The following is a 72,089-nucleotide window of genomic DNA, read 5'->3' as shown; positions in this document are numbered from 1 at the left end:
AGTAGGATAATCCAAGAGCCAACAGCTGTTGTTCTGCGCTGTCTAAATCAATGTTTGAAAGGTTTATGATGGAATTGTTAGATTGTATTCCAGATGTTACTGTCGGCAACAATTTCTCATTTGCGGTTTCTTGTTGAAGTTCTTTTTGGTGTTTGCGCCTCCTTTTTCTTTGTTCGCGCCTTCTTGCATTTCGCCTTTGTTTGGTTTGGGATTTGGGTTTCTCGGGCAAAATGTCTGGCCCCGCTCTTCCCTTAAATAATGCAATTCATCCACCAATGTATGGTTATGTTTATCAAGTGTTGATGGTCCTGTTTTTTCTTTACTTTGTTCCATGTCTGACCCGCTGTCCATTACCGAGCTAATGTCAGAGAGGGACGAGGCTTCACATATTGGACGAGTTGGGCCTGCGATTCCTTTATATATATATATATATATATATATATATATATATATATATATATATATATATTTATAAATATTTAATATTTATTATTTTATTATATATATTTTTTTTACATTAATATTTTTTTCAATATTTTTATACTTACCTGTCTGAGTATAGGGAGTCGATATTTTTGTATTCTATATTTTGACATCAATAATTTTTACATCAATATTTCTGAGGTTGATATTGTGTCAGTGAACCTCCTTAAACATAGTAAAATTGTCTTACATCTGATTGGCATATTTAAATAACATATAAGTCCCTTGTAGAGTGGTATACCATGTGCCTAGTGCCTAGTGTGCATTTCAGCAATTATCGTTCCATCCACTTAAGTAGCCCCTTAAAACAAGTCCCAGATCTGCCACTGCAGTCCGAATGCAGTTTTAAACTGCCCTTCATCTTGGCGCTATAACCTCCCCTTTTATTGCATATAAGTCACCTGAAGATAGGCCTGAGGTAGCCCATAGGGATGGGTGCATTGTAATTTAAATGTTAGACATGTACTTTTAGTCTTAAATGTCCTGGTAGTGAAAAACTCTTCCATTCATGTTTCACTTCTGTGAAGCCTACCTCTCCCATGGGATAACATTGTGTTGCCTAATTATATTTAACAATTGATAACTTTTGATTGGGAACAGGTAAACATTATATGTTTGGATTCAGAGAAATTGTAATAGAAAATCCTCTTCATTGGCAAAATACAATTTTGAAATTGCCACTTTTAGAACAAAGGACACACAAGGAGAAGATGGACAGAGTGCTAAAACTTTTCGGACACTCACCTCCCAGCCACAGATATGGGTTGAATCCATCATCGTTCTTTAGCTCACTTCACCACCTCAGTTCAGATCCAGCTATATCCAAATCAGTCTAGACCCTGTGACTCATAGGAACAGTCCAGCCCAAACTGCCAAGTCAGGTCCTCCATGAACCGGAAACAAACATCCTGGTACTTGTTTCGGGGAAATACCCCTCTTCAGCCAGGTTAGCTTGAATCCAGTAGCAAAGTGAGCAAGGGATCCATGTCTGGGCATACCCTGCCAACTGAGGGCAAACAAAGCAAACACAAGGAGATGATGGACAGAGCGCTGAAACTTTTCAGACACTCAACCCCAGTCCAGATCTGGGTTGAATCCATCATCGTTCTTTAGCTCACTTTGCCACTTCGGTTCAGACCCAGCTATCAGTCTTGACCCTGTGTCTCTTGGGAACAGTCCAGCCTGAGCTGCCAAGCCAGGTCCTCCCTGAACCGGAAAGGCAGCATTTTTCTCCCCCAGTCATTTTTTTGCCTGCAGCCTGGACTAGGTCACATGACTGGTTGTAGTTGGTAGTTAGGTAGCAGTTGTACTCTGTTCTTCCCACATACCCACACATAGAAGGATAAGGTGTGCCAGGATGGACCATCAACTGGCAGGATGGGGTGGAGGAGCTGGAAACAGCCACCCCATTGTAACTGAGTAGGCTGTGCTCTGCCTTCACGCAAAGAATATGTCACACCAGCATTATTCATGCAGCCAGCTTAGAGCCAAGGCAGGAGAAGCAGGAGACGTTAAGCACTTCAAAGAGAATCTTCCAGAAATGTCTCCTATTTGAAAGGAGGCACCAGGTATACAGACCCTCAGACCCACTCTTTAGTTCACTTTCTGAACCTGCTGAAGGCCTGCTGCAGTGGCCTGCTGTGTACTCCACAAAACTTCTGTGCTGCACCTGGAAGGATTATGTTGCGTCCTGGAACATGCCTTGGAGCCTCAGTGGCCTGCCCTGAAGCTTGAGCCCTGTTTAATCACTTGAACCAAGGACTATCAAGGACTAGCGGGCTGGCCTCCTGATCAGAGCTTCTGGTTCAGAAAATGCTCCAACCATCTTGAACCTGCACCTGGACGCAGCCTGAGTGAGACCTAGCTCCTCCACTTTTTGAACCTTGGTGCTGTTGCTAAAGGCTCCCAGACAGCCGTAGCCAAAACTTTCTTTTTGGCAAAACACTGCTTGAGAACTGAGAGAAAACTGGAGCTATCCTACTCGTCCAACCACTGAAGGAGCATCACCGCTCGGCCTGACTTTGCAATAGCTCCTGCTACATTCTTCTCTGCAGCAGCAAATCCTGTTCAGTGGTCTTTCGGTAAAGGGGTACCCAGTCTCCTGGGGCTGCAATATACATTGTGCCACTGGTGCACAATGGACATGTGTGTCCATTTTGTGCGCCCCCAGTGCACAATGGAATCACAGAAGGGGCCACAAACACTTGTGCGTCCCCTTTTATAATACTGAGAACGCTAGCGCACATGTAGTGCCAGCGCCATCATCCAAGGACATTTCCTCATTTGCATGGGTGCGAGGCCCCATTCAAATGAGGGAATCACTTTACCCCTGGGCCCAAGCTGTATTATGGACATGAGCACAGAGACAAACTGTGAAAGGTGGAGTGATTTTGAAGGAGCCATTCTCGTTGGATTTGAATGCACTGCCCTGGGGGCAGCACATTCTGCAAAATAGGGTCATTTTGCCTGTTTGGTCCTAGTACACCTTTTGAAAGGTGTGCCGTGGCACAAAAAAGGAAGGTGCTCCTTATATAAAATATGGCCCATGGAACTCATGCTGGTTGCAGTCTCCAGCTTTTTCCAACTGGAGATTTTCGACTTCCAAAAAAGAATCCAAATGTAGAAATCTTCACTGCAACTTAGTCCAGTAGATCCCCAGCAACGATGCTCCCTCTTTGGACACCACCTACAGTCCTGCTGCACTGAACTTTATCTTCTCGGAACACTTTATTACTGTTTGTGTGCTGAATAAATACTTTTCACATTTTCTCTAAGTTAACCTGACTGCTTTTGTGCCAAGATACCAGAGGGTTAAGCACAGGTTAATTTAGTGGCTCTGAGGTTCACCCTGGTGATGATTGCGGCTGTTACTTGAGAAGAGTTAACACCCCAGCCAACCAACAACCCGATTTCTCACAATATGTTAACTGAGACGTGGTGAAAACAGGTGCTGTATATTTTTGTCTTTTCAAGGCAGATATGGTCAAATAAAGCACAGACGCAGGATGCAGAGTGCCAAAATAATGTTGCTTCTGGAAAAGCAGCATTCTTGTTCGTTATTACAAGTACGTCTGTGAATATTCACAACTTGCTTTTATAAATAATATTTGCTACAACTGTTGTGTAGCATTGGGAAATAACAATTGCCACTACATCCCACTTAACTGTGCTCATTTTGGTAACCTCAGAAGAACTAAATGTGCTGAAGTCCCACTAAGATGCAAACTTGTGACCTTCAAAGTGAACACATATTACTCAAGGAGCAGCATAAACTGAGCTATTCTACCACCTATCCTGCACGAAAATATATTGTTGACACTTCTTTTTCTATTAATTTCGCGTGCACATTTTTTATTTTCCTATTTTATTGGAGAAATGCCCTCTCTTAGAGCTGCTTATTTTGGTAACATTGGGAGTCATTATGATGACGGACGGACTTCAGTCTGTCTACCTTCGTATCGTATTTGGGACTGCCCACCTACAAGGCAGCGGTCCCACAGGGCAAATTACGGTGCGACCGCCACTGTGGCGGTCGGATTGCCCATGTTTTGTATTGCGCCGGGTGATGAGCTCTGCAATACCCGCCGCAAGACAAAACAGACACCTACACATATCCTTGCACTACATGGCAGGCACTAAGCGGTGCCTACCACATGGTGTAGGGATATGTAGGGGGGAACCATAGGTGCCCCTCAGCGCCTATGTCCCTGTCCCAGGGGTTAGGGGGGTCTGCTACAGGACCCCAAATCCGTTTCCACCTGCCGTTTTACGGTGGGTTGACCGCCGCAGAAGGACCGTCAGAAAGGGATATTGTTATCCCTATGGTGGTGCTTGATAGGCATCTCTGTCATTCTGGGACTACAGAGAGGTCTGACAGGCGGTCAGATACAGACCGTCAGTTGGGACTGTGACAGTTGGAGTTTCCGACCGCCACCCGTCCAGAAGCCATTATGATATGGCGGACGGCGATCCCTGTTCGGATGGAGGGAAGACCGCCGGCGACAGCCAGTCGCTGGAGGTCTCCACGCCATCGTAATCAGGCCCATTATTTTGGGAATTCGGAGGGTCACGTTGTCTATTTTTTGAGGGCGTAGATGATGTATAATGTATGCACTGCAACGGGCCGCAGTATTGGAGTACCTATTGCAGTTTGAATCTGAAGCTTTTTCTATTTACTTTTCCATTTATTTTTATTAGTTATGCAGAAAACACTTTCTATGATGTCACAGTTGTCACTTCTAGTTTTGGTACATTCTATGCCATCCATTCCCGTCATGGCATATAAATAGAATACTAATTAACCCCTCAAGTATTTGACTAGGACACGAGTCCTGCTTACAAAGTGTGTGAGATACGTTTTATTTTACTAAAACATTCCATAGATAACTTTTTAAAATCTAAAAAATATTCATTGCTCTCCTTTCTGCAGTGGAACTGATGTGACGGGATTGATGTTTCTAATAAGTTTGCACTTTAGTTAATAGCATGGGTTCCAAAGGAAACAAGACATATTCTGTGGTAAATTAAAGCCTTTAATTTGTAAAGAATGCTAATGTCATCATAAATCAAGACAGGAAAGCTTCGGAGGTTAAGTCATAGCAACCACAAGTTAGAACTGCAAATTTTATCGAAGGCAGACTTAATTCTATTTAATTTGGACAGATTCCACTTCCATTCAAAATACAATCACGAGGAGACAAGCAGACATTTCTTACACTGTTAAAAATAGAAATATATATAAAAACGTGATGCTAAAATGTGAGCAATTAGTTATCACCCAAGTTTACATACTCTGCTGCCAAGTTACGGTTATTTGAGCAAAAGTTGGCTGCAGCATTTCAAGAAATTGTAAACTGGATTTCCTTTTAGGGGTTGCAGTGAAGAAGGAATATCAAGAAAGGCTAAAGGCTTCAACTCAGATTAGCGGGATAGTAAAAGATTTCCAATCACGTTGCAACAGGCTGTGCAACAGATGAATTAATAAAATTACCATATCTTGGTTCATCATTATTACATAGACTCTTTATGACGGATTTTATATATTAGTTTTCCATTTTTTTGCTCTACTATAGAAGTAAACCGTAACCATTGCCGGTTCGTAATTAGTGCAGGGGGTTGCAGGTGGTGAAAACGATACCTCATTTCGGGGCATATTATCAAGTACGGCGATAATGGGCTTGATAATATGCCCTTGAGAATTCCAATAGACACCCATGTTCACACCAGAACATGGGATTCTATGGGAATTCACAAGGGTATATTAAAAAGCCCATTATCGCCGCTTTAGCTGCAGTTTCCTGCCGCTAAAGCGGCAATAATTTTAAAGACGTTTCTTGATAATATGCCCCATCGGAAGGGCTGGACATATTTTTCCGTAAAAGATTTTGACCCATAGATAAAGAGCGAAAGGAAAGAAAGGGAGACAGACAAAATGTTATGCACCCCCCTATTTGGGAGAGCACCTAGTTGAATTTCCTTAGAGTCCTGAGTTGTGTGTAATACAGAGCTTTCCTGAGAAAGGAAACCTACTCACCCAGCAGACAGAGTTGCTAGAGGACTGAGTACAAAGGAGGAGTCTGTTCCATGAGTACCCTGCAAACCTGTATACACAAATCAGGCAATTATATGTTATGTTATGTTGTGTTGTGTTCTGCTATGTTATATTACGCTAGCCTATATTATGCTGTGTTATCTTAATGGAATTTAAAGACCACTGCAATTACCTGAGAGGACATTCAGAGCCTCTTTCTGAACTGAAGGAGGCAAGAAAGGCTCTGATATTTAAAGTTCCTCAGTTCCAGAGCATAGCTGCTAAGTAATAAAAGTGCCATTACATTTGACTGTCAGAAATGCAAAGGACAGTTATAAGATTAACAAAGGGGGAACACAGAAAGCGTGCACGATGACATATACCTAGAACCAGATTCACAAAGGTAAACTTACACTTTTGTATAAGTTCACCATTGGCTGCTATTCACAAAGCTATTTCATGTGTAGTGTCTTTAAGACTGCAGAGTCTCTGCACATAAAAAGATAGGATTGCCCTCTCTAGTGGAGTTCTACAACTTCCACAACAGGTATGCTAGATTCTTGTGGCCCTGTGTATCTTGCAGAGGACTTTGACCTCATCCGAGTTTGACTGTGAACCAATAAGAAACTTTGAGACACAAATTGCTTGAGAAAGAACTTAAGGGATGTTAGCCCATGTTTTACACATGCACACAGAACAAAACATGTAAAACTGAGGCGCATATTACCAACAACTAACGATATTTATTGCAAAATGCACTTAGCGTTTTTTTTTTATCGATGCCTATCGCTGGATATTGTAGCGGAGAAAACATGCTATTAGCAACGTTTTTCTCCATAGCGCTAAAATATCCAGCGATAGCGGCGTAATGCGAGAATATCGCTGAGAATACAGCGATATTCTCGCATTAACGACGAAATGCTCTTAGCCATGTTATCCACCTCCCATTGGATAACATGGCTAAGAACTGGTCAGAGCAGGCGTAAGTTTTTGGTGATAGCGGGAATATTTCCATCGCTACGCCAGCCTTGTGAATAGGCGATAGCGACGTTATCAACTGCTTTCAGTCGCTAATGGGTTGGGTACGTCCACTTTGCATGTCATTAGCGATAAATATCGCTGACATGCAAAGCGGGCCCCAATACGCTCGCTATCGCCTTCAAGCTGTCACTAACTGCTGTTAGCGACAGCTTGATAATAGGGCGATAGAATTTTCACAGCTTAGCGGCCGAAAACGGCCGCTAAACCGGCGATAAGTGCCTATCGCCCCCCTTGATAATATGCCCCTCAGTATTTGGAAAGAGGCGTTTCACATGAAGTATCAATACCCCATTCTGTATTGTTTCTTGCAGATAATTATAAGTTTTCCTTTTCCATTTCTTCTAGTATTACTTCAGTGTTAAGTGCGATCAAATGCATAATAAACATAAATAAAGGGGTTTTGGTGAGCCGTCTTCATCTATTGTTCGGTTATATTGTCATTCATATTTCGCTTCCACCCACCATAACATTCAGCAATGGATAGTGGGTCAGTCCACTTAAGCCATTGACTCCACTCTATGTGACAGAATTTTGCTGCGCACCATATACAAAAATAGTTCCAATCTGGTAAGGCAAAGTTATGTTTTTTTTCTGGTTTAACTTTTTCATACTTTCACGAGAACCTGTAGCTGTCTTCACAGTGCGATCAGGCCCTCGCTGTCATATGCAGTGCAAGATCAAGACACAAAGAAATTCTTTCAGCAGCTGTGAAGCACACTCCAATACATATCACTTTTCACTTTTTTTTGCTCCCTTGCTGTCTTACAAAACAACCTGTTTACACTAATCCCCTACCACGTATGCCAACCTATTCTCTTTGTATATCTCAATCACTTGCGTGCGTAAAATTGATACATCATTTACCAAATAATGATTATTAGGCATTTAATCACTCATCGGTTTCCCTTGACTTCAAAAAGAAAAGATGGCAATGTAAGCTAGTGCAAAAAACTATATAAAAACAAATGGGCCCAACCACACAAGTGGGCTATCATTTTTATCAGCAGAATTGCAGGAATGATGGGTAGAAGGAACGTTGTGAATCTCCATAGATACCAGAGGTTTTCTTCAGATATATCCCTCTTGTCGAGTGGGCTTAGTGCATCTGCTTCAGGGCAAATTGGTGGTAGAATCTCTAGTTTAAACCACTGGGGGGAGTCTGCCTGAATATGGCCCCTTTCATGTTAAGGATGTTCCAGAACACTCCATTGCTTCCATTCCAGACAAGATATGAGCTACATCACAACAAGCTCTTCCTATGAATAAGTCTATGCCATTGTTTCTGCTGTGGGAGCAGTTTTCACACCTGCATCAAGGAGAATCACTGTTTGAGCCATCTGTCAGCAGACTAATGTTAATCCATCTTCACCAGTGAAATGGATTTTTAATAAGCCTTAAAAATAGAGTTTGAATTATTTAAATAGCTTGTCTGAAGCAGGAGCTAGCAGAGTTATGACTTTCCCTACATCTTTCCCCTCTATGCATTCTCATCCACCTTCTCTCTGCTATTGTTTCCCTGCTCATTTTGCCTCTTACCTTCCTTTTTCCCCAGATCCTCTTTCCCTGTTTCACAATTCTACTATTTCTCATTTTCCATATTGTGCCAATCCTAGCCTTCATCACTCCTTTTCACAGTTGTTCCGTATGTCAACAATTCTTTTTTTCAATGCACAGATTCTCATCTAGACATTCTCCCTGTCTCCTTGGTTTCTCAAATCTCCAATTCTCTTACCTCTAATCTCCCGATTCTCTTTTCTTCTGAATTATTGAGCATTTTCTACCCCAGCACTTTCTCTTTTTTGTTCTTAATCTATTCACACTCAAACCTATCTATCAATTCTCTCTCTATTGGTCTCGGTTCCACACTTTACTTTTCTCTCATCTATTTTAATTTCCCTTTCTGTTATCAGCTTTTCCATAAGTTCTATACACTTCCATCATTTTATCTTCTTTTCTCTTAGTCCTCTCATCCCTTCTTTCCTGTCTTCCAGCTTTCGTCTCTTCCTGTTCTCTCCTTTCTTTGCTCTCTTTTCTATTTTGCTGTACTCTTCTTCACTAACTCTTTCTCCTCTTAATCTCAATCGTTCCTCATTCTCTCTTCAGTGTACTGCCTTTTCTCTTCCGCCCTGTTTTTATTAGCAACTTGCCTCTCTTAGTTGTATTTCCTCTGTCATGCTTAACTGACCATCTCCTTACTTTCTGTCCCTTTTGAGTTCATGCCATTTGCACTATTTGTGGTAAATATATTGCATTATATACTTCATTTATTTACAGTCATTGACTCTCTTGCCTCGTGAGTGAAATTATTTAGCACATCCCAAGAAATGCACTTCACTGCCAGAGCTGGTGGGAGAATACTTTACTTTGAGAATGTGTTTCCTTTCAACTCTATTTTTACTTGTTTTAGTTATCCTTGTATGGTTAAACTATATTTTCAGATTACAGTAAGGCGAAGCTGATAGTACTTTTTCTTTACGTGAATATGAAAAATAACCTCTTGTTTGAACATATAATTAATGATTTGTTTTTTGGGATAAATAATGAATCACAAATAGGGAATTGATAATTTATATGTTTGAAAAGTTCATTTTCTCAGTTTTCGCAATTTCAAATAGTATTTTTATATTTGCAAATCGTAAATTGCAGCAAATAGGGAATCATATATTCTGAATGATGCACAGACTGCATTTGATGGCCTTATATGCAGGAACCAGCATGTGAGTTATCTGTCTCACATTGCGGGGGTAGCAATTTCAAGACATACATCTTTGTCGAGCAGGAGAGCACTGAAGAGGTTTTATAATTTCCAACCAGGATAAAGGCAAGAATGATATAGGGCAGTTGTTAAATTGGAGATTTAAGATCAAGAATGTGTCTCCAACAATGACAAGTTTTTGGGGAAAACAACTTTGACTGCGCCGGAGTCATCCAAAAAAAATCTGGGTGTCAATCCAAGGGAGAATTAATGTTGTCGGTGTACAAAAACACATTTAATTGGGTATTTTTTATAATAGTATAATGTTTATTCAGTTTGTGGGACATATAATTTGAAGTAAATGTAGATGTATAGGTTCTTTTCATATTACCATTAACAATATCCACACATGGGAACTACAAATACTATAATGCAATTCTTAAGCAGTCATTTGCAACAAATAGATCTTTGCTCAATTTTCTACTAAGTCTAATACTTAAAAAAGTAAAACAATTAAAGCAACTCAAGACCTGGCTTTTCGAGCAGTAGCGGACCGCCTCCCCCAAGGGCCTTGAGACCCTCCGGGTGAGTAGCGCGCTATACAAATGCTTGATTGATTGATTGATTGATTGAAAATACTCTCAAAATGTCAATCTGTGTATTTTTGGATGCACAACAATTCATTAAGGGTCATTTAGTTTTACTATATACAAGTCAAACCATAACATACCATTTTCACCACACCTCAAAACATATGCGTTATATCTCACTAGAAAATACCGCTTGCAGCAGAGAGTGTTGGAAATGAAGGTGACAATGCTGAAAATATTGATGAGATGGGTTAAACATCTGCTGTCTAGGCCCAGGAGGTAAACTCCAATCCGTTCATGGAGTTTGTGGAATTCGTGCACTCTGCACTCCAAAGCGGAGCGCGGAGTTCCCGAATTCCACCTTCCGGTGCTCGCTCGCAAGCATCACAATATTCTCGGCCTTCCAGCACGCACGTGCGAGACTTCGCACCCACTCACATGGATTCTGGCCACGACCTCGCCAATGTAATGCCACTCGCAATTGCAAATACACCACTTGAGTAGCTTTTGTGGTCGAGAAGCAGCTAAAGGTTTCAAATGGATTTTCTTCTCCAACAGACCGTTGGAGTTGTTTTTTTGTGTGAGAAGTCTTTTTTTGTTTGAAAGAGGGTATGCATCAGTATTTACTTGTACTTGTGTTCAAATTGTCAAAGTTATGTAGGAAGTGGCCTGCATTTTCAGTAGGGGCCTAGGTGTTTTATCACATTTAATTTTTCTCCTTTAGTAAAAGAACAATGTTAAACAGTTCAGTAAATTTTCTCAATGTTTGAATACAAAGAGATGAGGGTAGAGGCTATTGAATGCCGCACTGCACAAATAAACAGTGTCTCAAATATCAAACAGTGCAAAGAACCAAGGAGCACTCCCCTCCATGCTCCTTAATTAGGAACAAATCCTACAACAACATTAAGCACAAAGGGGTTCAGAACTATGCAACAAATTGTTAAAAACAAACATCAGTATTTAAAAGACAGTGAGCACATGGAAAGATATCAAAGTCCCGGATGTGTGTTTCTTAAAAGGATTTCTCTCTATTTCTTATATTCATAGAGGCGGAAGATCATAGCCAACGCGTTTCGTTTTCCAAAGAGACTTCTTCAGGGCTTCACAAAATGATACAGTATATTCATGTCAACCTTTGTGCAGTTGAAATATTTAGGAATCCAATTTTCAGAAAACTTCTATGTAATGTACAATATCAACAGTGGCATGGTAACCCGCAGTTTGTATGCTCCTCGTGTTCCAATTCTCATTGTTTGTTAAATTTGCAATATGTATTGTATCATTTTGTGGCTTAGTCTACCAAGGGGCCATTCAGTCAGTAGGCCTAAGCCAGTGCTAGCCATGGGTGCATGAAACTGTTTCTGTGGTATATGTCGTTTTAAAACATCATTTAGGGCTCAATGGCATTTGATTATATTAAAAATGTTTTTGTTTTGTATTTCCTGGATTTTTTGTGTACAAAAAGTATGTGTGTGGGGGGTAATATTTGATGCCTTTGGAGAATGTGTGCTGTTGTAAATGTTTTATAACACAGTTATTTTTCATTTTTGACATTGCTGAATTAATGGTAGTGTTTTCTTCATTGCTACCATGCTTGTCTTTTCAGTGTGTTTGTGTGTGAGTGTATGTCTGCATGTATGTGTGTTTGCCATTGACCACCACTGATTTGTCTTTGATCTTCATGCCATGTGGCTGGGGGCCATTGTGTTCAGTCTGTGTCTATAGGCCTGCATTTGTTCTCTTTGTTTTCCATGCCACCTAGGTAGCTGCTGTTGTTTGGCCATGTGGCTAGCAACTACTTTGCGCATCCAGCCAGTGTGCCTTTGCCATAGGCTTGCATTTGTTCTTTGTTTCCCATACCTCCTTGCTTGTGGTTTTTGTTTTATCATGTGGCACTGGTTGGCAGTCACTTGTGCATTCAGCCAGTGTGCCTTTACCACATGCTTGAATGTGTTCTTTGTTCCCCGTGCCTCTTTGCTTGCTGGTGTTGTTTGACCATGTGGCACTGGCTGGTAGCTACGTTGTGCATCCAGCTAGTGTGCCTTTGCTGTAATCTCACATGTGTCCTTTGTTCCCCATGCCTCCTTGCTCGCTGCTGTTGTTTGACCATGTAGCGCTGGCTGGAAGCTGTTTTGTACATCCAGCCAGTGTGCCATTGCCATAGGCTCGCATTGATGAATGTGATATTAGTTTAATAATGTTCTTGAGGATCATTGTAGTATGTGTATTAAGAATATGATTTTGATGAACAGTGCTTATATATTACATGTATTTTTTGCATTAAAAAATGTTTTGCACCTCCTTGCCTCACAATAGATTTCTTCTCATCCTCCCATAAAAACATCAGCAATTATTGATTGTTTTCTTTTTTTTTTATTTAATTTTGTTTCTTTTTAATTTTATTTTTTAAATTTTAATTTGTAAAATATGTTTTTAATTTGTTTTCACTTTTCCTCTGTCAAATCCATCCACAATAGCCGTGCAGCTGCCCAACAGCATTTAGTTTTGTTAGGCACAATTCCATTTTCTCCTGGACACCCTGATTGTGGCGTACAGCAGACACATCAGCATCATTACATTTTTTAATGATTATTCCATTTCCCCAATGACCACATTTCCTGCCGTAGGCACACACTACTCTCCATTTTTTTTAAAGATTATTATTCCATTTACCATTAATTTCCCTGAGTGCCATAGGTGTCTCCTTTAGTATATATAGACATAAAGGAAAGAGCTCTATCTGTATATTGGGTGTTATCCTGATGAAAAATTACATTTTATGGTCTGGTGGTGTGGTTTGAGGGATTGATGTATTATTACCTAAGTAACCAACCACACTAATACTTTCTTTGTCTGTACTAATTCAAACTGCAACAATGGCACATTTCACTAAAGGTTTTTCTTGCTTGTTTGGTTTAGGTCCCCAAGAGAAGAAGAGACATCAGCTGCAGAACTGCCAAACAGAAGGCCTATACAGTGAAGTCACATTCATTCTCCAATCACTTAGAATTGCGCAGCTTAATGCTTCTGCCAACTTACAGCCTGATTCATGAAGCAAAATTGCGCTCGCAATAGCTGCGAAAATGCTATCGCGGGCGCAATTCCCATAATCGGAATTCACCATGAAATTAGCGAATTCGCAAACACAGATTTGCGAATTCGCAAAAATATTCGCAGAATCCCGGCAGGAGACCATTTGCGAATCGGAAATAGCGATAATTCACAGATCCTGCGAAAATAATTGCAAAATCGTACATTACTCGCAATCGGTATTCATGAAAAATCGCAAATAGCAAAAAAAAACAAAATCGCATTTTGCGAGGCGCAATTTAAGGACAACCCAAAGCAGGTGGTAACCATCAAACCCATAGTAAAAAAAAATGTGAAAACCCGTTGGCCAATCAGTAACTGGTGCAGGCCTGACCAAACACACTTAAGGAGAAGCAGCATCAGCAGAAGGAGTCTCACAATGCCAGGAATGTACATGGTGGTCAGGCGGAGAAGGCTACAGCGAGCAGCAAGGAGGAGACGCAGAATACAGGCCAGGATATTCCGCCAGCGGGTCACCCTGCTGGGCTAAACCAGAGAGCAAATATACGCAAAGTACCGGCTGAATGGGGCTATGATCATCAAGCTAATACAGGACCTTGACCCCCTGATGCAGCACCCAACAAGGCGGACCAATGCCGTCCCAACACATGTGCAGGTAGTGTGTAGCCTGCACCTCCTGGCCTCTGGGAGCTTCCAGGGGATAGTTGCGGTAGCTGGGGGGATATCCCAGCCCACCATGTCCCGCAGCTTACGTAGTTTCCTTGACGCAATGCTGACCCAGCTACACCACCACATCAAATTTCCCACCAGCCAACAGGAATTGGATGAGACCAAGCTACAATTCTACAATTTCGCCCGTTTCCCACACGTGATAGGATGCATTGACTGTACCCACGTCCACATTTGCCCACCTGCTGCTACGGAGTCCATGTACCGCAATCGCAATTCCTACCACTCCCTCAACATCCAGATGGTCTGCAATGCAAAGACATACATCACGGACATAGTGGCACAGTACCCGGGGAGTACACATGACTCATTCATATTCCGGCCCAGCGGCCTCCACACACGACTGGTCAGGGGAGACTTCGGGGAAGGACACCTACTTGGTAAGTACACTTTGCCCACAATGTCACATTGCGATTAGGTAGCTGCGCTGCACAGGCCCTCACCCTCTGCTCCTCTCATTCAGGTGACAGTGGCTACGCCCTGCGTGAATACCTCCTCACCCCATACCTCAACCCTGCTACACCACAGCAACGGCGTTACAACGTATCACACATACGCACAAGGAATTGCATTGAGAGAACTTTTGGCTTCTGCATACTTCACAAGACAGGTGGGGCCATGTACTACAGTCCTGAAGTGTGCTGCCGCATTGTGGCTGTGTGTGCTATCCTACACAACATTGCTACCAAGCGCCGGATACCTGTCGACATCTCTGGCAGTTAATCGGAAGGGGACGACCGGCCACCTGCACATGCCCGCCATGCACGTGGGGAGAACCCAGCTGAAGGCCACAGACGTTGCAACCACATCACACTGAACAGTTTCTAGTGCACCCTCTACCCTCACCCCACAAATAACAATAGCATGCAAAATGTAATAATGACACAACGCCAATGTGTGATGCTAAATTAAATATTATTGTTTCATTCACAATAATGGTACCAGTTTCTATCTTGCCATTGCTAACAGTATTTCAGCATACTGCTGTGTCCAATACACAGGGCAGGCTTATGCTCAGCCTGTGCCTGTACAAGTCCTATGAAGTCATGTGTGCCTCCGGCGCGAACCACCCAAGCGCCTCTGCGGCTCATCCTCATCCAAGGCACGTGTTCCTGCAGTAGGCCTGGTGCTGCATCAGAGTGCCCCTACATGTGAGGTAGAGTGTCTGCTCACACTCGATGTCCCCTCACTGGCATCATCACCCCCAACAGTGGCAGGTAGAGCAGGGTGAAGTGCTGTCACGGCAGTGGTAAGGTGCTCAAGTACCCTGGCCACATCCTCACAGCACTGGATGAGCTGCTGCTGCTGCGCAAGGGGCCGGCGCGATAACTGTGAGGTGGCATTGCCTATTACATAATTGGACCGGGTGTAGGCGGTCAGCCGGGTCAGTAGCTGACGGTGGCGGCGGCGGGCTGCGTTATGCTGCGATGTCATTGCAGCAGTGTTGGCCTCCATGGCTGCAGTCATGCGGGCCATGCCCTCCCCCACACCTGCTATGGCTGCCGTCATGCGGTCCATCCGGTCCCCCACACCGGCCACATTGAGGCCAATGTTGTATAGCTGAAGCTGTATGGCACCTTGCTGGCGTGCCTGCAGCTGATGTATAAGAAGCATGCGTCGTTCCACACTCATTCTCGCCAGCCGCTGTCCATTCCCCCTCCTGGTGATAGGTGCATTGGTCTGCAGGCGAGACCTGCCACGCCTGCTCTGCTGGCCTGACACAGTGGGTGGCACACTGGTAGTGGGCCTGGCTGCAGGAGTAGTTGCTGCAGCAGAGGCTGGGGGCACACTGGTGGTGGACCTGGCTGCAGGAGTTGTTGCTGTGGCAGGGGCTGGAGGCTGTGTATGTGACGGCACCTCCTCCTCATCCTGTGCTTCCTCATCTATTTGCAGCCTCTTGCTGTCGCTGCTGTCTGCGCCACCTCTGAGGGGAAGTGGACGTTCATTAGTTGCATGTATCTGTCACACGTGCAGTTGCTACATGCATGCTGGGTGACATTCCCTGTCTGCCTATGGCTTTGCATACTTTGGAACCTGTCTGGCTGCATTGTGGTACTTCTACATTGTGGCCTCACTACATGTCCCACAATGCTTTAGGGCATTACCTGATGTGCAACGATGGCATGACTATGGAACATTATGGGAGGCTATATGGTCATGGCCATTCATAGGGGACAGGGTCGCAGTCGCATGCCACTTACCATGGATGTCTTGGGTGGGGCGGGATGAGTCCAGACGGGTCACTCCGATGCACGCCTCAGCCTCCAGCGTGTCTTCTACTTGATCCTCCAAGGGGGTGTTTGGAGGGACTGTAGGTCCTCCCCCTCCAGTGCCCAGGGACTCTCCAAGCCTCTCAGCTACCTTCTCTTTGGCACGACCTCGGAGGTCGTACCAGCGTTTCTTAAGTTCGCCCAGTGACCTGTCGGCCACACCCACAGAGTTCACCGTGGACGCTATGCCCACCCAGATCCTGCGTTTCTCGTGCTCGGGCACCCTCCTTGAATCCTTCCCGAACAGCTTGGAGTGGTTCGCCACCAAGCTTCAATTAAGTGCTCCAGCTCCTGCTCGGAGAACTTTAACTTTCTCTTCCGCCCTGTGGTGTTGCTGGGCCCAGGAATTGCCTCCTCAGACATAGCTTCAGTGTACTTTGTAAGTGGTAATCCAAGCAGAATTGCAGGAGCTCTCCCAGTTGCTGACTCGAGGTCTGCCTCACTGTGGTGAATGGGGGTGGGAACTGGCTGCTTCCTGGTTGTGATGTCATCACTGTGCTCGAAATGCGACTTCCCGTTTTCCCGATCTCGCGATTTTGTGATCTCGCTTTTTGCGATCTCGCAATTAGCGATATCGCTATTTGCGATATCGCAAATCCGACAAGGATGTAGCCGGAAATAGCGATTTTTCTGCGATTATCGATAATCGCAAACGACTTTTGCGGCAGCGTGCGAATCGCTTTTTTTTATCGCAAAACATCATGAATTCCGTTCTGCGATTTCTCAATTGCGATTCGCAGTTAATCGATAATTGAGAATCGCAGAATCGGTTTTCATGAATCAGGCTGTTAGAGCTTTAAGATGGGCCTAAAAACAGTTTCTGCCATGAAAGTAGTCAGTGAGCAGAAGCAGCTTTCTACCAGTGGGATGTTATCCCAAACCTTTTTTGGACAAGGTGCCTGCCGCACTGGCTTCCGTAGAGAAAGCTGGGAGCAGCACTCCCACATCACGCAACACCCCAACCTAAGCCCAAGATTATGTAAGTCAGTGAGGCAGCCACAGCAATTATGGTAACACCTACGAGCAGTGATGTTGAATTAGATTTGCCCTTTTGTAAAGTAGTACCCAATCATTTCAAGAAACAGAGCAAAGTGGACAGAAGCTGCAGGCATCAATAATACATCTTCCTGATGTTGGAGTAGAGCTAGAGGTCCAGAATTCTGCTGAATAAGAACCCCCTCTTTTACAACTGTTTGCTCCCAGACCTCCAGCAGAGAAAAGGAAGGGTACTACTCCACCAGCTTTTCGAGCACTATTCTGATGATCATGATAGGGAAGTGGCGTAGACTCCCCCAGAGTATGGGAGATGCCAGGAGCGGCAAGGGAAAAGAAAAGTTCCTGAAAGCCTTAGAATTATGGAAGGGATAAGGAGGTAGATGATGACGACGAGCTAGTCATTGTGGAAGATGACACAGAGGAGTCCGACATTGCTATTCAACCTGCTCCGACGGTTGGGGCACAGGTAGCACCGCCAGCTCCCATATTTGCCAAGCTCCAGATCAGACCTGCACTAACCACTACCTCAGTAGAAGTATGCACTGCTCCCTGACTCATCTAGGAAGACGTTAACCCAGGCGCTAATTTTAAGCCGCCTGGGTTACTGCAATGGTCTTTTGCTGTCTGCCAACGAGACTGCCCTTGCTAGACTTCAGGTTGACCAGAATACAGTGGCACGTCTGATCCTGAACGAACCCCCAAGGACAGCCTCTCGGCCTCTGCTTCATCAGCTCCACTGGCTCCCGATGCGGAAGCGGGTACAGTTCAAAGTCAACTGCACAATTCACAAGGCCTTAGCCAACTATGGCCCCAGTCATCTTGCGGATAGATTTATCCCCTACACACCTCGGCGGTCCCTCCACTCAGAATCCTAGCATCTCATTGCTGTATCTAGAATCAAACGCGACAGGCAGGGTGGGAAGGCCCTATCTTATCTGGATCTCCACCACTGGTACAAGCTCCCCGTACAACTCAGACAATGCAAGGAACATCTTCAATTCAGGAAGCAGCTCAAAACCCATCTCTTCACCTCTGATCTCTAGCTGACATTCTTTTCCCTCACACAGCCCGTTCTCAAACGCAAAGATACCCCTTGGGGGGTCAATCCTGGTGCTTTACAAGTAAATAAATAAAATAAAATAGAGGCAATCGATGACACACCAACCTACTTCCAGTTCTTTTTCAGGATGTGGCAATAGACTAGGAGAAAAATACTTCTCCCGATTTGAGACTTCTTTACAGTTAGCACACAGGGGGAGCACATTGCAGCATGCAGCATTTGCAACACACATGATTGTCGAGGTATACCTGGTTCACATTATGGTACTGGAGGCAAAATTATGCATATGAATAAACACCATGCAATCCAGTGGGAGGAGCACCTTAAGCAAATTACTGAATGTGGTTGTGGTGGTGAAGGTATGGAGATCTGGGGAACATCGCTACAACTCCAATCATGGTGGAAGGTGATGATAAGGAAGACTAGTGTGACAACCTAGTGTGAAGCATCCCTCTCCCCAGTAGTGTGCCAGCAGTATTAACCACATTGTCAGATATGATCAAGCACTCTTACCTGAGTTGAACACCAACCTTACCTGTAAGGTGCTTGATCGGTTTTGCAGAGACGCTATGGACCAATCCCCCAGAACCCTACCTTACAGCCTGTGATCCTTGTACATACACTAGGGTGATGGGTAGCAGCCAGGGAGAGAGGCCGGATCTGACGCTACTTGTTTTCTTGTAGTCGACCTGAAAATATACAAGAATGTTCTTAAGCAAGTGTTCTTATCTATCCCTAACCTCCAATTCTAACTTCTCTCACACTTTCTTTGCCTTTTGGAAGCAGTCTCCTACCTGCGAACTACTTGTCAGGTCTTCGCGTCCTGGATGTCGTCGTCGTGATGTGTCAGGGGTTGAGGTCTTTCTGTCGAAGGTGGTTGACTTGTCCGCCTCCAGACTTGGTTACAAGATTCTAAGAAAATAAACAACACTTATTTGCACTTTTCTTAAACCTTTTCCTTTCCCTGCAAATAACCTTGAGTTAGTCTTACTCACTTCTTTTTCCCTGTCTTGTAGGTCTAGACGCGACTTCTCCGTGAAGGTTCTATAGTTTTAATCACTACTAAACCTCTTTGCTATTCCTGCTGAAACTTTTTAAGTTTTGTGAGAAAATTATGTTCTATACATCAACTTTAAACATACATAACCTGCATTCAAAACATTACAATAACTCATGTTCTGGCTAGGCTGTGACTCGGTATACCAAAGAGTAATCTAGATTTATCCATAAATTATGATTAGCTAAAGTCCAAAAATGTCTCAAGAATGCTAGCGTTGGGCGCCTTGATGAGGGAAGTACTTAGCTCTTCTTTCCTGGCTGTCCGATGAATTACAGAGGATGGCTGGCACAGTTCAAGATCTTCAGCGGTGTTCGTGAGCTCTCCGATGCTGCTGCTGACTCTACGATGCTCCGAAGACTAAGCGCCTTCTGGAACCCTGGGTGTGGCATTTATAGCCCAGCCACACCCCGGGACGTTGAAGAACGGCTGCGTGCCACGCCCAGAGCCGCCGAACACTCCGAGAGCAGAGCAATGAATCAGTCTTCATCGCGCACCAAAAGGATGCGTGTCGTTTTTTAAACGCGCGTCTTTTTTCCTTTCAGCTGCAAATATTAAATACTGTTAGCTGCAATTACCAAATCAAGTACAAATCACATAAACGTTAAAGGCCTTCTACTTATAACATGAAAGTGGATATTTTCTAGCGAAATACAAGTATACAGATCTGAGTAAAAACTTACATGAACCAGTTCTCTTCATATGCTAATCCCTTTTCATCTTTCTAGGTACAAGGAGTGCTGGTAGCACGGGACAGGGGTGGGTTTCCTTGAAGGGTATTCCAAGCTTGTATTAAGCTTGGGAAGATGGTTTCATGACAGTACCCTCCCCGTAGAATCCCCCCTAATACAGTTGGAATTGGCTTTGGTTTTTCTGGAAACCGATTATGAAAAGTCTTTAAGACCTTGGGAGAGTTTTTTAAGTTTTCAAGGGGTTCCCAAGAACGGTCTTCCGGACCATAGCCCTTCCAGTCCACCAAGTAATATAACTTGCCTTTCTTCCTTTTGGAATCTAAAACTGCCTTTACCTCATATTCCAAATCACCTTCAACCTCAATTTCAGGAGGATGAATAACTTTCCGAGTGTCAGGATCACAAGGTTTCAGTAATGAGACATGAAAAACTGGGTGGATTTGATATGAGCTAGGTAGTTTCAGCTTCATACTGACTGGATTAACAACTTTTTCAATTGGGAAAGGTCCTATGAATCGGGGACGAAAAGTTTTATGACTTTTCAATCTTAAATTTTTTGTGGCTAACCAAACTTCATCACCCACTGAATAATCGGGCTGTTTAGACCGATGTTTATCAGCAAATTTCTTCTGAACTTCTTTTGCGTGAACTAACTGCTGTTGAGCTTCTTGTTGGATAGAGAACAGATTGTCTACAAAATCAGTGACTGCTGGCGTATCAGAAACCTTTTTATCTATGCCCAGCATATCTTTTGGATGGAAACCATGAACGCAGAAAAAAGGTGACATTCCAGTTGAAGAATGATTTGTATTATTGTAAGCGAATTCAGCAGCCCACATGATGTCTGACCATTCCTGCTCATGGGTGGTTAACAAACACCGTAGAAATTGTTCCACTGTCTGATTTGTGCGTTCCGTCAGTCCATCAGTTTGTGGATGATAACTGGATGACATACGCACTTCCATTTTCAAGGGTTTCCCTAGACCTTGCCAGAAATGTGACACAAACTGTGAACCCCTATCTGATAGTACAACAGATGGAATGCCATGTAGCCTCACAATATGTGTGACAAAAATGTGTGCTAACTCCAAAGCTGTAGGAAGTTTTTTTAAAGGAATGAAATGAGCATATCTGGAAAAGTGATCCACTACTGTGAGAATGGTGGTGAAACCTGAAGTGGTGCGAGGCAACTCTACAATGAAATCTAAAGATACCGTATGCCAAGGCTGAGGAGGAACTGGCAAAGGCATAAGTAATCCAGATGGGGATTTATGAACCGCTTTGTTTCTGCTACAAACCGTGCATGTTTGTACATATCTTTGAATGTCCGTTAACATGTTCTGCCACCAAAAGCGTCTTTTTATGAGCTGATACATTTTGGTACCCCTGGGTCAATTGACAGCGTGGAATCATGATAATTTTGCAACACTTTTTCTTGTAACATTGCATTGGGAACAAAAACTTGGTCATTCATAAACAACATATTGTCTTTCCATTGCAACAAAGGATAAAGCTTATTCCATTCTTCTCTTGTACGATTTTGTAAGGCTTTCTCTATATCAATCAAAACATCTGAGTTGACAAGACCAATCTGAAACCGTTCCTCTGAAATTATAGGATGTAGCTTTTCCTTTTGTAGATTCAAGTCATCACTTAAACCTATTCTAGACAAGGCATCGGCTTTGTTATTTTCTTTTCCTGGGCGATAAGTTATGATGAAATCATAATCATTAAAAAACAAAGTCCAACGCAGTTGGCGAGGAGTCAAAGCTTTAGCGGATCTAAGTGTCTGTAAATTCCTATGATCCGTATATATAGTTACCGGATGTCGAGCCCCTAGCAAGTAGTGTTGCCATTCTTTGAACACAGCTTTTATGGCCAATAATTCTCGGTCTGCAATTGCATAATTCTGTTCAGGAGGGGTTAATTTCCTGGAATAGTATGCAATGGGGTGCAATTGTCCAGTATTTGTACTTCTCTGAGATAAGATCCCCCCTATGGCAAATTGTGAGGCATCAGCTTCTACTATAAACGGCTGAGAAGGATCAGGATGTTTTAGAACTGGGGCTGTCACAAATTGATCTTTTAGGTCCTGAAAAGCTAGTTCAGTTTCTGAGGTACATTCGAATTTTGTATTTTTGCGTAACAATTTTGTGATAGGCGTAACCTTTTGTGAAAAGTCTTTAATAAAACGCCTATAGAAATTTGCAAATCCCAGAAAACTCTGAATTTGCTTCACAGAGGAGGGACTGGGCCATTCAATTATTGCCTTAACTTTCTTTGGGTCCATTTCTATTCCAGCCGGACTAAGGATATAACCCAGAAAATCCACTGTGGTTACATGGAACAAACTTATTTCAAGTTTTACGAATAAAGAATTTTGTAAAAGCTGTTGAAGAATGGCTCGTACTTGCTTTACATGCTCAGATTTGTCTTTTGAATAGATTAGGATATCATCGATGTATACTATACAGCAAATATCCAAAAAATCTCTTAGCACCTCATTTATAAAAAACTGGAATGCTGCTGGTGCATTGCAAAGTCCGAAGGGCATTACCTGGTATTCATATAAACCGAATTTAGTCCTAAATGCTGTTTTCCATTTGTCGCCCTCTCGGACTCGCACCAAATGATATGCCCCTCGCAGATCCAGTTTTGTATAAATGGTAGCATCTTTGATTTGATCAAGTAAGGTCGGAATTAAAGGTAAGGGATATCGGTTCTTGATTGTCACATTATTGATGGCACGATAGTCAATGCAAGTGCGCAATTCTCCTCCCTTCTTCGGGATAAAGAAGAGAGGAGAAGAGACTGGAGACTTGGAATGTCGAATAAACCCATTGGCCAAGTATTCGTCCAGATAATTACGTAGATGTTCGTTTTCCCTCTCAGTCAAAGCGTAAATTCGGCTACAAGGCAATGATGCCCCGGGAACCAAATCTATCTGACAATCAAAATCTCTATGAGGAGGTAAGGTTTCTGCCTTCTTTTTGTCAAAAACATCTACCAAATCCTGATAGTCTTCGGGTACCCCTGCAACAACTAGAACACTCTTGGAATCTTTTGGAAAGTCATATCCTTGAATTGACTTGATAGAACCCGGGAATTGTTGGAAACATTTAGCATGACAATAATCGGATTTAAATAAAATACTCCTGTTAGTCCAATCAATATAGGGATTGTGTAAAACTAACCAAGGGATCCCTAAAATCAAACCGAATTGAGGAGCATCAATTATGTCAAACGTTATTTTTTCCACGTGTTTTTCTGCACAAGTCATGTTTAAGATTTCTGTATGGTACTGTATGAGACCTGAAGTGAGTTCCTTTCTGTCCACTGCCCTGACTACTTCTGGGGAGTCCTTGACTATTTGTTGTAAACCTAACTTCTGGAATAATTTAGTGTCAATAAAATTTCCAGTTGCCCCGGAATCAATTAAAGCATCAATGGACCAGGACCGTTCCTTATTCACTTGAGACTGAAGAAGAATATGCATACTGAGGTGACAATGAGAGGCAGTTGGAGTTAAGGAGGCCAAAGTGATAGGTGAACTCGATAGATCGACCTCTTTATCTACCGAGAGAGCTAGTTTTCCGACTGTTGCATAATTGCAACTTCGGAAGTCTTGATCTTAGGCCTTACAGGACGTGTTGGACAATCTTTTATAAATTGTCCGGTTTTTCCACAGTACATACACTGGTTCAGTTTTCGGCGCTTTTCTCTCTCATCTTTAGTGAGGGGTCCTCTAACTGTGCCTTTTTGCATTGGCTCTACTGGATCGAGTTTAGCAGGAGAAGATTCAGTTCTTACATTCCCTCTTTCTTTGAAGACCATCATTCTAAAGTCTGACTTCCCCCTCTCTCCTTTTCTCTCTGAAATCCTGTGATTTAATTTAACTACTAGATCTATGAACTCCTCACAATCTGTAGGTGGGTCTAAAATCTGTGTTACCATGTCTTTTAAATCGTCGCGTAAACCACGATAAAACAGTGACACGCGTTTCTCCTCAGGCCATTCTGCTTCAATAACCAGCCTATTAAAGATTGAGATATAATGCAGAAGATCTGAAGACCCTTGCCGTAAATTTAGCAGCTCATGATCTGCAGATTGCACGAACACATGTTTAGCAAATAATTTCTTCATTGCTCTTTTAAATCGTCTAAAGTCATTTAACATGGGATCATTCCTTTCAACATAGGGTACTGACCATAAGGCAACGTCTCCGCCCAAATAGGACAGGATAAATGCCACCTTAGATGAGTCATCGGGAAATGCTGTAGGTTTTGCCACAAAATGTAATTGACACTGGTTTAGGAAGATGGTGAACTTGTTACAATCCCCATAAAATCTCTCGGGAGGTGCTAACGGTATAGATACAGGAGTAACCACCTGAATTTGAGGATTACCTGACGTATTTGAAGCAGCATCACCACTATAGAAAGTATGCATAGTTGGTTGAAAGATTGGTGGTTTTAAATAAGATTTTTTATCTGAAGTAAAGGTCCCGGTTTGAGGACTAGGCGCTTGTAATCTGTTCTGGATTGCAGTTAAATCCTTTCTTAAGTGTGCATTTTCTGCCCTCATTTCTAATAATACTGCAGCTAAATCCTGCAAAGTGATCTGCTGAGATTCTTCCATAGCGCCTGGGCAAAGCCTTTTGTCGTGGGCTTAGTCTTCTGTCAGATATGATCAAGCACTCTTACCTGAGTTGAACACCAACCTTACCTGTAAGGTGCTTGATCTGTTTTGCAGAGACGCTATGGACCAATCCCCCAGAACCCTACCTTACAGCCTGTGATCCTTGTACATACACTAGGGTGATGGGTAGCAGTCAGGGAGAGAGGCCGGATCTGACGCTACTTGTTTTCTTGTAGTCGACCTGAAAATATACAAGAATGTTCTTAAGCAAGTGTTCTTATCTATCCTTAACCTCCAATTCTAACTTCTCTCACACTTTCTTTGCCTTTTGGAAGCAGTCTCCTACCTGCGAACTACTTGTCAGGTCTTCGCGTCCTGGATGTCGTCGTCGTGATGTGTCAGGGGTTGAGGTCTTTTTGTCGAAGGTGGTTGACTTGTCCGCCTCCAGACTTGGTTACAAGATTCTAAGAAAATAAACAACACTTATTTGCACTTTTCTTAAACCTTTTCCTTTCCCTGCAAATAACCTTGAGTTAGTCTTACTCACTTCTTTTTCCCTGTCTTGTAGGTCTAGACGCGACTTCTCCGTGAAGGTTCTATAGTTTTAATCACTACTAAACCTCTTTGCTATTCCTGCTGAAACTTTTTAAGTTTTGTGAGAAAATTATGTTCTATACATCAACTTTAAACATACATAACCTGCATTCAAAACATTACAATAATTCATGTTCTGGCTAGGCTGTGACTCGGTATACCAAAGAGTAATCTAGATTTATCCATAAATTATGATTAGCTAAAGTCCAAAAATGTCTCAAGAATGCTAGCGTTGGGCGCCTTGATGAGGGAAGTACTTAGCTCGTCTTTCCTGGCTGTCCGATGAATTACAGAGGATGGCTGGCACAGTTCAAGATCTTCAGCGGTGTTCGTGAGCTCTCCGATGCTGCTGCTGACTCTACGATGCTCCGAAGACTAAGCGCCTTCTGGAACCCTGGGTGTGGCATGTATAGCCCAGCCACACCCCGGGACGTTGAAGAACGGCTGCGTGCCACGCCCAGAGCCGCCGAACACTCCGAGAGCAGAGCAATGAATCAGTCTTCATCGCGCACCAAAAGGATGCGTGTCGTTTTTTAAACGCGCGTCTTTTTTCCTTTCAGCTGCAAATATTAAATACTGTTAGCTGCAATTACCAAATCAAGTACAAATCACATAAACGTTAAAGGCCTTCTACTTATAACATGAAAGTGGATATTTTCTAGCGAAATACAAGTATACAGATCTGAGTAAAAACTTACATGAACCAGTTCTCTTCATATGCTAATCCCTTTTCATCTTTCTAGGTACAAGGAGTGCTGGTAGCACGGGACAGGGGTGGGTTTCCTTGAAGGGTATTCCAAGCTTGTATTAAGCTTGGGAAGATGGTTTCATGACACACATCAGCGACTTCACAATGGCACAAGACTCAGAGTCAGATAGAGACACCACAGCATACAGTAACTGTCCCACCATGACGCAAACTGAGTCTACCACCACCTACGTGTCAAAAGTCACCTGCTTCTGTGGCCCCAGAAAAGAAGAAATAAATACAGGCTACTATTGTGGGCATGCGTAGGCAGGGGGTACCTTATGACCACAACCTCCCAATCGCACATTTGTCCAATGTGAAGCTGGCAAAAATATTAGCACTGGACCTCCTCCCTGTTTCTTTTGTGGAAGGAGTGGGATTCTTAGAATCTGTGGCACTCATCTGTCCAAAATGAAAAGTTTCAAGTCAGACTTATTTAGACTGAGTTGCTGTTTCAGCGCTGCATCACGATATGCTACAATTGGTTGGATGAGCTTTGCAGTTAAGTGTTGTTCACACTATTCCCCTGGCAACAGATATTTTTCGGGTAACTGATTGCATGTGCATTACTGCAAGTTGGACCTTTAACAAAGTCAAGCCCATGGCAGATGGTGGCTATTTCAGGGTCCTGTGTATGGCCCATTGCATCAACCTGGTGGTGTAAGACTTTCTTAAAACAGAAGACATAGTCAGCGACATACTGACAACCTGGAGAAGAATCTACAATAATTTCAGCCATTCTTTTAAAGCCCGGAAGCAGTTACGGATTATTCAGCGTGCTAATAGAGCACCAGTTAATGCCCTAAAATAGAAGGTGCCAACACATTTGAACTTGACTTATTAAATTTTGCAATGCCTGTTTGAGTGGGTCAAACAGATCAATGACTATGTCATTCATAGTAGAGGGGATGCAATTGGGAAAGCTATGACCATTGATAAGGACACATGGGGCCTAGTCAATTGCCTAACACAAATGCCTCTCCCTTTTGAGGTTTGCACACTGCAAGGAGGACTGTACGATGGGCCAAGCTATCCCATTGTTGCATTTGCTACAGGACCAGCTAAAGAAGGTGTCCGAAAGGTTCATACTTGCAGGTGTGAACAAAAACACACAATTGCATTCCTTGGTTGAGAGCCAACTCTTTAGCTTGGCTTGTAACGTAAGGCTGCAAAATTACATAATCTCATCCAAAGGATACATCTGTGCCACAAAATAACTCGGCCCACTTTCATTCCTTTTTCTGAAGTGGATGTTTCAAAATACAAGCCGTGGATTGTTGAGCAAGCCAGAGACCTTGAAGAAGAAAGGCTAGAACTCAGGGTCCCACTCCACAGTTCCAGGGTGCAGCCATCAACTTCCACAGAGGACAGTCTTGTGTCACAGCACCAACACCAGCAACCAGAGCACCTGCAACAATAGCAACAGAAGGATCAAACTCAACCTCTGCATTCTACAGGTATCAAATGGCTGGGCTTGAGTCCAGTGCAGAAGCAATGGCAAAAGTAGACAAGCACGTGTCAGCACTCATGACCATTCAGAGGATGCTTCAAATGTAACAAAAACCAATCCAAAATAGACCTATGTGGATCAAAACCCATTGATGTATTGGTTAGATAAGATACAGCAATGGCCAGAGCTCAGTAAACTGGCAATAAAGTATCTGGCTAGTCCTGTAGCAACGGCGTCTGCTGAGTGTGTGTTCAGTGCGGGCTGGTGCATTTGTTACAGTGAGAAGGACCAGTCTTTCACCTCAAAACGTGAAGAGATTGAGCAAGATCAAACTGAAACAACATTTAACACCGCAATTATCATTCCTGAAACAGCACAGGAGGAGGAGAATTGGATAGAATCAAGTGTGTCAGCTGACCAACTTCTAAGTGAAACACCCGAGTTTAAGGGCAAACTCTACTTCCCTGACTGAGTTTGCCAGTGTCACCGTACAACTTTAAAATTATTTCTTATTGAACTTTTTTCTTTGCAATACAAAAATAGCTAGTGAAACATTATGTTTGTGTTAGATGTATGCTGATCCTCCATTTTTTGGTCACATATATGGCCAAATTGCAGTTGGACCAGTGTGCAGTGAAGAAGCCTCCACAATTCCTTCATGACATTGGAGATAGTGCTTGCCTACCTCACATGCCTATCCTTTTTTGCATCACTTAGCAGGGCAGCCCCAGAAGATTGTTGATTTACAAGAGTGCAAATACCGAATTCCAATATGTTGCCTGCAAATAAGCTACAACTGTGTACTACCTAACCTACCTGTGCTTCAATTGGAAGATATAACTACAACTATTGCAACAATGGGTGAGTGATTGTGAGGGATGATTGATGATTCTTGTGGTGGCAGTTCAATTATTAGTAAAGTTAATCTGATTAGATAAATTCCATTGTTTCTGGCTTGATGGGTGATTATTTTTCCAGAAGGTGATTGGACAAACTTAAGTAGCTAATATTTACCTGCATTGTTCACGCCTATCCTTTTTTTGTTCAGAACCTAGAAGGGCTGCCCCAGAAGATCATCGATATACAAGACTGTAAAATGCAATGTTTTGCTTGCAACAAAGAGGAGATACCATTGTAAAGCTATCACTGTGCTTGGATTAGAACAGGTAACTATTGCACCAATGAGTGATGTATTATTCTGTGATTGGAAGTGATGATTGATGATTCCTGTGGTGGCACACAGTTGGAGAGGGAATTCAATTAATAGCAAAGCTACCTTGATTTCGATGAATTGCAATGTTTGGAGCCTGGTGGATGATAGTTTTTTCTGAAGGTGATCAGGCCTTTCACACTTAGCGAGATATACTTGCCGGGTCAACTCTTTTTTCTGATTCTGCAGAGATCAGGCCAGTCACTTTAGTTAACAAACACAAACCTATATAAAATACTGCGATTCTGTTCCTCTACTTGTTCTTTAACCCCTTCGGTGCTCATGACGAGCTGAGCTCGTCATGACCACACCCATTTCTATTATGGCCCAGCACAGCAGAGGAATGACTCCAGCAGCCATGGTGTTAACAGCAGTGGACGACACATCTATCTTGCTCAGGGTCAGCACTGGGACGGAGTTACTTGGAGTCAGGAGGAGGATGGAAGGACTCAAGGTGGGATTATATTATAATCAGCTTGAAGAAGGAAGTTATCCACTTGAAAGGGAAACTATGAGATTGAGGCCCAGTACTCAGCTATGTGGAATGGAGAGAGATGGCTTGATTTGGGAAATGCTGCTGAGTGTGTGTGTTGCACTGATGGCAAAAGTGAAACTCCAAGTCATTTTGTTTTTTGCTCTGCCACTGAGCCTTTTTGGTACACCCCTCATGCAGCTTAACTTCCTTTTGTCCTTCTCGTTGTCTCTACAATACAGTTTCTGTTTTACAATCAGCAGGCCTTTTTGTCTCTCTCCTGCATGAATGAAACTCCTGCTTACCCACTGGACTGGGCCAGACAGGCACCCAAGAGTGACAGACATTCCCAAGGAGACTGCAGATACAGCTCCCAATCTGGCAATACAGTATCATTTTTCAGAGGTAGAATAAATTGGTCAATACAAAACATGGTTTTGGTTGGCAAATGCAATGGGACCTACCTCAGGCTCATGCTACTCTCTTGTCATCAAAACTGCTGGAGTTCTGAATAATACATACATTACAGCATTGGGGGTCACCAATAACCATGGCCACTATCTCGTCATTTGAGCATGAGCAAAAATTAGAATGTCTTCTCAACGAACAAGCGTAGACGAGCTTGCTTGGGTCTGCATATCTGCAACCTTCACAGTAGACTACATAATCTAGTGTCTTAGTCTAACAATACCAGTCCACAGGTTGTAACGTTAGGGGAGAGGGACAGCATAACCAAGCAGAAGATTATTAAGCTACAGAGATGGGAGGAAGAAACAAAAAATATATATAAAAAAAGGATAATGCAGGGAGGGATAAGTGACAAGAATAAACATTGAATAGAACAGCGAGCTTTTAAAAAAAAGTCACAGTTTAACGGAAAGGAGAGAACATGTATCTAAAGGGGAGATGTAAAAGCTAGAATAATAAATAATATTAATAAAAGCTTACTGGGTCCATCAAAACCATCCACCATGGTTGCAGTTCTGGTGGTAGTGGTGGAACTTCCACCCGCCATGGCACCGATGGTGGCCCCCTCCTCCCGTGCCCTATTCTTGCCCTTGGAGGCTGAAGAAATAAAAGAAGATTACAAAAATAGATTAGTCCTACAGTTAATCTCCCAGAAAATATTTTGACAGGCAAAGGCAAAGTCAGTAACATATTGATATTATACTTTTCTAAAGCAAATTCCTATATTATACCGTTGACCTATTCCTAATTTCCAAAACCTCACCTAAACCCTATTTCGAATTTCCTGAACTACATCTGAAAAATACATGATTTTTACTTCACAGATTTATCGCCCTTTAATGGCTTACAGTCTATTTCCCTTTTCAATGCATAGATGCATATTTTGCATACTACATCACTGAAAGATTGCTTGGGCTGTACAAGTGACATAAAAAGAAAGATACAGAGAACGCTAACTCACTGATAATATATTACTACTACTACCACAGTATCACTATTGTAGGGCCTGATTATGAGTCTTGCGGTCCATGGACCACCAGACTTTCAGTGGTGGCCCCGCCACAGCCACACCGGCAGTCTGACTGCCCCATTACAAGTTGGGTGGTTTGACTGCCATTGCAACGCTGCAAAAGTCAGGGATCAGAGGTGCCTGGTGGTGGTGAAGCAGTGCAAGGCCCCAATATGCTTGGCAAGGCCCGCTAATCATATTACGAGTTTCCTCACTGCCAGCTGTCTCATGGCTGTGAGCCAAGCATGAAACTGAAGGCGGTGAGGAAATTTAGGGGGCCCAGGGCACTGGTGCCTCACTGCACAGGGTACATGCAGGGGGGGAACATGGTGTGCCCCCCAGCCTACATGCACCCCTGTTGCAGCACAGAATTGTCTTTACAGTCCATGCCGTACAGGATTGCACTGTGGCTGACCAACTGTGCTGCCTTTCTAAGGCTCTCCTATGAGCCTTTGGAAAGGCAGCACCGAGTGCCAGCCACCGTAGGACTGCCTGCCTGCATTACAAATTGTAATCTAGAATGTGGCGGGCGGTCAACGTTAGCGTTGGGGGAGCGGTGAGGGAGCAGGTGGTGGCATGCCTCCCCAACTTCTGCACAGCCAAAGTCATAATCAGGCCTTTAGTCACAGGAGGACAGAGGAATCAGCATAACTTCTTACATAATCAGCCCAAGTGAGCACCTACAGCAACAAGCAGAATTAGGTAGCTCCGAGCACCTGGCTCGCTCAAATTGAGTTTTTCCTCAGCACCAGGATTTCAGGGTGGTGTTCATGCCATGACATTCTGGCATGAGGAAACAAAAGGGGCTCTACCTGTTGCAGGGGCGGTTCTAGGCTCATGGTGGCCCTGGGCAGGGAGCGTAGGTAGGGGGCCCCTGAAGAGGGCGTCTGGGCGGGGCGGAGCATGGAGGCCAGTGAAGAGGAGGATCAGGGTGTTTGGAAGTGGAACAGAGCCGGAGGCCGCCAAATCCTTGCCAGGAGCCACCACGCAAATATGTTTCCATCTTCAGAAGATTATTATATTAAGGATATATATTGGCGTGGTGGCCCCTGGGGTTTGGTGGCCCTGTGCAGGTGCACAGCTTGCACATGCCTAAGGCCGCCCCTGCCTGTTGCCTCAGGGCCCTTGGGTACATGCAGGGGGCACATGATGTGCCCCCAATGTGCATATACACCCTTTCCTGCACTGCATGCACTTAACAGTCCATGCTGTGCAGGAAAGGGCTTTGGTGTTCGCATTGTGGGGCCTTTTTCAAAGGCCCCACTGTGGAAATACCAAAGGACCGTCTGCCAGACAACGAGAAAACTTGCAATCTGGCGGGCCAGTGGTCAAGTTTGGCAGTGCGTGAGTGGGGAATTGGCATGGTAAAACTTGTAATCAGGCCCATAATAATAAGTGCGAAAATGTGTAGTATTATGTATTTTGTATTTATAAAATATTATCTTGTAGGTAAAACATTTTGGGCCAGATGTAGGAAGGCTATTACTGGTCGGTAGCGGCCGTAATTGGCCGTTACCGACCGGTAATAGCCTTTTCAGATGTAGGTGGTATATTTACCGATTCGGTAAATAACGAATCGGTATTTACCAATTCGGTATTTACTGAATCATCATTTACCGATTCGGTATTCAACGAATCGGTAAATGAGATGTAGGAAGCACTTTAAATAGTGCTTTTGTGCTTTAAGGATTCGTTATTTACCACCAACTATTAGTAGGTGGTAAATAAGTAATTCCTCTGTAAATGCAAATCTGTGCATTTACACCTGTGCCATGTGACAGACATACCTGCCCTTAGGGCATGTATGTATGCCACATGTGCACACCAGCATTATTCAGGGATGCAACAGGGTGTCAAAGTGACACCCTGCCACCCTTGACTCTTTCCCTATTTTACCGAATCGATATTTACCGATTCGGTAATTGACATTCATTCCTATGGGCCTCCAGGCCCATAGGAATGAATGGCAATTACTGAATCGGTAAATACCGATTCGGTAAATACCGAATCTTAACGATTCGGTATTTTTTACCGACTTTTTTATCTACATTGCATTTACCGATTCGAAAATACCGAATTGGTAAAATTCTGTATTTTCGAATCGGTAAATTACAAATACCTACATCTAGCCCTTTATTTTAAATTGAATCTAATTCATTTGCATATTTAAGTTTTTTACACCTTCACTAAGTATGTTAGATTTAGGTGGAAATAGTAAGTTTCACCCCTTTGGTGCCCAACAGCTTCCCCTAGTTGGTTTAGATTGGAGTGGGAATAGTAGGTCAAAGTCAATGCCAATATAAATAAAGTGCAGGTATTCGGACCAGGCTATTTCAATGTCCCAATTTTCCACCAGTCCTTGCTCATATCACAGGTAAAGTACAAGTACCTTATGCAAACCAGTGATCTCACAAGTAGCCTGTCCTTGTTGTTTCATAACCCTTCTAGACGCAGTTTCTAAAATACACATTGTTTGTGAAAGTAATTGACCCGAAGTGTAGCCTGGCCTTTCTCATTCACAGGAAAGGTGCAAATTACTTATGCAAACAAACGTTATTAAAAGTAGTCATCTTTGCTGTTTCAATGGCCTTCTTATAGAAGGTTGTAAAGTGCTGGTGACTTTAGCTTTTAAGTGCCCATGAGAATTGCCTAAGCTTTGATGCACATGGGTTAAAGGGTCAATAGACTGAGAAGTCCCTGTCCTTAAAAAGTAGTCCAGCCTTACACCTTCGAATGGCCCAAAAAATCAACCAATTAAGTTTTCAACTGATGTCCTTGTAAAGCTCATTGAAAAGTGTAATTAATTGGTATTGATAAGATGCCCCTAGGAGGGCCTAACCTTGCTCGTTCACTTGTCCAATGCTTTTAGGAGCAGTTTTAGGTATTTTTCTCCCTTGCAGGTTAGGAATTTTACTCCCTTGCAGGCTAAGGAGATTGAAGTGCCATTTAACTAAGAAATTATTGCTTGTCAGAAGGAGAGAATTTACAAGTTTACAAATATTGTAAGTAAGTAAGTAAGTAAGTAAAGCTTTATTTCGATATAGAAACATATCATAAAAGCAAAACATCACAGCATAAAAACAATATTCAAGACAAAGCAACTTACATTTCATTTTACCATTAAAAGCATCTCATCATTTGCACGAGAGAAACATAAAATTTGATAAAAAAGGGGACACATTATTGAATCATCAGTTGTTTGGCAGTTCTTATGCACCAAGCCCAGCCTAGGAATTTTGCCAAACAAATGGCAAAAAAGGGTCTTGCATCTGAGAGCAGTATTCTTATAGCTTCCAGATGCGAGCGAGTTCCCAGGCTCCTACAAAGAGGCTTCAACCACCTCCGTCTAGGGGCCATATAGACTCGACACTCAAATAAAAAGTGTGCGACAGATTCAATTTTTAGCTCACAGAATGGGCAGTAGGGTACAGTTTGCAGGGGTGGTTTCCAAGTAGAAGTGAACTGACATAAAGGTAAGACCCCAACCCTGAATTTAAAATATAATGCCCTATCATGTGAACTGTGAATCAGGTCCAAATATGGTTCTCTGGAGGGGATATCTTTAACCATCAAGAAATTGGCAACAGTTTTTGGATGATTTGGTTTATCTAGTCTCTCGTTATCCACCCAAAACCAATAAGCCTTCTTCAGTTCTTGTTTGGGAGGAGCTGTTTTATTTTCCCACGCAGCTCCTAAACCAAGCATGTATAGTGCCCTTTTAACCTCTCTGAGCCAGGCGATCTTATGCCAGCCAGGTAAGGACAGTACATCTCTTAAGGCGTCTGCATAGCTGCAGAGTTCGGGGACGTTCCAAATTCTAGACCAAAGTAATAAGGGGCGTAATTTGGCTTGCTCGCAGATTGGGCGAGTACCTGTATCAAGCAAGAGGGGGATTGTGGGGGTGCTTTGGGGTAGCCTCATCAGGTCTTTATGAAATTTATTTTCTAGGTGGGCCAGAGTGTCGACTCTCTGGGTACCCCAAAGTTCTGCGCCGTACAGTGCTGCACTCACAACCCTACCCCTATAAATATCAAGAAGTGCCCCAATAGGTTTTATGGAGGAGGCACGCTGTTCTTTGAGTAAGGCACCAACAACCCTCTTATGGGTTAGAAAGACTTTTTGGTGATGGGCCTTCCAGCTCATACTATCACAAAGACGTATGCCTAGATAGTCAAATTCTTTGACCCGTTCCAATGTGACAGAGTCTAGAGTGGGGGGTTTAACAGATTTCTTAGGGGGGTTGAGGACAAGAAATTTGGTCTTGCCAATATTTATAGCCAATCCCTTGGTGTCACAGAAGGCCTTAAAGCTGGAGAGTAGTGACTGTATGCCTGCAAGTGATTTCGAAATCAGAAGGGTGTCGTCCGCAAACAGGAGCGTCGGGATTTTCCTTCCAGCCAGGGATGGTGCATCAGCAGGATGTTGAAGAAGGTGCTCCACCACTCCATTGACGTAAAGCGAGAACAGAGTGGGGGCAAGCACACACCCCTGGCGGACGCCCCTGTCTACTGGGATACACAGTGTTTTTTCTCCCTGGGCTCCCCATCTGATTTGGGCAAAGTTGTTGTCATGAAATTTTATCAACAAGGCCAGCAAATAGGGAGGTAGACCTAACCCATCAAGGACATTCCACAATAGTGCTCGTGGGACCAGGTCGAAGGCTGTTTTTAAGTCTATGAAGACTAAATATAAGCTGCCCCCTCCTAGCACCACAACCTTCCAATAGAGCATTAAAAGGCGGAATGTCTGCTCGACGGTGCCTGTCCCTGATCTAAAACCCGCTTGAAAATCAGACAATATCTGATTTTCTGACGCAGTTTCTAAAATACACATTGTTTGTGAAAGTAATTGACCCGAAGTGTAGCCTGGCCTTTCTCATTCACAGGAAAGGTGCAAATTACTTATGCAAACAAACGTTATTAAAAGTAGTCATCTTTGCTGTTTCAATGGCCTTCTTATAGAAGGTTGTAAAGTGCTGGTGACTTTAGCTTTTAAGTGCCCATGAGAATTGCCTAAGCTTTGATGCACATGGGTTAAAGGGTCAATAGACTGAGAAGTCCCTGTCCTTAAAAAGTAGTCCAGCCTTACACCTTCGGATGGCCCAAAAAATCAACCAATTAAGTTTTCAACTGATGTCCTTGTAAAGCTCATTGAAAAGTGTAATTAATTGGTATTGATAAGATGCTCCTAGGAGGGCCTAACCTTGCTCGTTCACTTGTACAATGCTTTTAGGAGCAGTTTTAGGTATTTTTCTCCCTTGCAGGTTAGGAATTTTACTCCCTTGCAGGCTAAGGAGATTGAAGTGCCATTTAACTAAGAAATTATTGCTTGTCAGCAGGAGAGAATTTACAAGTTTACAAATATTAGTTTCAGCAGTTATTTTCTTTGAGACAGGGGTACCGGGCATAGACAAAAAAATGTGTACTAACGATTCTTGCCTGTAACCGCGAAGCCAGCAGTTTTGATTTTGCGACTGGTTTTTCCAGGATGAAATGAGATCTTTGGTGTCTATGATCCCAAAACAGTGTAACACAACTGATGCTTTAAGGTCTGGTAAAAGTGCACTGAAAGATACTCCTGGTGTCTCAAGTTGTTATATGAATTAATCACAGCCCAGGCATGTCATCGTCATGCAAGGGTGATTTTGTCTGTTAGTTGGGACAAGAACCAAGTTGAGGTGTTGGTTGCTCAGTTAAATACAAATGTTCCCACACTGACTGCCCAAGCGTCTTGCATGTCTAATTCCCTAAAGGTCTGGCTTAATTGTTTTCTCTATGAGCCTTTTAGGTTACTGTTTTTTTGTTTTTTGATTTCTAGCCAACATAAATTGTTGATGGAGCCGTTTCTAAGTGACCATTCTCCAGCAAAGTTTGGTAAAAACACTCTTGCTTTGAAGTGATTTATTTTTTTAGCAAAACTAGAGGCCTACCTGGGTTGGTGATGCTGATTTTTGAACGTAAAACACAGTTTTGTATACCTTGATTTGGATCTTATTAGGAGTAACTATTTAATGACCCTGCAGGATTTCTGCTGTGCCCTAGGTCACTGCTGGCATTCGCTGTGCAGATGTTACAGAAGGAAGATGGCTAAATGATGGACAACTCAATTCTTCTTCAATAGTTTGAACCCAAAAGTTAAGGACTGTGCTTTAGCCTGAATAGCGGCTAAATGATGTTTGAAAGTCATTTAGTGTCCAAAGTTGTATCCTAGATATTTATATGTGATAGCCACCTTGACCTTTTTACCTTCTAAAAACCAGGTAAATGACAACAATTTGGAATTAAACCAACCAGACCACTTTCATTTTTAATCAAGGTTCGCTCTAGCCCTTGCTCATCCCGGTAGTTTTTAGGGCATTCATGCTACGTTGCAGGACGATTTAGTGTTTGACTCAATAGGATAATGTCATCCACATATTACAGGCATCCTAATTTCTCTGATGCCAGAATTGGGGGATGGCTGTTGTCCTGTGGGAGGGCTCCTATGAGATCTGCAAGCTATAAATTGAAAAGACTTGGGGCCAAAACGCATCCCTGTTTAGGGCTATGCAATTTGGAATTTGTTATTGACCCGGCTGCCATCTCCTATTTTAACTTGCCCCCAGGTTTCTGTGTAAAATGCTTTGATTGCCCTCAACAAGCTTCCTGGGATGCCCCATACTTTTTGACCATAGACCTCCTGGTGGAACCCCATCAAAAAACAGACCTGAGGTCCACAAAACACACAAACAGCTGTGATTTTCTATGTTTGTCTACTAGGAGACTGAAGGCCTAATTTCAATGAATGACTGAACCCATTATGGCAGTCCCTGGACCGCCAGACTGGTGGTCCATCTGCCATATTAAGAATACAGCCACAGTACTGCCACAACTGCCGGGGATCATTGCTCCTGCATCAGTGGTACAGTGGTCAGTGGCCTGGATATGCATGGCGGGGGCCGCTGCGGCCCGCCAAGCATATTAGGAGTTTCCTGACCACCTCCCTTTCAACGGTGGTTAGCCTGCCATTAAAAGTGTGGCCGTGAGGAAACTTGGGCCCACTGTTGCCTCAGGGCCATGGGATGCATGCAGGGGGTGCACATGGTGTGCCCTCCTGTCTGCATGCACCCTTTTACTTTGGCATTCCCATTGCAATGCCTTTTTAACAGTTGTGGGAATGCCAAAGACCACCTGCCAGACCAGAAGAAAACTCCTAATCTGGCGGAAGGTCTGACTATTGGGTTGGTGGTCCTGGAGTGGGGCACTGGCATGGCAGCCCGCTCCATGACCACCAAACCCGTAATCAGGCCCTCAGTACTGTTAGATTTGTTAGTGTCCCCATGCCTGGTCTGAACCCTGTTTGTATTCATGATGTCAGATTTTTTTCATCTGCCCAACACTGTAGGTGCTGGAGTAAACATGACGCATAGAACTTCACTTCTACATCGATTAAAGCAATAAACCTGTAGCTGGTTGGTAAGGCTGAGATTCCACTCCTAAAGATAGATTAAAAGTCGAACCGGGAATACGGTTGGTATGGTAGAGGTCGTTAAAAAAAGGTGCAAGATAATTGGCCATGTATGTTAAATCTCCTTTGAAGAGTGTATTGGGGAGTCCATTCAGGCATGTGGTACCTTTTTGCTTTAGTTTTTTTTCGTACTTTTATTAGTTGTTCTGGATCCACAACTGAAGTCCCATTATCTTGATGATTATTTGAGGAAATCTCGTTCTCATCCTGATTCACCTGGTCACCATAAATTGTGGTGACTGGCTGTGCCTTTTGCTACTCTGAGGTCTTGAAAGGTAAAGATGCCTAGAGGATTTAGTTAAATGAAAGAAGATTTTGAATAAGTTCTATGTTTATATATCTCTGAAGTGACATCTAACAACACTCGGTTGAATGAATCGCAACACTTGAATACATTAATGAATCAATTACAGCAACCAGGTGAGAAGTAGAAAAATATATTTCAAATAACATAAATAGGACAATGAGGGTACCGAAATAACAGCAACAAAATGTAAGCAGACATTAACAACTGCAAGTATATAAATCAGATTCCTTAAAAAAACTAATTGTCAATTCCAGGTTATCCATCTTCATAGAACAATATGGTGAGTGTGTCCAGTACATAGGATTCAGAGACCAATGTAAAATCAATTTAGTAATTGCTAAATGGAAGAATGGATTAGTCGTAGACGTTTCGGTCTCCCTTGCATGAAGTCAACAAGACCATCTTCAGGACAAACGTAATTCTTATGTGATTTCTTGAGCCCTTGGTCAGACAATTGGAGGACACCAGGGATTCCCAAAAGGGATATCTCTAACCTCAAATGAGAGCAAAAATGTTTGATTGTTTAAACCATTTGAGACAAATAAGGGAAATTTGAATTTCTTGTTAGAAAATGCTGCTGCATCTGTCTCACGAACACGTTGAAAGTTCCCCATGAGTTGGACTCTCAGGTTTTGGCATTAATGAGCTGACGTTCCCTCTTAATTACTTAATTACTGATGCTTCAAACATAGCACCATTATGGTTTTCCCAAGGAACGGCATCAATTCCTGCATTATGCTGTCTGGCCCATCCAGATGGTAACCCGTTCCCAAACTACCAGAATTTTTTGCTGTTTGGCTGTTTGCAGCACAGAAGAAGCGTGTTCCACAGATCCTCATGGTAACTACTGTTTTCCATCCAGCAGTTTTTCTGGTATTGCGATCTCGTATTTCGTACTGTGGTCTGCCCTCTTCCCTTGGTTTTTCTCTTTGTCCTTTTTTGCGTTTCTCTTGCTATTTGAGATTTTTGGTTGCAGATCCCTCTACTATACCAGTCTTGCCTTCCTGACCCACATTTTTGTTGGTTCCATTTATGGGGCCGATTCACAGAAGTAATCTGACACAAAATCCTAAACTTACTACTTTTGGTATTCACAGAAGACCTTTAGTAGTAGTAAAGGTAGGATTTTGTTATAAGTTAGGACTTTATCTTAAGTTAGGATTTTGTCTTAACACCAAAACTTAAAACAAACTTAAGTTTAACTTAAGTTCAATTTAAGTTTAACTTAAAACAAAATCCTAACTTAAGACAACTTCCCAATTTAAGAAAAAATCCTAACTTTAGACAAAATCCTAACTTTAATACTACTAAATGTCTTCTGTGAATACCAAAAGTAGTAAGTTTAGGATTTTGTATCAGATTAGTTCTGTGAATAGGCCCCTATTTTTTTAAGGGGTCAAGTTTTGACTGGAAATCTTGATAATAGAGTTGCAGTTAGGTTTACTCATGCATTTTCTCGACCCCCAGCTTCAGATTTTGCTTTTTTATGACTTTCAAATTCTCTTTTTAAGTCCTTGATGGTTCTGGCACTGTGGTAAACCTATGCTATCAACTTCGTTATCCCCGGGCAATCCATTTTAGTCTTACTTGGTTGTAAGCGACTGGGGCAGAGATTAAACCATTTGTTGGGCAAAGCTGGTTTGTCTTACACACTATCTGGATAGATTGAGGGAAATGGTCAGTCACTGTACTGGGCAGGATTTAAAATTGACACATCTGAGGCAAGGCTGTTTCACTTTTCAGCATGTAATCTATTGTTGAACTTTTTCTGCCACTTAGGAAAGTGATTGATGCTGGTGTGTCCTCGTTTATGTTTCTGTTTAGGAACCTTAAGCTTAGCTTTTCTAGCTGCTTTCTAAAGTTGATTCTGCTATGCTGGTTGCCCTCTTTTTTACTGCTATAGGTTAGATCTGAAATAAAAACACAGAGATAATAAAGGCAGGTTGCTTAAATAGCTTCAGTATTGTTTTGTGATTTTAAGCAACATTGCCAAATGTTACCCTTTGTTTGCTTTACTTGGTTGAATATATACAGTTATATACAGCACTGCCATGTGAATGTAGCAGACCTTCTTGGGTTCTAGCTTGGTTACTTGAATCCAATTTACCCCAGGTTCAATTGATTTTGTGACCCAGTTAAATTTGGTGGAGCAAAACGTAGTGAGGCACCACCCTCCCTTTGGATGTCCAAATCTCGAAGACTTTTCCTGTGATACGTGGTACTCTACATAGCCTACAATTGCCATTGGTTCTAGACATTAGGTTGTTCTGAGTCAAGATAATATCAAAATTCTGGAGAAATGACCTTTCGTCCCTCTCTTGTAGCAGGTTTTCGAGCCCCTAGGTGCGCCATGAGCAGATGCTGATGCAATCCGGCTCCATTGCTGAAGTTTTATTCTTCTTATCAGTACCGGTTGATGGCTTGAAAATTGGGGGCCAGGTCCTTATCTGGTTTTCGAAAGCCACGAAGACGTGCTACACCCCCTTAACCTGGCCCTGGTTGACCTTGCTTGGAAATTTCCCTATTGTAAGATTTTCAAAGTGTCTTGGATTCATACTTGCCCCCACTTCACCCCTTAGGACTGAGCTCTCTCTTGCTTTTGTGAGAAACAGTGGTCCTGGGTATTGAGGCAGTTCATTTTTTTGTAGCTCTATCCCTCATGAATTGAAGATAATATGAAAAGCCAGTATTTGGCCTACTATGTCCAGAGAGACACAAGTTGTTGCCATTGAATCTTGGTTACTTCTATAAGGATGAGATTTTCATTCTGGTGCCATTAAGTCGGAAGACGTGATGTGTGCAAGCTCCCTTATTTTGTTTATTAGCCTTGTGATGGTTCCTCTGTTTAAAATGTCGAACACCCCTATTGAAGTATAATTGAGAATTAGCAGAAGCTTATTTGTCAGAAGCCCCAATATTTCTTTTTGCGAACCATATGGTTGGGTCCTTGAGAGATCATGAACTTGGGCTTGCTGGCCCTCATCCTGATGATGTTGCATCTGCTTGTGGGCCCGCAGTGATATTTCATATTGTTGTGATTTGATGTCTCTCCACCACTTTCCCATAGTGGAATTTTCCTTGCTCACATGCCAGTTTTGCTGCTACTTACTGTCGGGTTATCGAAATGGGGAGAGCTCCTCGAAATTTTCCAGACTTTTATCTGTGTACTTGGTGTCTTTTTTATCCTGTTGCATTGTTGCGATGACAAAACTCCCTATTGACCTGTGTCATACCCGATGATAGACTGGGCTAAGGTTTTTTATGGATTCACTGTGTTGCATACTTAAGGGGCTTAAAGCAGTTGCTGTCCCTTGTGTATTGTTTTAGGGTCTTTCATTTAATTTAGTTCCCTCCTTTTTTTCCTACCCAGCATCAGAACCCACCAAGGTTCTGCACTGAGAAAAAAAGCTGCAATTTTGTTGTGCCACTTTACCTTTCTTACGTGATTTTCTTTGCTTTTTCCGTTTTTATTGGCACCGGGTCAAGAGCCACTGCATCCAGTATCTAAGGTGCTTGATTCTTATTTCCAGCATCAGCCATGGCTTGCTGTGGGCAACTTACATCACTGATGTGTGCCGGCTGTCTACTTACCCGGAGGGGTGTATGAGTGACCTGCACTGTGATGTCCTCAATTACTTGTGGACGATTAGTGTATGCTGTATCTTTTGCATTGTATTCTAGGACTCGCAGCCTTTCAAGTGGTCTTGCTTGAGACCTTACTTCTAACAAGATGTCATTAAGGATTGAAGATAAAACTTGGGGCATATCCCCTAGAAGTGCACAATTACATGTGACTTGCTGAGTGTAATTGTGATTTTGGGCTCTCTGTATCCCAGGCACTCCACACCACTGGAGTCAAGCTAGCCGGGCTGATGAGAGGTGTTACCTCGAAACCGGTCCGGTCCTCGGATGCTTGATTCCGTTCTGGGAAGGACATGGCTTTTGTAGTTCGGACTGGACTGTTCCCATGGGGCACAGGGTCAGAGCTGATTTGCATATCGCCATTGTCTAACCCAGGGTGGTGTGGAGTGCAAAAAAACGATGGATTTGGGCCCAGATCTTCGGACTGGGGTGAGTGTGTGACATTGATCCACATTCGGTCCATCACCTGTTTTGTTTGCATATTCCGCCCTAAGTGCGCTGGGGATACCCAGACGTGGGTCCCAGGCACTCCACACCACTGGAGTCAAGCTAGCCGGGCTGATGAGAGGTGTTACCTCGAAACCGGTCCGGTCCTCGGATGCTTGATTCCGTTCTGTGAAGGACATGGCTTTTGTAGTTCGGACTGGACTGTTCCCATGGGGCACAGGGTCAGAGCTGATTTGCATATCGCCATTGTCTAACCCAGGGTGGTGTGGAGTGCAAAAAAACGATGGATTTGGGCCCAGATCTTCGGACAGGGGTGAGTGTGTGACATTGATCCACATTCGGTCCATCACCTGTTTTGTTTGCATATTCCGCCCTAAGTGCGCTGGGGATACCCAGACGTGGGTCCCAGGCACTCCACACCACTGGAGTCAAGCTAGCCGGGCTGATGAGAGGTGTTACCTCGAAACCGGTCCGGTCCTCGGATGCTTGATTCCGTTCTGGGAAGGACATGGCTTTTGTAGTTCGGACTGGACTGTTCCCATGGGGCACAGGGTCAGAGCTGATTTGCATATCGCCATTGTCTAACCTAGGGTGGTGTGGAGTGCAAAAAAACGATGGATTTGGGCCCAGATCTTCGGACTGGGGTGAGTGTGTGACATTGATCCACATTCGGTCCATCACCTGTTTTGTTTGCATATTCCGCCCTAAGTGCGCTGGGGATACCCAGATGTGGGTCCCAGGCACTCCACACCACTGGAGTCAAGCTAGCCGGGCTGATGAGAGGTGTTACCTCGAAACCAGTCCGGTCCTCGGATGCTTGATTCCGTTCTGGGAAGGACATGGCTTTTGTAGTTCGGACTGGACTGTTCCCATGGGGCACAGGGTCAGAGCTGATTTGCATATCGCCATTGTCTAACCCAGGGTGGTGTGGAGTGCAAAAAAACGATGGATTTGGGCCCAGATCTTCGGACTGGGGTGAGTGTGTGACATTGATCCACATTCGGTCCATCACCTGTTTTGTTTGCATATTCCGCCCTAAGTGCGCTGGGGATACCCAGACGTGGGTCCCAGGCACTCCACACCACTGGAGTCAAGCTAGCCGGGCTGATGAGAGGTGTTACCTCGAAACCGGTCCGGTCCTCGGATGCTTGATTCCGTTCTGGGAAGGACATGGCTTTTGTAGTTCGGACTGGACTGTTCCCATGGGGCACAGGGTCAGAGATGATTTGCATATCGCCATTGTCTAACCCAGGGTGGTGTGGAGTGCAAAAAAACGATGGATTTGGGCCCAGATCTTCGGACTGGGGTGAGTGTGTGACATTGATCCACATTCGGTCCATCACCTGTTTTGTTTGCATATTCCGCCCTAAGTGCGCTGGGGATACCCAGACGTGGGTCCCAGGCACTCCACACCACTGGAGTCAAGCTAGCCGGGCTGATGAGAGGTGTTACCTCGAAACCGGTCCGGTCCTCGGATGCTTGATTCCGTTCTGGGAAGGACATGGCTTTTGTAGTTCGGACTGGACTGTTCCCATGGGGCACAGGGTCAGAGATGATTTGCATATCGCCATTGTCTAACCCAGGGTGGTGTGGAGTGCAAAAAAACGATGGATTTGGGCCCAGATCTTCGGACTGGGGTGAGTGTGTGACATTGATCCACATTCGGTCCATCACCTGTTTTGTTTGCATGATTCTTATTTCCAGCATCAGCCATGGCTTGCTGTGGGCAACTTACATCACTGATGTGTGCCGGCTGTCTACTTACCCGGAGGGGTGTATGAGTGACCTGCACTGTGATGTCCTCAATTACTTGTGGACGATTAGTGTATGCTGTATCTTTTGCATTGTATTCTAGGACTCGCAGCCTTTCAAGTGGTCTTGCTTGAGACCTTACTTCTAACAAGATGTCATTAAGGATTGAAGATAAAACTTGGGGCATATCCCCTAGAAGTGCACAATTACATGTGACTTGCTGAGTGTAATTGTGATTTTGGGCTCTCTGTATCAGATTCCTCAGAGCTTGTCAATACCCACCATGTGTACTGTCAAGATGTTAAGGAGATCCCCTAAAGATCCTGTTTATCAGCTTGAAGAAGAATTGTTGTAAACATTGCGTCCATGGTCGACAGGAGCACCCCCACGTGACAGCTGGGACCCCAGGGTCTGCTGTTTCTGGAGTTTGTTCTCCTAATGTATTTGGATTTGAAGCCATTATCACTCTACCTGGATCCACAAGGTCATCGGGAGACGTCACCACTTGCTGAGATTGGACTTTAGGGGGGCTTGTTTTCAAAAGTGACCTTGTCCTTGGCCCGTGAGCTGCTGCTGTAAAAGAGACTGTAGTAGTGTCCATTTGACGTCCTGCCCCTTACAGAGGGGCTAGAAATAGTTCCATCAGATTTTTGATCTGCAATATGCTGGCTTCATGAATGATTGATATTATTTCTGAAAGTTCAATTAGGGGTTGGCCGTGTAAATCAGGGGGTCCCAAGTGGTTGTCTAGTAAGGGTCTTGGACTACCGCAGTCCCAGTTACTGAGATTTAGGAATAAATATGACACTATAGAGCTGGTTTTATGAACTTCCGCCTGTGTTGTGCCTGTCATTGCTGAGACTAGACTTTGAGGCTTTACTTTGTACCAGACGCCTATTGTCTACATTACTTCACTATGAGGACACTTTGGCTAGATACTGTGGTTACTGTGTTTGCTGTCACTGGGTATTGGATCGGCTGAAGGATTTGCTTTCTTAGAATTTTTCAAAGTTAAAAAGTCCATAATTTTATACCCCTCTTTTGGCTATGGTTTTACCTTTTTTATCTTTTTAACATCATCCAGACATACACTGAGTCTTGCTTGGACAAACTTAACCTTCTTTTATTTAATTACGCTTTTCTCCCCACGTCTGAGGTCCTCCTAGTTTTTCCGGCCCGTATTGATGTTCCTTGTAGGTCACTATTTTAACAATTCCTGGTGCCTGGGTTTCTACCGTGGGGTGGGGGGCAATCTCCCTGTAAGGCTGGTACCTACTGTATTTTTGTGTGTGCTTCCTTGCCGTTGGAAGGTCTGAGCAACTCAGAGGGTGCTGATCATGCTGTCTTGGTTAGAGCCACCTGCCTCCCAAAGGTCACCTGTGGAGCCTAGGCCACCTTTAACAGTGTGACCAATTCAGGCAGGCACAAGCACCCCAATGGCTCCCTCCGACTCACAGTGGGAAGAGTAAATGACACCCCTTTAGCGTCAAACACCCTTCCTATATTGGTTTAGAATGGAGTAGGAATAGGGAATGTCACCCTTTTAGTATCCAACACCTTCCCCAAGTTGGTTTAGATTGGAGTTCGAATGGTAAATATCACATCTTTAGTATCCAACACCTTCCTCAAATTGGTTTAGATTGGAGTGGGAATAGTAAATGTCACTCATTTAGTGTCCAGCACCCTCCCCAAATTAGATTTGATTTGAATGCAAATAGTAAATGTCACCCATTTAGTGTCCAACACCTACCCCTAGTTGGTTTAGATTGGAGTGGGAATAGTACGTGTCAAAATGTTTGTGTCCAACACGCTCCTCAAATTGGTTTAGATTGGGGTGGGAATAGTGAATGTCATCCCTTTAGTGTCCAACAGCTTCCCTGAGTTGGTTTAGATTAGAGTGGGAATAGTAAATGTCACCCCTTTAGTGTCCAACACCTTCCCCAAATTGGGTTAGATTGGAGTGGGAATAGTAAATTTCACCCCCTTCAATGTACAGCACTTTCCGCAAATTGTGTAGATTGCAGTGAGAGTAGTAAATGTCACCCCTTCCGTGTTCAAGATTTCCCCAAATTTAGTATGATAAAAATATGTCACACATTATATTTACATTACATTTTTTGACAATTTAAATTTATTGTATAAAATAATGTAGTTTTTAATTGTAAATAAATCAGATTTCATGCATATTTGTAGAATGTACATTTTCAAATGTTAGTTTATAGTCGATATCATTTTAAACATTTATAAAACTTTTTACATCGTTTTTAAACATTGTTTAACTTTTTTATCATTAGTATATATTAAATGGTTGTATATATTTTACAATAATATTTAATAGTATGTAATTTATACTTCACAATTTTTGTAACATTTTGTACAACATTGTTTGACATGTTTAACATTTTTAATAATGGTGTTAATTTTTTTAGCATTTATTACACATTTCTACTATATTTCCCATTGATTTCTATTTTTTGTTTTTAACTTCATTTAGCAGCAATGATTGTTACCAATAGCTTCTCTTTTGCAGTTTATGGGTGTTATTTTGGATAATTTTCACAGGAAGCAAGTTGCGTGTTAGGTGCTGCTGTTTGTCGGAACAGGTAAGTCCTTTTTCAGGACTTTTTTAACGGTTTTAAGTGTGGGGGATAGAATATGAATGTGTAAACGTTAGGTACAGTGTTGTTTAAGAGTTATTGTGATGTTTTTGTTACTCTTTTGCACTATATTGTTGTGTTGCTATTTATTTTAAATGTATTATTAATGTAGGATTATGTTATTTTTAAAATATGTGATGTAACCTATGTTTTGATGATTAGGTGTTACAGATGTATTTATTTGGGACTGTAATGTATTTTACAGGTGGGTGTTAAATGTTTCCTTTACTGGTTTGTGTTTATGAACAATTTCAATGGGAAGTTGGAGTTTACGGTTCTTTATAAGGAAGTCTGTTTTGGTTTATTATAAAATCAATGATTCACCTTTATCTAGACATACATAAAAATGTGATGGGATGTCCGCGCACACCACCAGGTGTCATGCTTCATCATTGGATTTCCCTCACTCATCAAAAACCCAGTTTAATGTAGAGCTTGCGTACCCCTGAAGTCAAGGAGGCAATTCTAACTAGGTATGGACCGTGACATAATAACATTGAAAACAAATGTGATATGCCAATCTGACCTTTATTCTAGGGGGGATACCACTTAGTACTAAAACACAGTGTGGAGACAAGGGGATTAGTACCCCGTCACCACTGAGACCATCACATCTTTCTGCATCTTGGCTCATATGAGTCCATAGCATTCATCAGGACGGAAACACAGGATCTTTCTGTAGCAAACAATACTGTATTTGCCACTCTTTATGGAAGGCTGACCTTTACCAACCCTCTAAGTTCCTAGGTCATTAGGTACCTAAATGCGGGTGATTTGGGCACCATGGAGAAAGGGCACAGGAACTCCTGTTGTTACACATACAAAGTGGTGTCTTCCTCTTTTTTCACCTACTGGCACTGGCTCCTTTTACCCGTTGATCCAGTACCAATAGGTGAAAAAAGAGAAACGCACCTCTTATTATGTTATTTATGAAAAATGTTACTTCACTGCGTAGCATGTCGTACATTTTTTTAGTTTGTTTGTTATGTTTAGAGCCAATTTCGGTAACAGATTGTTCTACTCTTAGTTCTTGGTAGCTTTATTCGTTTTGTAATTCTTTGATAAATGTATATAATGTAGTTTGAGTTCTGCCTTATGTGGATTCAAAGGCATTATGCCTACCATCCACTGCGTTGTGTTTTTTGACTTCCTGTGCCAGGTTGCTGTTATAGACAGTGCACCGTGGTATATGGAATTTTGATTGCCATCTATGTCCTGGCCGATGCATTCTGCTAACCCTTGCAAATATTGGGATTTCTTTCTGTTGCAGCCCTTTTCATATAAGGGCAGTTCTTTCTGCATTAGTAGATGCAGAAACTTTAGTCTATAACAAATCCTCCTGTAAAGAGAGTTCAGCTATAATATCATCTATGAGCAATGCAATGAGGCGTGTCTGGAGTATAGCTTACATACTGAACTGAAAGATCAGTCCTTATTCTTTAATTAATATGAGTGAGCCCATTTGACTGGTTCCTCCCAAACTCTCCCAGCAAAAACAATAACAAATAGAAATTCCCTCTTTATTTGCAGACACATGGTGCTGGTCATCTAATACCACCTTATACCCCACTACAGAACCCCGCCTCTCACTTCAAGCCAGGCCACAGGTAGTCTTCAATAATACATGTTTTTCTGCAAGTCTTTCAACTCAGAGAGTGTGCTGACAGGTAACATCTGCATACTTGTATTCAACCTGGGAACCTGTAGCTTCTCTGCTTCATGCTCAGCCTCTCTTCACATTTTATATGTCCTTTTGAGAGAGTGGCCCACCCGTTTTACCCTTTTGAACAATTGTTCATTGTAATCTAGTGTGGCTCCATACAGTGTTAGAGCTGGTTTCTTGACTTCTGGGATGATTAAAACTAGTACCTAGTATTGGGATTTCTTTACCAAGCATCTTTACATAGTGCTTTTGTGAGCCCCATATGAATATAATACAGAATGGGTTTCCCCACTGATTCGGTGTGTGCTACACCCGGATAAAGTCTGTGACTTTCCACATTTCCCTGTGTTTTTCAAAGTATCCACCCCAAAGTCATTATAGATGCCTAAAGTGTGTCCATTGTAAGTGATTTAATCCTTCTGGTAGTAGAAGAGCACCCTTGAAAATAGTTTGGGGGTGGATCTTTCTCAGGGTCTCCACTGCTACACTGTGCATGTCATCAAGATGAATGAGTGGATCAAGGAGCCACTTCCTAATATGATGCAAAAGGTCCTGGATGCAAGGATTTTTTTTGTGCTTTTTATCCCCCCTTACTGGGCCTCTAAATAGTGATTTCATTCTGTTGTGACCAATTTTCTATATCCTCTTGCTTCTGTGTGAATTCCTCATAGTGGTCTTCCAGGATCAAAAGTCCATTTCCTTCGCAATGGTTTTACTCCTATTGATCGTCCACCTATGTGCCCATTACATCACTTTGCAACTCCTGTAGGTATGCCTTCAGGCACCCTCTAATAGTGTTCACCTACTCATTAATCTCGTTCAAAAAACTTTGTAGGAATTTTTGTGTGATGTTAATGACTGTCTTCTCTAGGGATGAGCTGAGCACACCTTGCACTTTGTCGCCTTTCTCCAATATCTTCCTTTTAAAGGCAATACGACTTTGATGGATGAGGTTGTATGATTTCAGTTTGAAGTCATTGTGGTGCAGCAATGCTAAGTGGTTCGTCGTAGCTTCCAAAGTCTTGTCCTTTTTCAATGGTCATTGGATTAGGTGCTGGTAATTGGAATAACAGTGTTTCTTGCCAATTTCCGTCCAGGACAGTTTATGTTGTATGGCTGTGCCCTGTCCAGACTGAGCCACTTTAATCTCAGTGTTGGATGAAGAAAAGTCTTTTTTCTGCTGTTTATTATTGGGCCAGCTGTCCTGCCAGTCAGATCACTGGCCAAGCTTCTGCCAAACACAAGCCCCAATAGGGTATAACCCAAACTATCTTTATTCTCTTTGCTCCCAAGAACCACAGCAGCTTCCATGCTCCAAATCCCTCTGTTGTCAGCAGAATCTGTCTTCTTTCAACCCCAAATACACTTCTCCACACTTTCTGCTGTCACTCATAGAACATAGCACTGCCTCATTGAGTTCCGAAGGCTCCAAGCATGCATTTATGCCACTGCTAGCCACTGGTCTTGATATGTGTAGCAATTCATTCTATTTTCTTATGCTCAATGTGCTATTACAGAGAGGAATATGGAAATGTGTCAGAGCTCTACCCCAAAAGGGGCAGTCCAGTCACAAAATACAATGGCAAAATGCAAGCCATCTCTCCTGCACAGCACACACACAAACCTATATTTGCTTAGGTCTCACTGTGCCCCATTATTGAGGTGCAGTTCCATTCCATAAGGCATGATGAGTAAAAGACCCCTCTGGGCATACCCAGCTTGTATATACTATTTATTCTGAGATCAGCTTAAATCATACTGTAGAAGTAATGGTTTTTAGCTGCCCATACACAGATCAATCCAATGATCAGAGTGCATAATGAAAATACATACAGTAATAAAGTGTTTAGTACCAACTGAGCACCCAACTGTGCACCACCCTTTAAACCTAAGTAAAGACTCATGATTAAGCCCAACACTTCTGTTACACATGCATCATCTCCACTATGCTTGCATGCTTGCACAGACTGCTGTTCCTTCTTGCCCACTTACATAAATTCACCACATGCACAGTCCAGCGCGAACTGCTAAGCCATCTCTTCCCTGGAACGGAATCAAGCTTCCTAGGGCTGATTTCTGGCTATCAGTAGTCTTCAGCCAGAATAGCTTGACTCCAGTGGCGTAGGAAGTACTGGACCCACGTCTGGGCATACCCTTCCCACATAGGGTGAACAGCAAAACACACAAGATGATGGACGGAATGTTGCACAATGGCAAAACATTCACCCCCAGTCACAGATCTGAGTTTAATCTATCGTTATTTTGATCACCAAGACACCCCAGTTCAGACATGGACATATGCAAATCAGTCTTGACCCTGTGCCTCCTGGGAACAGTCCAGCCTGAACTGCCAAACCATGTCTTCTCTGGACCAGAACCAGGCTTCCTAGGACCGGCTTCTGGCTATCAGTCGTCTTCAGCCAGGATAGATTGACTCCAGTGGCGTAGTGAGCACGGGACCAACGTCTGGGCATACCCTTCCCACATAGGGTGAAGAGCAAAACACACAAGATGATGGACGGAATGTTGCACAATGGCAAAACTTTCATCCCCAGTCACAGATATAGGTTCAATCCATCATTATTTTGCTCACCAAGCCACCCCAGTTCAGTCTTGACCCTGTGCCTCATGGGAACAGCCCACCCCGAACTGCCAAGCCATGTCTTCCCTGGACCGGAATCAAGCATCCTAGGACTGGTTTCAGGCTATCAGCCATTTTCAGCCAGGATAGCTTGACTCCAGTGGCGTAGAGAGCACGGGACCCACGTCTGGGCATACCCTTCCCACATAGGGTGAACAGCAAAACACACAAGATGATGGACGGAATGCTGCACAACGGCAAAACTTTCACCCCCAGTCACTGATCTGGGTTTAATCCATCGTTACTTTGTTCAAAAAGCCACCCCAGTTCATACATGGCCATATCCAAATCAGTCTTGACCCTGTGCCTCATGGGAACAGTCCAGCCCGAACTACCAAACCATGTCTTCCCTGGACCGGAATAAAGCATCCTAGGACCGGTTTTGGCTATCAGCCGTCTTTAGCCAGGATAGCTTGACTCCAGTGGCATAGTGAGCACGGGACCCACGTCAAGATGATGGACGGAATGTTGCACAATGGCAAAACATTCACCCCCAGTCTTGTGTGTTTTGCTGTTCACCCTATGTGGGAAGGGTATGCCCAGACCTGCGTCCCGTGCTCACTACGCCACTGGAGTCAAGCTATCCTGGCTGATAGCCAGAAACCAGTCCTAGGATGCATGATTCCGGTCCAGGGAAGACATTGCTTGGCAGTTTGGTCTGGACTGTTCCCATGAGGCTCAGGGTCTAGACTGATTTGCATATGGCCATGTCTGGACTGGGGTGGCTTGGTGAGCAAAATAACGATGGATTTAACCCAGATCTGTGACTGGGGGTGAATGTTTTGCTATTGTGCAGCATTCCGTCCATTATCTTGTGTGTTTTGCTTATCTGTAGGTTGCACCAGAGAATAATTATCCGATGCTAAAGCATACTGAGAAGACCCACTAGGAAACAGGAAACCTTCGTCACACAATACAACTCCGAGTGAAAGCAATACTGCTGATATTTATTGACTAATAAATGAAGAAATGCAAGTTTTTTAAATGTGCTTCCTCTTCTTGCCCGTAATGTTACACAATGTACATATACAGGTAAGGAGGCAGAAACCTAGGGCCCGATTCACAGAATGAACTTACTACTTTTGGCATTCACAGAATGCACTTACTACTTTTGGTATTCACAGAATGAACTTACTCATTTCGGTATTCACAGAAGTTAGGACTACTAACTTTAGGACTCCTAAATGCCTTCTGTGAATACCGAAAGTCTTAAAATTAGGATTTTTCTCTATTTAGTAGTAGTAAAGTTAGGACTCCTAACTTTAGGATGTCTAAATGCCTTCTGTGAATACCGAAAGTCTTAAAATTAGGATTTTTCTCTATTTAGTAGTAGTAAAGTTAGGACTACTAACTTTAGGACGCCTAAATGCCTTCTGTGAATACCGAAAGTCTTAAAATTACGATTTTTCTCAATTTAGTAGTAGTAAAGTTAGGAGTACTAACTTTAGGCTGTCTAAATGCCTTCTGTGAATACCGAAAGTCTTAAAATTACGATTTTTCTCAATTTAGTAGTAGTAAAGTTAGTAGTCCTAACTTTACTACTACTAAATAGAGAAAAATCCTAATTTTAAGACTTTCGGTATTCACAGAAGGCATTTAGGCATCCTAAAGTTAGGAGTCCTAACTTTACTACTACTAAATTGAGAAAAATCCTAATTTTAAGACTTTCGGTATTCACAGAAGGCATTTAGGAGTCCTAAAGTTAGTAGTCCTAACTTCTGTGAATACCGAAATGATTAAGTTCATTCTGTGAATACCAAAAGTAGTAAGTGCATTCTGTGAATGCCAAAAGTAGTAAGTTCATTCTGTGAATCGGGCCCCTAGTAACGAAAGTGACTAAATAATTAATATTAAGCCTCATACTGAAAAGAGTGTGGAAACTCCACATTCTCATATAGACGGTTCAGAACTGCTAACAGGTTGCATGTAGGCCTCAGATGGAGCTGTGGGTGCCTCCAGGCATTGGAGCAGGATTGCGGTGTAGGACCTGTTTCTTAGACTCATCTACAATAGCCTGAAGCTTAGCTGGCGAAAAACAAATGGAAGGTGACTGATGCTCCAGTTTTCCAGTGTCAGACTACTTGGTGTGTTTTTGCTTACTAGAATACTTATCACCTTCTTAAGCCATCATGGTCGGCATGAACAGAGATGCTGACGAACCTACAAAAGTGCATAGCAGTTCTGACATGTCCCAGTTGTCTAGAAACCAAACAACACGGACATTCATAACTCACAAGGGCCCCTGAGGCAGCTAGAAGAGGAGACATGTCCCAAAAGATGGCCCCTTACGCCACCCAAATTCCATCCTGAATGTAGAACACCTAAGGGACCACACTTTGGGACTTTGCAAACCTCACCAAAGATGCACCCTCCTACTGTCCCCCAACCACAGCCCCCCAGGAGCCACATGAATGGATGCATACATGTCATGCATCCAGTATACATGCGAGGAAGGATATAGACAGCAAATATTGGAAATGAAACAACTTCTTAGACAAAAACCTGAGAAGGGAGCATAGTGGAACCATGTCTCAGGAAGAGAAAGACAAAAATGCTAAGTGATTTTATCAGTAGAGGGTGTTGTTGTCAAGAAATATTCCCATGAAAATAATAATAATAAAAAAATGCAAAGAACGCTAAAACATTTGATCAAACGTGATGTCTTCACTATTTGTGAAATCCTCTATTGTTGGTAGGAGATGGGATATGCAGTGCTATATGAAGCAGAAGGACACATTAGTAATCCTCATGCTCTCAGTTGTTGAATGTGGGAGGAGTGGTGAAGGTAAGAAAACAATTGATGATTTGCTGCAGGAATAGCTGCTGTGTGTCCAAAGATCACAAGTAGCAAATAGACACAGGCAATGCACACTGATGATTTAAATGCTGGTAGAGGTATCAGTAGCCTTAAAGATGATCGGCATTGGCCCACTTTCTCAAGATTTTTCAATGCTGCTAGCTCAAAGCCAACCTCTACTAATATTGGAGTGGGACACCAAGGCTGTCTGTGTCTCAGGAGAGTGGTTGAACTGGCTCAAGATTCCTTGTTGTATCGAAACCCATACAAGATGTTTATGAAGCCAGACTAATTCCTTATCCCACTCAAACATTAGGGTGATTTAATGAGTACACAAGTCACTTGAAAGTCACTTTTAAAAAGGTGGCAAGATCTTTCGTGTGACTAAAAAGTGGGGAATAAATAGTGTGCCACATTTTAATAGTGAGGGGCTGATTGCGACATTGTTAGGAAACTTTTCCGGCAGAATCAATTTCGGAATCATTTCTGACCAACTCGGGTTCTGCGAGTCCGACCAACCAATTACGATGGTTCCATATATCGTTCGGTCGGACTTGCATTGACTTCCAAATCAGTCATCAAAATTGCTCATTTGGAAAACGTGTCCATAGAGCTGTACGATTCCGCTCCTAACAACTCGGGCTGTCCGAATGCCATTCGGAACCGATTCGGACAGCCGGAAAGGTTTCCATGCATTGTAATTGGTCATCCAGAAAGGTGTCTGGTTCAGTAGGAAACATAGGTTCCAAATCAGATTCGCCAAATTCGAATCCCGTTCGGAGCCTTTCCGGATGGCATCATAATAAACCACTTAGACAGTCATTTTTAGCCTTATGAGTCTTCTTGCATGATTAAGTAGGAAATCTGATTACCATGGGTAAGTGCCAGCTGCTGTAGCTCATTGTAGTGTGATTCCAGCAGGCATTTTGGCTGAGGACGCATCTCCATCTGGCACATGTGACTTACAGGTATACATTGCTGCTCTGTGTACAATAAAGAAGGACTACAAGCATGTGAGTGGCTACTCTTCCCAAGTCCTTAGGGGCAGAGTCTGCGTATCCAATTGGATGATGAATGCAGCTATGTATTTTATGAGAGACCTTGCTCCCAGTCAGATACTTAGGGCCTGAATTTAGGTTTGGTGGATGGAGTAAAGTCAGGCAGGGTTGGGGAGGACTTTACGTACACATCCCGCCTTTACTCCAAACGCCTAATTTAGAGATGTCCTCTTGCTCCACAGACATCCAAATGCATTAACGATCAAGTTACCACTATACCACCATGATGCTTGCTGATAATTGTGATAATAGAGACATCTATCCACTCTGTATTTAAACACTTCCTTTCTCCACCAGCAATTGAGATTTGCTGAATAGATGTACTTCTGTGTAAAATTTGGTGTAAAATTCGACGGCTGAGCTATTGACGCTTTCGGTTATTAGGTCCATGCCAGATTATCAGGTTTTCTAAGCAAAATACATTTACAGACAACAAATCAATGTTCAATTTAACCACATATTTAGCTTTTATCTTGAAAATGTGTTGTCGATTCAAGCCTTCAGTGTCTAACTTTCCGCTATGATATCAAGCTATTTTTTGCCCCAGACATTTTTGAAAATTCCAGAAAATTTTCACAAAATAATGCTTTTAAGAGAATATGGTTTGCGTGCATTTTTTATGCGACTGTACACATGTTGTGTAAAAAAAAGCCTGACAAGAGGCTGGTTCCTGCAAAAAATATCTATATATATTTATTTTTACTGTGAATGTGTCTCTCACTTGCAATTACGTGAACTGGCATTGTACGAAATTTGCAGCAATTTTGGAAATTTTGCGTAACACGAAATTTGGGATTAATGCCAGCATTAATGACATTTCTCCCAGGTTAGTTTGAACACCCTTCTTTTGAAAATGTTAAAGAAACACGCATAAACATGCATAAAATTGCAATTGAAATGAAAATAAGATAATCCCTAATACCTCTTTTTACTTCACAAAATATCAGGCATTCAATGTACATATCTTCAATGAAGGTTGGAGGCCACCTCGAGTGGGTCGCCAAGGTTTCAGTTTATAACTAAACAATGGCTTTTTCTCTAATAAGTATTGACCTCAATGAGAGGTGTTAAGGAACTGATAAAGCACAATACCATTCTATGGCCCACATGCATCAAGGTATTTAGGACATGTGTGTGTGAAACATGCACTTAAAAATACATTTCAGGGGTGCAGGGGGGGGTCATTTGGACCCCCCCTGGACCCGTGTAATGCATTAACATTTTGCGAATCGCAAATAGAAATTCGCAAAATGTCAATGCCTTCCCATGGATTCCTAGGGCCTTTTGGCCCATAGGAATCAATGGGAATTGCGAAATCGCAATTTAGAATTCGCATAATCCTTGCGATTCGGTAAAAATTGCGATTTTCACCGAATCGCAAAAATTATGCGAATAAATTAATGCATTCCATTTTGCGATTCCTTATTTGCGATTCCCTATTTTTCGCAAATAAGGAATCGCAAAATGTCCCGATGATGCATATGGCCGTTAGCACATTAGAAGAGCTACACACAATGCGTATTCTACTTATGTAGAAACTTCTATGTTTTATGCTTAGCCCTTTTAGGAAAGGCTCACTGAATTCACATAGTCCCGGTTAATTTATGTGTTTCTAGGAGCCAGCTTAGAGGGCTACAGATAAGGATTAAATTAGGACATGTGTGTGTGAAACATGCACTTAAAAATACATTTCAGGGGTGCAGGGAGGGGGTCATTTGGACCCCCCCCTGCACCCATGTAATGCATTAACATTTTGCGAATCGCAAATAGAAATTCACAAAATGTCAATGCCTTCCCATTGATTCCTAGGGCCTTTTGGCCCATAGGAATCAATAGGAATTGTGAAATCGCAATTTAGAATTCGCATAATCCTTGCGATTCGGTAAAAATTGCGATTTTCACCGAATCGCAAAAATTATGCGAATAAATTAATGCATCCCATTTTGCGATTCCTTATTTGCGATTCCCTATTTTTCGCAAATAAGGAATCGCAAAATGTCCCGATGATGCATGTGGCCGTTAGCACATTAGAAGAGCTACACACAATGCGTATTCTACTTATGTAGAAACTTCTATGTTTTATGCTTAGCCCTTTTAGGAAAGGCTCACTGAATTCACATAGTCCCGGTTAATTTATGTGTTTCTAGGAGCCAGCCTAGAGGGCTACAGATAAGGATTTAATTAAGTCCACAAGTCGGGAAAATTGCCAGAACAAGGGTGTCGCCTATTAGTTAAATAGATATTCTGCCAAAGGCAGAACTCGGGGTTATGAGCAACTCACAAACTCCTGAGTCAGAAACTGAGAAGCTGGAGAGTGATTTAGGAGTTATTTACAGTGGGAAAGATGCCTGATCAAAAAGCACCAATAAAAAGTACATTTAAATACTTTTAGAACTTCACGAGACAACCTGATTTATTCCGTTTGCCTGCATGTCTCCAAGTGTTGTTGTTAACCCTTTCAGAAATCTGCTTTTGCATTAAGTTCGTAGAAACCAGAGTACTCCACTAGTTGTGGAGTGATCAATCGCAATTGCAAAAATTGCTATTGATCACTATTGTTGTCATTGCGCAAACAAAAAAAACAAAAGCTGGAAAGGAAATTGATGTAGACCATTTTACTTATCTTTCAAATGCTGAAAACATTATGCTCATGGTGTGTTACCGTCAAAAAACGGCTTACAGTCCTCGATTCTCTCTGCATGCCAACCCTTCATTTTACATGAAATTATTAACAAGTATAAACTAAACTTTTCTTCTACACATTTTCTCTAATGGATTGTTTGTGTGTACAAAGAAGTCCGCGAACTGGTGCCACGTTTTATTATCCCCTGTTTTGTCAAACAAGGCACTCAGATATTCCCAATAAAATGTTAACCCGTGAATTGTGCTGTATCAACTTAGTGACTACTTCTATACCAGAGGAAACACCAATCTACATCAGGTCTTCTAGCAACAAAATCATTTCATTGCCAGGAAGCTGTGCCTCGTCAATGGCTAGCTACAACTGAGAAACAATGCTACTATCCCTAAGCTCATGCCATTCAGTATGATGGGCATATGTAAAATTACCGTTAACCAACATGAAAATGATGTCAGATCCTTTTTCAAGGAAATAATCGACTCATTGCTGCGAATTGGGCAATCCGCAAATTGAGATGGAATGTGGACGGACTGTCCTGCTGTCTGTAATTGTTCCCTGAGCTTTCATTAAACCTTACTTGAAGATAGCTGCAGTAGGTTGTATGCCAAAATATCAAGTTCAAGCATGTGGACCTGCACCTACATCAGCTTCCATCATCTCATCAGCGAGGAAAGATTTACGCTGGTAGTTAATATTATGCAGTCACTTTAACTGCGTGTCAAGAAAAATATGGATATTTTGGTAGAACACCCTGAGGCGCTATTCAGATTTGCAAATTAATAATAATTTTGAAAGTAGAAGAGAGGATATGATGTGACTGGTTTCTTATTGCGAGTATGCATATACTTTACATGCTACTTCAAGTGCTACTTCAAGTGTATCCATAGGAGAGTTCAGTAAATATTATTATTATGTAGCAGAAATACGCCTACATAAGTGCTTAGGTAATTCCAGGTTCTGAGGGTATCTCCATCTCTCAGACAATATATTAAATACACTTGAAGCAGAAGCATTAGAGGCATTAGATGTAGCATTAGTTTTAGGCGTATCTTTGGGCATGATCTTCCAGGTGGTCAAGTCGTTGAGCCATGTATTTAGGTCAAGTTCTTTGTAGTGGTATTAATAGCTGTTAAGCATGGTCAACCAGGAAGACAAATCTGAATTCATGAACTCTCATTGGTAGAGTGAGGATAGAGAAGTTTAGAGGTTAGACGCTATACAGCCAAGCAATATCCGCTTAGGAATTAGGATAGACTATATTATAAGGGATGAGATTTGAGCAATTAACAGGTGATATATTCATGCATTTTGAATAAGAGGAATTAGCATGTGGTAGTGAGCAAAAGCTGCCTGTAGTCTACAGGCCTTGAATGAGAAACAGCATAAACATAATAATTGTGTTCCAATAACCACAGGTATATTGATTGGGAAAAGTGTGACTGAAAGGAAAATGTGTCCTTCCAGTGGATGTTTTACTGTAACTCTCAAGCTTTCCTCCACTCACGTCCTGCTTACAAGAGGATTAGCAGTTGTACATATTGGGCCTTCACATTTTATCAAACAGACATCAAGCTGTTTTTTGCAAGTAACTTCCCCTATGTTCAATATGCTCACATCCAAACAGTCAGCTCTCATGGACATGGAATTGTAAGGACCATCCTGGCCATCTTGTACATGTGCATTTCTTGACTGCAAATAATCAAATCAAATCAAAAAAGACCCAATGATTATGCTTTCACGTTTTCAGAGACGCGGAGAAACAAGGTATACCGCTCAATCGCTCCTGAATGTGAATGAGGGTTTTTAAGATCGTTATCATACCTGACTCTGGTATTACAGGTACAAGTGATCTATTCCCCATTTGATTATTCACCTCCAACAGGAAGCTGAATGGATCACAGCTTATTTCTCCCTCTGGTGATTTCAGAACAATTTTTGACTGCTACAAATTGAGGGGCTGGATGGTGGGTCATTTTACATATTGACCTTGTTCCTTTTTACAAGTAAGTGGCATGCAAAGATACTCCTTCTTTGTAGCTGCCCTCAGTAGAGCCTTACAATGAGCACTTTTCATGATAACAGAACTCCCTATCTTCTTTTAGAAAGTTTCAGCACTGAAGGTTTTTTTTTATTTATAAAAGTTTTTATTGAAAAATATAAATGGAATATACATTGGCAGTTGTATACAGTACATTTGTGTTGGCTATAGTTCTTGGCTTGTCTGGAAGAGAGAGAAGAAGAGAGAGAAGAAAGAGAGAGAGGGGGGGGGCTATTGCGTTGTCTCTAAATGTTCATCGAGTGGGCCCCACATGAGCCCCTTGGGGGTGTGTTCTTTCGAGAAGTTGCCTGTTATATTGTCCGCTCCTCTCAGGAAGGTGACCCAGTTGATCCATGCTTTGAAATTTGCTTTCGCCGTATTTTTCCAGTTGGTTAGGATGATCTTTAGGGCAGCCGTTAGTAGCAGGTCCAGTAGGGCTCTCTCTTCCCTGTTGTTTAGGTTCGCTGTTAGGTGTCCTGTCGCCAGGCTCGCATAGCTGATTGTTAGGTCTGTTTTGAGCATATCGTTTATGAATGCGTTGATCTGTGCCCAGAACTTCTTGACTTTCACGCATCCGAAGATGAGGTGTTCGAGGGTGCCCTCCTCCTTCTGACAGTTCCAGCAGTCACCTGATTCTGCAATGCCGACTTTGTGGAGCCTGGACGGGGTCCAGTAGGCTTTGTGGAGGAGCCAATATTTAGTTTGCGCCAGTTGTGGGGTTATTTTGTTCGATGTGGCTAAGCTCCACATTTGTGCCTGTTCCTTCCCATTTAGCTGTCTACCTAGAAGTGTCTCCCATGAGTTTGTCGTTTTTTTGTTTAGCGACAGTGTTGAGGGGCTCAGTAGTTTATAGATCTTTGCGGTTTGGTGGCCTGCCGAGTTTAGGGTTTCTACATATTTGACGATGCCTGGTGTTTCTCTGTGTAGCTTAGCTCTAGTTATGGCAGTTCTGATCTTTAGAAAGGTGTATAGTTCTTTGTTGGGGAGCTCGTTTAGCTGTTGTATGTTTGAAAAAGTCAGTTGTTTCCCCTTGGTTTCCATCTGTTTGGGGAGGCTGATTCCTCTGTTTATCCATGTGTCATTGTTCATTGTTGCCCCTTGGTATGTTATTTTAGTGTTGAACCAGATGGATTCCCATGTTGTACCTCTCAGCTTCTGTATCATTCGCCTGTCGATTTTCATCAGCGCTTCTCTAGTGTGTTTCAGTATTGAGTTTGACCTTAGGGGGTGTTTGTTTGCCGTTAGTATAGCTATTGGGTGCAGACCTTCCAGGAGATCTTTCTCCAGCTCTAGCCAGACTGGTTTGTACTGTTGCGTTTCGTCGATCCATGCCATCCCTTGTTTCGCCAGGCATGCTGTTTGGTAGGTTTTAAAGTTTGCCAGGTTGAGGCCCCCGAGTTCTTTCGCTAGTCTCAGTTTGGGTAGGCCGATTCTTGGTTTTTTGTTTCTCCATATGAAGGTGTTTATCATGCTGTCCAATCTTTTGTGGAAGCTTTCTGTCATTGGGATCGGTAGCATGTTTAGCGTGTAGTTTATTGCAGGTGTTATCATCATTTTTATAGTTTCTATCCTTCCCCACCAGCTGATGTATTTTGGCGACCATAGTTCTAGTCTTTCTTTCACTTTTTTTAGCAATGAGTCCTCGTTATGTTGTATTGTGGATTCTAGGTCTCTCCCAAACTGCAGCCCTAGGTACCTGAGTGGTTTTGTTTGCCAGGCTAGGCCCGAGTTCCCGAGCACTGATCTTGTGGTGTGGATGTTCATTGGTTTGCATTCCGATTTGTCTTTGTTGAGTTTGTACCCTGATGCCTCTGCGTATTCTCCTATTGTGTCCATGAGAGCTGTGATTGACGTTGATGGGTTTGTGGTTGTGATGAGGATATCATCCGCGTATGCTGCCAGTTTAACTGTTTTCTCTTTGATCTTAACACCCGTGATCCTCTCATTGTCTCTTATTTTTGCTAGTAGACTAGACAAGGATGCCCACTGTCACCGGGCCTCTGCCTACTGGCACTAGCACTGACGGTTTCACACCACGTTTTGTCTAGTATAATTTCCCCTACTACTTAGGATATGGCACGCTTTGCTCTCGACCCAGGTAGACTTGTCAGAATAACTAGTGACTGTGTAGGATCTTTGTTTTATTTTCTACACCTGTGTTCTGTTGGTCCAGTGTGCCAAACCATCTGGAGTAGTCCTTATTTCTTAACTTTCTTTCAGGAACACAAGTGACACTGCACAGATGTTGACTTACACAAACTAGGATATAATTGAGAGCCACTCAAAAGGACTAAACCTGTTAATGTCAGCATATTTTGTGCAGTGCCTCATAGATGACAATAGTACAATTGGAATGGCCCCAGTGGAAGGACAATAGGAACAAATGCACATTGGAAACAGTTTAAAATAAAATAAACAATGGTACTTTGGAAAGTAATTAGTTCAATGTTATTTAATCACACTGAACAACGGTAAGTACTGGTCAATCAATCAGTAATTCCAAAACAAATGCCAAATGTTATGCACCTGATGGTACCTTTTTCACATTACAGGTGCTTACCCTCCGCTCCGCACCATAGGGAGCCTACAGGCCCCACTCCGATTCCCACACCCAGTGACAACAAATTCTCATGGTAATTATATTATGACTTAGATACACACACACTGATTCTGTCAGCATACATTGCCACTCCACTTAAGACTTAGCAATGTTTCTCATTTTTCCCACGTGCCCCTTCCCTTTAGTCCTGAGGAAGACCCCGGCATAAGGATTGTAACTGCCTACACTCTTTTTGGGGTTGAAACGTTGACTGTGTTGTCAGCCTATGCCAACCACTATCAACACCGATTTACAACTGTGCTATCTGTTTTGTCATGGCATTGTTAAACGGATCATTTTCTTTTTGGCTTACATAAGCCTTTTCTATTGTAATACATTCCGAAATATGACAATGTCACTACCTTTTTTCTTCACTTTTATGACCCTCACCTCTAACTCCCCTTTCGTTTCTCTCACTGCTGTGGGGCACTTGTGCATAATATTTGGCATTTGTTTTGGAATTACTGATTGATTCACCAGTACTTACCATTGTTCAGTGTGATTAAATAACATTGAACTAATTACTTCCCAAAGTACCATTGTTGATTTTATTTTAAACTGTTTCCAATGTGCATTTGTTCTTATTGTCCTTCCACTGGGGCCACTCCAATTGTACTGTTCTTATACCCTGGTCACAGTGACTGCTTTGGGTCCACCATTTGTTTATAACAACATCATAGATGACTATGGCTTATAACTAGGGGGCATATTACCAAGCAATAGCGATAATTATCGCTATTGCTTGGTTAGAGACAAAAATTTACCGCTGAGCTGCGGCGATTCTTACCGCAAATAAACCCTGGTATTACCAAGGTTTATCGCAAATGCGATAAAAATCGCCGCAATGCATGAATATCACTGAAAAGTCAGCAATATTCATGCATTACTGAGCTAATGCTCTTAGCCATGTTATCCACCTCCCATTGGATAACATGGCTAAGAACTGCACAGGGCAGGTGTTAGCTTTTGGAGATATTCGCGCTTAGCGCGAATATCTCCAAAAGTTGGTAATAGGAGATAGCGATGTTAGCGACTGCTTTCAGTCGCTAACATCTTGGCACACCCACTTTGCATGTCATTAGTGATAAATATCACTGACATGCAAAGTGGGGCCCAAGATGGTCGCTATCTCCTACTAGCTGTCGCTAACTGGTGTTAGCGACAGCTAGGTAATAGGGAGATAATTTTATCTCCGCTTTCTTGGCTTTTAAAGCCAAAAAAGCGGAGATAAATCCCCTTGATAATATGCCCCTAGATGTCTAGAAAAGAAGTGATAGACTAGCTTTCTAGATAGTCTAGCCCATTCAGTGGTAAGTCCCACCAACATGAGCAAGAATGACCTTAACAATCTGCACTTCTTATTCTACTGCCCTGAGTCAGAACTGACATCTGTATTTTTCTCATTATATAAATATAGTTTCCTCAAAAGCCTCCATCTTTTAATGACAGGTCTTTAAACAGTTGTCTACACAACCGTGGTGAGCAGAGTCGCAGCTGCTAGCCATGAAGTGTGAAACAGTATCACACAGGTCTGACTCTCTGCTTTCCCTTCAACCAGTGCTCAGAGAGTGTGCTTTGGACAGCCACACAACATGCCACTATGTCTCTGCCACAGTGAAGCATTGGGGTATTATAACTTGAACTAAATTGAGTACTGAGGTAATTACCTTGCTGTAGAACAACAGTAACATACTACAGTTTAAAAACAAATAAGAAGACTTGTTAGTCTATTTAAATAGAGTTTTTTAAAGTGCCATTCCCCATAAGGATTTTATGGTACAAGTAAAAACAGAACATGAAATGTCAGCAAGCATTGATTATAAATAAGTACATAGAAACCAGGGCACAGATTTACTATCTCTTTCCACCAGGGATGAATCACAAAAGTGATGCAACCCCGCTCAAGGTTCCGAATTGGAATTAACTTTTTCTAAGTAACACAAATTAATGTATGACTAATTTGTGTTACTTTGCATTAAGGGGGTATTCCACAGGTGGTAAATGGTTTTTCCTATGCAATCACTCCTGGGAGTTTGGAGGGGGATAGCCAAACTTTAAATAAGATGGCGGCTCAGCAAGGAGTACCCATCGATCTAGCCTGCATCCCCACTTATTCCTAATATCCAGTGGGGCTGGAGAGGTTGGAATCAGGCCCTTCGACCTCTGGAGGTGCCCATGTGAACAGGAGAAAGAGCAGCACTGTGTGGTCATGGACCAGCATGGGGCTTTGGGCCAGCCGCGGGATGCTCCACATGATGGTGGAAGCAAGAACTCAGATGCAGCAGCCAGGATGCAGAGATGGCATGAGCTGCTGCAATTAGCAAGAAAGCCGAGATCGGGAGTGATAACCATCCAAGGACCCTGTGAGGACTCGGCTCTGTTTCTATTTCTATACCTGGCGTGGCCTGGGGAGCCATAAAAGGAGAGGGAGAGACCGGTTGATGCCTAGGTCTGCATGTGGACTGTGACCCCTGTGTATTCTGAGGCTTGAAACTGGATGCACCACCTGAGGGTGCCTCTCACAGCAGGCCATAGAGGGGCCTGTAGTGGCCCGATCATCACAATACAACGATAACCCTGATTGAAAGCTTGTGAGAATGGACCGAAGGTGCAGATTAACGAGGGTAAGGTACCCCCTGCAGTGTGACACAGGCCATTTTCCACATGAAATGTCGCCAACTACAGGAACCCCCTACGCGCGTTGAACTAAAGACATAGCTGCAATACTGGGTGCAGCAGCATGAGGAGAACCAGATCCATGAAGAACCCAGGGGACACTCTGACCCTGACATCATGCCACATCGCGACCCATGCATCCAGGCAGACACCATTGTTGTACGAACACCTAGCATAGATGACAAGCTGGACAGAGTACTTGTTGGCTGTTAATAACTCAAGGGACATCCTCGTGACTAAAATAGACAAGGTGGCGATCGACTCAGCCATGCTGAGCGGCGATCACTGCAACTTAGGGGATAAAGTTAAGAGGCAAAAAGAGGTGGGGGGGTTACGTTTACTCTGCAGTCTCTGCTTTCCAGATACAGATGACAAAACTAATGGACAAAGTAACACACTTGGACATGAGAGCAGTTGATGCAGAGGGCACCAACTGCCTCAATAATATTAGGGTGACAGGACTACTCAAGAAGGTGGAAGGAAGAGACATTATAACTGATTTAGAACATTGGCTGACATCTGTGGTGGTCTGAAAGGAACTTATGCAATTGCTTTTGCTGGGAAGTGCACATAGGGTGCCGGCTGCTGGAGACACATCCCCAGCCAGTGGTAGTTCTCCTGCTTCATTACAAAGATAGGGACTTGATCATACAAGAGGCATGCAACAAAATGAGACTGTCAGTCAAGAATAACATAGTGAACATCTTTCCTATCGATACTATGGCATTGCCAACTGTTCTCTGTTTTCGAGATCAAGAGAAAACTGCGAGTTATGGTCACACCTGCATGCTTCTTTTCCCAGCAAGGCTAAAGGTCATGGTGGATAAACAAACCTACACCTGTTGAAGCATGGAACTGGATGGAACAGTAGAAGGCCACCACGAATGTAGGACTGTGGAGTCACGCTCCCAAAGCACAAGCAAACAAGAAGGCAAAATAGTGTGACAAACCAGCAATCATCATTAGAACAGCACAGTCTCAGACGGACACAGTGGAGATGGCGTCCGGTTCACTAACACAACATCAATGTAAAAATTATCGATGTTAAAAATATCGACCAAAAAAATGTAGACAACAAAAATATTGACTCAAAAATATCGATGTAAAAAATATAGATGTATAAAATATCGACCTTTATATAAATATAAAATAAAATAAAATATATTAAATACATTAAATATGAAATATAATATTAAAAACATAAAATAATTTAACATACATTTTAATAAAATGTAACAAAAAAATTTAATAAAAAAATGAATATACAAACAAAATAATTTATACATATATATTTACTTTGAAAAAATAAATAAACTATTATGTTTAATTTACATTAAAAGTTAAAAAAAAGATCTTTATATTTATGATTTAAAATATAAAAAGTAGGGTAAGCATTGGATAGTGGAGGAATTAAACATGCTATTCCAACTCCAGTGAGTGCGACAGTAGGGAAACTATTATATAGCGGAGGGGTAAAAATTACTATTCCCACTCCAGTAACAGCAACAGTAGGGAAAGTGTTGGATAGCGGTGGGGAAAAAACTACTATTCCCACTCCACTAGGTGCAACAGTAGGATACGTGTTGGATAGCGGAGAGGTAAAAATGACTATCTCCACTCCTTTGAATGCAATAGTAGGGAAAGTGCTGGATAGCAGAGGGGTAAACATTACTATTCCCGCTCCAGTGAGTTCAACAGTAGGGAAAGTGCTGGATAGATGAGGGCTAAAAATTACTATTTCAACTCCAGTGAGTACAACAGTAGAGAAAGTGTTGGATAACGAAGGGGACAATTTACTATTACCACTTCAGTGATAGCAACAGTAGGGAAAGTGTTGGATAGCACAGAAACAAAAATCACACTCAAACAGTAAAAAAATAATAATAATATTACAAAAAAATATTAAAAATAAATAAACAATAATAAAAAAATGTAATCGAAAATATTAAACATATAAAAAGAACACATATTATAATATTAATGACATATAACAAAAACTACAAATATATAAAAATGAAATAATAAATGCATTTTAAAAAAAACATCTTTTAAACTAGAAAATATTTACAAATAAAGAAATTAATTAAAACGTTATATGTATTTATTGTATTTCCTACTCTATAACACCATACCAATAACTTAACACTTCAACATTTATTTCAATAATTAACAAAATTAATAATCAATTAAACTAATATTATTAATAAAAACAAAAAAATATTAATTGACTACACACACTTTACCACTATAATATCCACAACACACACCTACATTACACTATAAAATAATAAAACACAATTACAACTTATGTTTAAATTGAAAACTATTACTATTAACAACTAATAACTGAATAATTAAAATGTATTAAATACCCACCCTTTACCCCATTAAAAGTAAGAACAACACAAAAAATGAACAATCACTAAATAAATATCAAATAGTTAACATTAATCAACAATACTATATTAATTAATTATTTAATTAAACCCATATGACTTTTCACCCTTTACACCTATAAACGCCAAAAAACACACCTAAAATTAATTACACAATTAGCATAATTAATGACCAATTAATTATTAAAGTTAATAACAACCAATTAGTAATTCATAAATTAAAAATAAATTACTTCCTAACTTTTACACCTAAACACTACAACACACACCTAAAATCAATTGAACAACCACCATAATTAATTACCAATTAATTAATTAAAACTAATTAACAACCAATTATTAATTAATTATTAATAAATGACTTTAACCATTTAACACTATTGTCTCAATTAAACAAATATTAATACATGAAAAATAATCAATACATGTATTATAATTACATTACTTCCCACCGTATTCCCCTATACCTACCCATAACCCCTATGAAAATAAAAATGCAAAATTCAATTAAAAAATATTAATAACTACAAAATATTTAACAGATATATAAAAAATTACAAACAATTCTTATACAGAAAACATAAATCACGTATATATAAAAGATATACTAAATAAAAAAACTATATTTTTAACAACTATATTTTGGCAAACGATATTAAACACTTAAATATTTTTAACATCAATATTACGTACCTTAATTCGCAATTCTTGATAACAATATTCTTGCTGTCAATATTTCTGACCCACGATCTTAATGACTCAATATTTATGCAACTCAGTATTTTTTACTTGACATTCTGTCACTGCACCATGGAATCCACCTTCTGTATACTCTCATCAGGCTCTCTTAGCGAAAATCCTAATGATGCTCAACAGGACAACTCTGGCTTGGACATATCAGCGACTGATGACCTCTAAAATGACCAACTAATGGGGGACGCAGTGCACTGGAAATGGCTGCCGTGACTTGGGACCTGAATGTATACCCGCACTGGACAGGTTCCCCTTGAGCGGAGGCCACCATGGATTGAGATTTGCAGTGAAACGTACCCCTACGCACTGTACACCTACATTCATGGGGGCTACCCACAGGGACATACGCACCGTACCCCTGTAATCCAGGGGTGTACGCACCGTATCCCGATGTACCGTACCCCTGCAATGATGGGGTGTACACGGGGGTCCATTCCGTACGCATTTTGAGCCAAACTCTAGTTTTCCGGATGATTTCAACTCCTGTAGCAAAAGCGTTGTACGGAGTGCTGTTGCAACGAATCGTAATGGCTGGGTTGGAAAAAGTTGCTTCGAACCGTACGGACGTCGCGTACTGCATGTTCTAAATATGATACGTACGGATTATTGAGTCGTACGGTCTTTGGTAAAAATCGTACGGAGAACTGCATTGGGTACACATCGTACTACATCGTATGTACGGGTACGGTTCTCCGCACGATTCGTTTGGGAAAAAGGCTCCATACAACGATTCAGATGGGATTTTACTGAATCGGAATCGACCCCTATTGTTTGCAAGAATACTGTTTATTGAGGTAACCAATATTGTTTTAAATAATATCAATGTTTTTGCAATTGTATTCACTAATATAGGGATTAGAAATATTATTGTTTAATTATTTTAATGTGTATTAGTTTATATATTAATGTTATGTATTACTATATACATATAATATAAATATTGTTTTTAAAATATATATTGTAATTTTAAGTGATTTAGAATGTTTCATTCAATTTTTAATAGTAATTTATAGTGTTGTAGCGGGTTGTTGGGTTTGTAGGGAATAGAGTGAGAAGTTAATTAGGTAATAAATAATTAAGAATTATTATGAAGAATTACTCATTATATGTTGTTTAATTATATGATTGATATTTCTTATGTAAACTATATAATACAGATTTATTTTCATTATATGTTATTTGTTGGCTGGTAGATACGTATGGGCATAGGGCGGAAAGTTAAATAATAATTCATCAAGAATATATTGTTATCTAAGGATATAATTGATTTTTAATTAGGTAAAATATGGACTTCTGATTTTGTTTTACTTATATTTTATTTGCGGTATGCTAGATATGTAGGGGTACAGGGTAGTAAGTTAATTTAGAAATTATTTATTAACCATTAATTATTATATGTATATTAATTATTTAATTGAATTTTAAATATGTAAATTGTGGATTACTTATTTCTTTTCATCTTATTATAGTTGTGGGGGATGCTAGGTTTGTAGAAGTTTAGAGTAGTAAGTTAATTAAGTAACAATTAATTCACAATTGATTATAAATTTGTATTTGATTATTTAATTGATTTTAAATATCAAAGTTATAAAATAGTTTCTGGCCATGGACCCTTTAATTTGCCATTTTCAGGAGAGACATTTGCAACGGTGACCGCAATTCAACACGGGGCCCCTACTGGTCTCACTCCAAGCGGATGACACCATTCTCTATGTTACTCTCAGAACAACTTGGAACCACTCATTAGAGAAATACTTAGATTTGGACGCTTCTCAGGGCTGGCAACCAACTGGCATAAATAAGTAATTTTCCCATTCACTACCAGTACAGCTCCATGGGATTGTGGATTACCTCTCGAGTGGTGCAGAGATTCTGTTAAATACTTGGGCATACATGTACACCTGGGCACTGCCCCAGATCATCAGTCTGAATTACGGAAGGACAATATGTGCATTGGAGGCCCAGGTGGAAAGATGGCTGCGTCTTCCGCTCTCTATAGCAGGCAGAGTCGAGCTCCTTAAAATGATCATCTTACTTAAATTTCTGTTCCTTTTTAACAATATTCCTATACCCCTTTGTTTTTTAACACTATGCACACACATCATCAAACTGGTATGGGATAAGCGGGCGCAGGTTCGCTGGCAGGTTCTGACCCTCCCATGTGCTAGAGGGTGGTTTGGGGACCCTGACCTTCACACGTACTACTTGGTGGCACAATGCTGCTACGCATACGCCTGGTTTCATCCCGATGCCCAGATTCCCTATCTGCACCCGGAAGCGGACTTCGTATTACCCGATAAGCTGGCCACAGAGCTACTGAAGGGTGTCCCCAAAGATCCTAAGGACATATAGACGGTATCTACTACCAGTTGGGTGTGTAGCAAACTACGGCGGTTCCCTGGCACCTCTGCCCTTTATTCCTCTGCTCTACATGGTTACAGATTACAGGGGCAAAGTTGGTTCAACACACCTTGGCCAAGTTCAGTATCACTAAGGTGGGAGAATTGTATCCCGATGGCCATGTTTTTTCAGTCACAGATGATACACGCTTCCAGAATGTCCCTTTCATGGACACATTTATACTGGCAAGCGTCCGCTCGGCCCTGCGCGCCGCACTTCCCACCTACCCAATAGAGGTGACTCTTTTGTGCCACTGACACTGATTATAGAGGGTGAGACTAGTGCACATCTCATTGCAAAACTATACAATGCATGTGCAGGCCTTCGGACGGTAAGCGATCATAAGGTACGCAAAGAATGGGAAGAGGACTTAGGTAGAGATATTACCAATGAACAATGGGCTAAATGTTGTGCAGTAACACACAAAGTCTCCCTCAACAGCAGACATAAGTGACTTCATTTCAAGTTTTTAGGCCACATTTACTGTACCGCCGCCAAGACACACAGGTTGGACCACTCCAGACCACACAACTGCCAGAAATGCAACGCCCCACCCAACAACTTCACTCACCTAACAAGGACCTATGCTGATTGCAGACCTATTGGGAACAAATACATTCCGTACTGAGCGCCATGATTAAACTTACACTTACCCCTACACCGGAAGTGGCTCTACTGGGCCACACAGTGAAAGTCAGAAGGTTTGCATCCCTTGGGCTGTTATTGGCCAAGAGAGAAATAGCCTTGGTGTGGGGAAGTAGGAAGGCTTCAACCTTAAAGGGCTGGCTACATAGCTTGGCCTACTGTAATGTACATAGCAAGGTTTATGCCAGCGTCATGCTAAGCTCGTCCCACCCCAAGGTCATATGGGGCCCGTATCAGGCGTATATAGAATCTCTAAGACAAGATACAAACTCACAATTGGCAAGTGGCTTGGTCCCAGAGGGTGTGGGGTGAAGAAACCTGGCTCATAGACTGGAGTCTGCAGGACAGGATCTGGTCACTGTGTACCCGGCACCGCAGAGGGAGTGTATACCATATCGGATGTACCATGTTACAACGCATACTATTACAACTACCTACCGTTACAACGCGACCATTACAACGCATACCATTACAACGCATAGCGCTTTGAGGTGCTGGATAGTGGTAAGTATAATTTACTATTCTAACTCCAGTCCCCGTGGACCCTAGGGAAGGTGTTGGATAGTAAATTATACTTATTCCCTATCCTAGAGCGCCCCCCAGCGCAATGCGTTGTAATGGTATGCGTTGTAAAAGTCGCGTTGTAACAGTAGTGCGTTGTAACAAATGCGTTGTAACAGGTGTA

This window comes from Lissotriton vulgaris, chromosome 8 (genome assembly GCF_964263255.1).
Source record: "Lissotriton vulgaris chromosome 8, aLisVul1.2, whole genome shotgun sequence".
NCBI classification, from domain to species: domain Eukaryota; kingdom Metazoa; phylum Chordata; class Amphibia; order Caudata; family Salamandridae; genus Lissotriton; species Lissotriton vulgaris.
The sequence above is the reverse complement of the archived record's forward strand: the minus strand, read 5'-3'. Positions refer to the sequence as shown.